This window comes from Silene latifolia, chromosome Y (assembly GCF_048544455.1).
Source record: "Silene latifolia isolate original U9 population chromosome Y, ASM4854445v1, whole genome shotgun sequence".
Lineage (NCBI taxonomy): Eukaryota > Viridiplantae > Streptophyta > Magnoliopsida > Caryophyllales > Caryophyllaceae > Silene > Silene latifolia.
In genome coordinates, this window is record NC_133538.1 from 320,708,791 (window position 1) to 320,780,879 (window position 72,089).

Here is a 72,089-nt window from a genome sequence, read left to right on the forward strand (position 1 = left end):
CGCCATCGCTGCTACAGTGAACCGATCGTCTTAGCCTTCTTTTAATCATTGTTTACATTTCTTTCATTATTTGCTTATTTATCTTATGTTATTAGACTTAGACCAATCCAAAACCCCCCGGAAATTCATAGACTGAAATTAAACAACTTAACTCCCTACCTCCCTGCGGATCGACCCTGTTACCACTAGCTTCTGTTAGTTCTAATAGGTTTTATAAATTTTATTTTTGGTGCACTCAACGACAGCGCATCACCAGTCTCGGTCTCAGTAGTAGAGGGGGCAGTGCATGGAGAAGCATGAGGAGATACACGTGGTGCCCTAGAAGACTGACCCACCTCTCTAGTGGACCGAGAAGGCTGCCTAGAGCAAGAAGTGGACTTCTCGGGCAGCGAGTAAGGAACGTGGTAGGAGGAAAAAGGAGGGCGGGCTGCTCTATTCCTAACATGGGACATAAGGATAAGAGGCGGGAGAGTCTCACAGGCTAAAGGGACTGACAAGTACGTGGAAATCTTCCACGTACAATCATCAGTCAGCCAGTGTAGATGCTTCTTGTAGGACACAGAAAGTAGACACAAACTATCAAGGTCTGGTTCCGCGTGTCCGATGGGCAGCATGCCCTGGGGAGAATCAGGAAAGAGACGGCGGACGATATGTGTAACTCACCCCCCACAGTGAATGGTGGACAAGGCTCCGGTCGCGACATTAGTAAATCGTTGAGCAACTAGATAAGAAATATTAAGAACATATCTAGGTCCACTATCAATGTTCAAATAACCAGCTAAAATGGACAACTCCTCAGCATTCACATTATTAGACTCTTTCCTAGCAAAAAGTGTACCGCCTATAAGGCGGAGCCAGACACGAATAGGTGGATGGTAACAAATTCACCACGCTTACTACCCTCAAAATGGTCAGCAATGGTGGCCCACATGGTGTCAACTAACTTTCGAGGGGAAGTGTAAGGTCCCTCACTGTGTATGCCAAGGTGAGCGCCGAACTCAGCTAAAGTCATACGAAAATCCCGATTAAATAGACAAAAATGATCGCAATCAGAATTTGCGGATCGACCCTGTTACCACTAGCTTCTGTTAGTTCTAATAGGTTTTATAAATTTTATTTTTGGTGCACTCAACGACAGCGCATCACCAGTCTCGGTCTCAGTAGTAGAGGGGGCAGTGCATGGAGAAGCATGAGGAGATACACGTGGTGCCCTAGAAGACTGACCCACCTCTCTAGTGGACCGAGAAGGCTGCCTAGAGCAAGAAGTGGACTTCTCGGGCAGCGAGTAAGGAACGTGGTAGGAGGAAAAAGGAGGGCGGGCTGCTCTATTCCTAACATGGGACATAAGGATAAGAGGCGGGAGAGTCTCACAGGCTAAAGGGACTGACAAGTACGTGGAAATCTTCCACGTACAATCATCAGTCAGCCAGTGTAGATGCTTCTTGTAAGACACAGAAAGTAGACACAAACTATCAAGGTCTGGTTCCGCGTGTCCGATGGGCAGCATGCCCTGGGGGAAATCAGGAAAGAGACGGCGGACGATATGTGTAACTCACCCCCCACAGTGAATGGAGGACAAGGCTCCGGTCGCGACATTAGTAAATCGTTGAGCAACTAGATAAGAAATATTAAGAACATATCTAGGTCCACTATCAATGTTCAAATAACCAGCTAAAATGGACAACTCCTCAGCATTCACATTATTAGACTCTTTCCTAGCAAAAAGTGTACCGCCTATAAGGCGGAGCCAGACACGAATAGGTGGATGGTAACAAATTCACCACGCTTACTACCCTCAAAATGGTCAGCAATGGTGGCCCACATGGTGTCAACTAACTTTCGAGGGGAAGTGTAAGGTCCCTCACTGTGTATGCCAAGGTGAGCGCCGAACTCAGCTAAAGTCATACGAAAATCCCGATTAAATAGACAAAAATGATCGCAATCAGAATTTGCGTCCTCGTCATAGTCCTCACCATAAATTTTAAAACTACTAAAGAATTCAAGGGTGGGTGTCTGATAAGTGTACTCCCTCATACTGACCAAACTAGGCATACCCTTTCCATTCAGTATTTCGACAACGGGCTCATAAATACCCAAAGAAATTAGACCGCGGCGGTCTAGAAAACGGGTCGGAACTAAAGGATGTTCCGAAAGTGCACTAAACCGGCTCCTTTGCGACTGAAACGCGAAAATTACCTCGGGGTAGTCCCGAAGACCTTGAATCGGCGGAATTGGCGTATACGGGATAAGCTCAGTACCTGGTTGAGAATGTGACGGTTGGCTGCTCGACGTGTGTTGAGCTGTCTCGCGTCGTGACGACTGTCCAGCAGTCCGTCTTCTCTTGCTTCCTTCCATTCTCAAACTATCACACAAATAAACAAGAAATTAACTCTTTTAATTACAACCAAAGGATCCCCAAATCGACCAAAAACCTAACCCTAAATTTTTTTTTTTTCTGAAATCGAATAATTGAGAGTCAAGAAGGGAAGATTAAGCATGAAAATCATGATTTGGGCACTAAAATCAGAAAACCCCCAATTTATAAACCCTAATTTCGAAATAAATCGAGTGATAAAAGGGTATAAACATTGAAACGAAAGGGGAAAGGAGATTAGATAAGGGGACGTTTACTTGTGTGGATAGAAAGACGGAAATAAAGAGCAAAGTGCAAGAGTAAACAAGGGAGAAAGATGAAGAAAAATAGAGGAGATGAAGTCGTTGTCGTTGCTGCCTCTCTAATTTTTTCTCTCTTTCTTTCTTTTTAAGAGTGAATGAAAGAGTAAAGAAACTCCCTTATGTAATTTAAATACGCTGGCAGCCTTTAATTAGTCGATCGACTGTTGGATGTAGTCGATCAATTTTTTTCAAAAATCCACTCTTGCAAGTTGGTCGATCGACTAGAAATTAAGTCGATCGACTTTTTCCTGAAACCTGCTCTTTAAATTTTGTCGATCGACTAATGCTTCCAGTCGATCGACTTTTTCACCATATGCATGTAGCGTGAATTCCTCTTTTTCGTGCGTAAAAGTCGTAAATTTGAACCGCCTTGGCATAATATCTGAAATTCACACACAATTTCCAACAAAAGGCAGAATATGCACACAAATATTTCAAAAGCACACGGTGACAAATCCTTAACTAAAAAGCAATTAACGCAAGCACAAACTAATTAAAGAGTCTATAAACTAAATTACAAAACGTAAACAATCCGGGTTGCCTCCCGGTCAGCGCTAATTTTTAAGGTCCCGCTCGAAACATGTTACCTCAATTCTCAGGCTCAGAAATAGGGTCGAAGTATAACAACTCGACCACTCCAACATAGTCATTGGCCCCATAGTTGTTCTTTACTTGGGGACCATTTACCTTAAACCTTTTTCCCGCGGAGTTCTTTAGCTCAATTGACCCAAATTTGGAAACAGAAATTACCGTATAAGGGCCATTCCACCTGGACTTCAGCTTACCAGGGAATAGACGGAGTCAAGCATTAAATTGTTGCACCTTATCCCTAAATTGAAACTCACGCGGTATGATTAACTTGTCGTGCTATCTCTTGGTCTTCTCTTTATAGATACGGGCACTGTCATAGGCATTCGGCCTAAATTCCTCGAGCTTATCTAACTGCAACAAACGTTTCTCACCACACAGTTTAGAATCAAAATTAAGTTCACAAATTGCCCACCATGATTTATGTTCTAACTCCACAGGCAAATGACAAGACTTACCATAGACTAAACGATACGGCGATGCACCAATCGGTGTTTTAAATGCAGTCCTATATGCCCATAAAGTATCATCTAATTTCATGCTCCAATCTTTTCGTGATTTAGACACAACTTTAGCTAAAATTTCTTTAAGTTCCCGATTGGAAACTTCTACCTGACCACTAGTTTGAGGATGATACCCCAAACCTCTATGATGTTCTACACCATATTTGGACAGAAGAGCAGTAAGTTATTTCTCTTTAAAATGCATACCTCCATCACTGATGACAACTCGAGGGACACCAAAGCGAGGGAAGATTACCTTTTTGAAAAGTTGGATAACAGTCTTTACATCATAATAGACCAAAGCAATGGCCTCTACCCACTTGGACACATAATCAACAGCTACTAGAATATATCTGTTACCTTTACTAGAGGGGAATGGCCCTTGGTAGTTGATGCCTTAGATATCGAAAACCCCAACCTCTAAAATGCCAACTTAAGGCATATCCTGCCTCCTTGAAATGTTTCCCGTCCGCTGACATGCATCACAATCTACAACAAAGTCTTTAGCATCTTTAAACATAAATGGCCAATAAAAGCCATATTGAAGTACCTTAGCCACAGTCCTAGAGGGACCGTGGTGACCAGCATAGGAGGAAGAATGACAAGCTTCTAAAATAGCTTTAGTCTCCCACTACGGTATACACCGTCTGTAAAAACCATCAGCACACTCCTTAAACAGATAAGGATCATCCCAGAAGTACTGTTTCACGTCATGAAGGAACCCCTTCCTTTGCTGATATGACAAGTCAGGAGGCAATAAATTACCTACGATAAAATTAGCATAACCAGCCTACCAAGGAGTTTCAGCACTAGAAATAGCCAACAAAATATGATCAGGGAAATAGTCATCAATAGGTAAAGAATTTGCCCCTTCCTGCAAGGGTTAGCGCGATAAATGATCAGCTACCAAATATTCAGCGCCTTTCTTATCTTTAATTTCCAAATCAAATTCCTGAAGAAGGAGTATCCATCGCAATAATCTTGGCTTGGCCTCTTTCTTAGCAAATAGGTACCTCAGTGCTGTATGGTCAGAAAATACAGTAACTTTCGAACCTAATAAATAGGACCTAAATTTCTCCAGCGCGTATACCATAGCTAGCAGCTCCTTCTCTGTAGTTGCATGTTTCACCTGAGCCTCATCCAAAGTTCGGCTCGTATAGCAAATAGCACTCAAAGCTTTGTCTTTCCGTTGTCCTAGCACCGCGCCAACTGCATAATCACTAGCATCACACATGATCTCAAAAGGCAGATCCCAGTTTGGAGGCTGAATGATCAGTGCTGTAATCAAGGCCTGCTTCAACCTGTTGAAAGCAGTAAGACATTCATCAGTAAAATTAAATGGAGCATCCTTAAGAAACAATTGTGTAAGTGGTTTAGCAATTTTATAAATGTCCTTAATAAACCGGCGATAAAAGCCAGCATGACTAAGGAAACTCCTAACTCCCTTAACATTGAGGGGAGGAGGCAATTGCTCAATCAGTTGCACTTTTGCTTTATCAACCTAGATACCCTTATCGGATACTAAGTGCCCATGGACAATGCCCTCGTTAACCATGAAATAGCACTTCTCCCAATTCAGCACTAAATTAACCTCAATATATCGCTGCAAAACTTTCTCGAGGTTAGTCAAACAATCATCAAAATCATTACCATAGACGTTGAAATCATCCATAAATACCTCCATAATTAACTCTAATTGACTTTATATACTCAGAAAATATCCCAATCATGCACCTCTGAAAGGTAGCTGGGGCATTACACAATCCAAATGGCATTCTGCGATAAGCAAACACACTATGTAGGCAAGTAAAAGTAGTATTTTCCTGATCATTAGGATGGATTGAGATCTGAAAGAAACCTGAATATCCATCTAAATAACAGAAAAATTTATGTGAGACCAATCTCTCTACCATCTGATCAATAAAAAGAAGGGGGAAGTGATCTTTCTTTGCGGCGACATTTAATTGTCTATAATCAATGCACATCCGCCAACCCGTTACTACTCTAGGTGGTATTAATTCATTTTTTTTTCATTTTTCACCACTGTAGTCCCTCCTTTCTTTGGGACTACCTGAACCGGACTTACCCATTTGGAGTTGACAACGGTGTAGATAATACCTGCATCAAGTAGCTTCATCACTTCCGCCATAACTACATCCTGCATCTTCGGATTCAACTTTCGCTGACCCGGTTGGCAAGGCTTATGACCTTTCTCTAGCTCAATTCTGTGCATACAAATGTCAGGACTAATATCCTTAAGGTCAGCCAAACTGTATCATAAAGCTTTCCTATTTTCCTTAAGAACGACCAACAAAGCAGAAAGTTGGTTATCATCAAGTTTGGCTTTAACAATAATAGGATGTTGCTCGGAGTCATCTAAGAACACATATTTAAGGTAAGAAGGAAGGGGTTTATGCTCGGGCATCTTTACCTCAGCAGCACAAGAGGTTTCATTATAGCATTTACCATCTCATCTTTCTCAATAGTGAACTCCTTACCTTTTAAAGCACCTTCCAACGTCCTGTAATCAATATTTACATCTTCTGCAAAATCATCAAGAGCTATCAAAGCTTCTAACGGGTCCCTAAGAAGGGATCCCATCCAATAATCAAACATAGATTCATCTACAATGTCTATAACATAACATGTATCCTCTATCATAGGTTAGCCAGCGTGCTAGCCAAATTAAATGTCACCTTATCATCCCCTACCTCGAGAGTCAAACGTCCCTGTTTGACATCTATAATAGCTCCTGCTGTATGCAAAAATGGTCTACCCAAGATTATAGGAATCTGAGTATCTTCAGCCATATCTAGTACAATGAAATCGATAGGTATAAAAAATTTACCTATCTTAACATGAACATCCTCTAACACACCTAAATGGCGCTTAATTATCCGGTCAGCCATCTGTAGGGTCACGTTGGTAACTTTAATATGCCCCATATTCATGTTCTCTCAAACCGAATAGGGTATAACACTGACACTGGTGTGAACGTGGGTCCACCTGCACGCCCAGCCGATCTGTGGACATACATCGGTCTTTTGAAAGCCACACTCGGTGGCGTAAAAATATGCTTTCGACCGGATCGTTTTAGATCGGTTGGTTTCGTCTCGGCAAGGGTATCGAAATGATTAGAGATGTTCGGAGTCGCCACCAAGCATTTGTGGGATGCTTGGAACCCGTTCGAATCCACTTTTTACCTCGGTCAAACGAAGCACAAAGCAGTGTTTGACATAGGTACTAAAGATAAGGAATCGTCCCTCTTTAGCATCCTATCTCTAGAATGACTCTCGTACGCCCTGGATAAGGTCGTCCACTATCCAAAGTTTCTGAGTAAGAGGTGAAAGTACGTATTGGGAAGCCCTTTAATCAGACACCTAATCCCGCCCACGGTAGCGGCCTCTACTGATCGATCTTGGTTGGTTGATTTCAAAAGTTGATAAAATGGTTTAAATGCATGAATGCGCTTCCAATAGTTTAAACCTAACATGTGAGAGCTTTCTAAGTCGGTTGATTTAATCCAAGTATCAAGTATAAGATGTCGAGTTGGATTTACGGTTGATTTGCATACAAGACGGAAATTAAACATCCATTTACCAAGTTAGGTTTATGGCGCATAACGTGATCCATTTGTCTTAGTAGGCCATATTGCAAATACGGTTTTTGAATGAGCAAATTAGTCGTCTGATCCATCCTATATCCGGGTTAGCCGAAGTCGGGATCGTCCTAGACCAATGTTGGAAGGGGAACAGACCCTGCATCAGGCAGCCAGAATAGGCGCGAGCCTATTGGCGACGTAAAGGGGTCTCCCCTGGTTTGAAAATAGGAAAATAAGTGGCCTGTTTAGGCGCGGGTCAGTCAACGGTATATGACGTGTTCTGACCATTGAAAAACGTTTATAAAACATGTTAAAATATGGGTATTTGAACCCGTTTTGGTTTGAAAGGGACCGTTTAGGTCGTATTCGTGTTGATTTGAAGAACGAGACTTGAATAATCGTCATTGTTTTGACGATATTCGATGTCGGGTTCGACTTTGTAAGCTTGACATGAATAGTTTTGAAAATGAATATGAACTAATTGTTTTAAGTTCATTTGAATATAATTTGTCAATACTCATCATCGTACTCGGATTAAAATCCGACATGGTATGTAGAACCAATGATGACTTTTTTTTTGTAGAAATCAGCTTCTCATTAGAAAAAGAGAATTTCATACAAAGTAGATCCACTAGATGAACAAAATGACCAGTCTAACTAATCATATGCTCTAGTACCTCCTCTAAGACACTACTATTAATATTAGCATACAATCGAATAGAAACATAATATTTAATTTGATAAACAACTTGCTCAATTGTGCGAGAAACCCCTCTGAAAATTTGCCAGTTCCGTTCTTGCTATAGACAGTATACTATGGCAGCCAGACTAAAATGAGCCCTTTTTTTCCTCCATCCCTTACCGCGATATCTAGACAGTTTAAGCAGCTCCTGATGCAAACAGAAAGGTCTTCTCGTGACCCCAAGCCAGAGCAGGATATTTTGGTACACAGCCCTAGAAAAGGAACATAAGAAGAACAAGTGCGGATGATCCTCAGCTGCAGCCAGACACAAGTAGCATCTGTTAACAAGGTGCAAACCCCTTCTATTCAAATTATCAGTAGTGACCAGTCCCCTTTGCACTGCCATTCTCACAAGCATAGCATGTCTAGGCATGACCACTCCATCCAAAATAGGTTTAGCCCATTGAAGATTAGAGTGTCTCCCATGGAAAACAACATAAACCTGGTACAATTGCAGCTTGCCAGTCCTACTCCACTCCTGTAAAGAAGCTTTGGGACCTGCAATTGAGCCAGCCTGACCAACAAAATCATCACGTGTAGCAAAGATAGCTTTCCAAACCGTGGAAGTGGACTGTGATGGCATCACACTCTAACAGTCCAAACCCTACAGATGGTAATGTTGGCACCACTACACCCAGATGGAAGGGGATGCAGTAGAAGTGGACTGTGATGGCACCACTTCTAAACTTGCACACCAAAAGCTCTCAATGCCAAAAATAACTGTGTTGATGAGCTGAATCTTTCCAGCATAAGAGAGATTACAGTTAGCCCAGTGATTAATCTTGTTCTTTATTTTTTCCAGCAGGGAGAAGTACATTTTCTTAGTCAGTCTAGAAGAGTGCAAGGGGACACCAAGATACTTGAAGGGAAATGTCCCCTCCAAGTAACTAGTATCCCTAAGAATCAGCTCCTTCACCTCAGGGTGAACTCCCCTAAAATAAATGTTGGTTTTGGAAGGATTAGGTGTCAGGCCTGAAACTTCAGAAAAAAGATGCAAACTGGCCTCAACAGCTTTAATAGAAGTATAGTCATCTCTTGTGAAGACTAGCAGATCGTCAGCAAAGATAAGATGGGAAAGTCTTCTCCTGCAACATTTAGGATGGAAGCTAAAGTGTTGATGTTCTGGCAACTTTCTGAGGATCCTAGATAAGACTTTCATGCAGAGCACAAAGAGCAAGGGGGAGAGGGGGTCACCCTGCCTTAATCCCCTCTTCCCAGCAAAATAACCCACTGATGAACCATTTATATTAAGTGAGAACTTAGGAGATGTCATACAAGTGATGATCCAATTACAAAATTTAGAAGGCAACCCAAACAAAGGCAAAATAGTCCTGAAAAAATCCCAATGGACTGAGTCAAAAGCTTTACGTATATCCACCTTGATAACACACCTAGGGGATGAATTCTGCCTACCATAACCAGAAACCAATTCATGAGCCAGCATGGTGTTGTCTACTATTGATCTCTCTTGAACAAATGCAGCTTGTTCAAGCCCCACTAGATCAGGCATTACTTTCTTGAGCCTATTAGTAAGAATCTTACTAATGGTTTTGTATATAGTTGAGCAACAGGATATTGGCCTATAATCCAATACAGAACTTGGGTTTTCCCCCTTTGGAATCAGAGTAATTAGGGTTGAATTGACCTCCTTGAGGAGCTTCCCATTTCTAAAAAAGTCCAGGATTACCTTAGTGAATTCAACTTTTATAATATCCCAAGACTGACGGAAGAATCTAGATGAAAAACCATCTGGGCCAGGGCTCTTGTTAATATCAATTGCAAAGAGAGCGTCATGAATTTCAAACTCAGAGACCTCTTGAATGAGCAGACCCTCTGACTGAGCTCCTATGTAGTGCCCACTGAGAATAATATTAGGATCAATATCCTTTATGGCAGCAGAAGTACCCAGTAAACTTCTATAATACTGAAGGAAAGCATCAGAGATAGTGTCATGAGTACTGCAGTAATTGTCATTCATGTTCTTTACCTTACTAATGTGACAACAACTCCTTCTCACATCCATTTTAGCAAAAAAATAAGAGGTATTTGCATCCATCATCTGAATGGCATGAGCTTTAGCCCTCTGACAAGCTGCACTAAGCTCATCATTTTTAAATTGCAATACTGTAAGCATAGTTCTTTCTCCTCCAGCATCAAGCCAACATTCATGGGATCCCTCTGAAGTTTTCCTTGACATTCCTGAAGCTCACGCTTCTTCTTCTTAGCTCTCTCAGTAAGACTAGAGTAAGCCTTGTGGTGGAGGACCTTTAATCGCTGATTAACCACTTTCAGATGCTTTATAAGCTTATACATGTTGCACCCTTGAACTCTCTCCTGCCAAACCTCCTTAACAATGTCAGGGAATGAAGGGTCCTGGGCCCAGCAGTTGAGGAACCTAAACTGCTTGGGTCTGGGAACTTCAGTGGAAGGTATGCTAACCACTAAGGGTGAGTGATCAGACACCCCAGTAGCTAGAGAATCAGCATAGGAATGAGAGAACACAGCAGCCCATTCAGTATGAATAAGGACCCTATCAAGCTTCATCCATTTCCTTTCCCCATCCTCCTGTTTATTTGTCCAGGTAAAGGTAAAGCCATGAGTGACCATGTCTTCCAACCCAGCCATGGTGATTGCATCATTAAAATCTGCTAAAGCCTGAAGATTAGCTGCAGTATTACTAATCCTCTCATCCAGACTTCTCACACAATTGAAATCCCCAAGACAAACCCAGGGACAAGTAGGCTTCACCCCCTTCATAAATGTCCAAAGATCAACCCTCCCTTCCAAAGAATTAAGGCCATAAACAAAGGTGACCTGGTAGGTGACACATCCAGGAGCCTCAACTTGTAAATGAACCCATTGAACTCCAGAAGAAAGAGAAGTAAGCACTAAAGAAGCTTTATTCCAAATAACCCAAAGCCTACCATTAGAATGATAGTCAGAATTGTGCAAAATATTAAAATGTTTAAAGCCCCGCTTTCTAATAGAGCTGAAATTAGGAAAACGAACCCTAGTTTCATTTATTCCCATAATATCCTATTTATTAGTAGTAAAAAAGTCCACTATCTCATGCTGCTTAAACTCTTTATTCATCCCCCGAATATTCCAAACACCAATTTTCATGGAGATATGGGGGGTGGGTCCTCAATATCACTATATTCCACTTCTTCAAACTGAACCTCAACCCTCTTATTGTCCACAACATTAGGAATTGGGACCACCTTATATTTCTGCAGGATCACAACACCCTCAGTAGGAGTGACTGACTGGGTGGTTGCCTCTTTTGACCTCTCTCTCCTTATCACTGGAACAACAGCAGCAGTGCCAGGGTCCTACACCTCTGAAGCAGATGCTTTAGTGACAGAGTCAACGGTGTGCACCTCAGCAGCAGGAGAAGCTGTAGGAGTAGTGATAGGGTCAACAACAACTGGTTCCTTTGCAGACTTCTTGAGAAACCTACACTGTTTCACATCATGTCCTAACTTCTTACAGTGTGTACAATAGTATGGCAGCCATTCAAACACTACCCTCTGAAGAACTTGACCATAAGGAGTATACAAAAGAATATCCTCAAGTAGCTTTTGTGATACATCCACTTCAATCATAAGCCTAGCAAATGATAATCTCTCCTTATTAGGAGTCACGGGATCAGCATACATGAGAGTACCTATGTAATACTCCATATTTATAAGTCTTGGGGTACTCTATCGAGTAGGCCTTACTCTATCGAGTAAGGGTAAGTTGCGAAATAGAATAGTTTCTGACCTGTTGGGTACTCGATCGAGTAGCTGGGGTACTCGATCGAGTAAGGGGGTACTCGATCGAGTACCTTGGGTACTCGATCGAGTGTCCGGTTTTACGGGGAGTTTTCTCGGGTTTTGTTAATTATGCGATTAAGGTATTTAAGTTTCGTCGTCATTGTTTTAAATCACTTTTACAAAACCTAAAACCCTGTTTAAGAGAGAAAGCAACCAGTTCATCTTCCTAATCGCATTCTTAGCAATTCCGGAGTTCGACGGCGTCGATTCTTGTCGTTATTCGTATCGTTGGGTTCCTTGCGTCGAGGGTAAGATCTATGTACCCTTTTTATTGTTTTTCCCTTGATTTGGTTAAACCCTAATTTAGGGATTGGGGGTTTTTGTGTGTAGTATGTGATGTGTAGCCTCTATGTGTTATATGATAGGAGGAGGGTTCGTAGAAGAGGCTTTCTGATACAACGTTGATACCGTCTGCGATCATTGTTGTGCTTTCCGGTGGGATTTCCTACTCAGCATTAGTCCCATAATGGGATATTGGTGATGTGTTGTATTTGGTTGTTTGATATAATGATTGTCTTGTGTTTGTGGTTGTGGTTGCTTTGTTGATGGTTCTCGAGATGCGTTCTCGAGTGAGTGGGGTCACTTGCGGGAGTGGCTTCACGCCCTAGTTTCGCCCTTCGTGGAACCCGCCACGGAAGGGGATGTGCACATTAATGGACAGGGTTATCGCTCACCGTTATGTGGAGCGGGGATTTGGTGGGTACGGCCGGTCCCCCATCGGCGGTCCGTCCAAAGGGATCGGGATTGAGATGATGGGAATTGGTTGGCTGTGTGTGTGTGTGTGACAGTTAAGGCTCTTTTATCTTATTATTGTTATACATATTGATTGTGTGATTAAGATCGACCCCGTGTTGTTTTGTAAACTGCGGTGATCCATTCGGGGATGGTGAGCAGATATTGAGCAGGTATTGAGATGAGTACTGGGATAGCTGGGATGCCACGACATGATGATAGGAGTCTTCCGTTGTAGCCTTTAGTTTATTTACATTTCAGTTAGACAGTCAGTTTGAAATCATGTAACGTACTTTTGGTTTGGTTTTGAGGATTGTATCTGTTCACTAAATTATTTATAATAAACGTTGTTTCTTTATTGTTGTTTGATTATCATTGCCTCGGGTAACCGAGATGGTAATGTCTTCATACCTGAGTGGTCCTGGTAAGGCACTTGGAGTATGGGGGTGTTACAAATGGTATCAGAGAGACGATCCTGAAACCTGTAACCAATGAACTTAATGAACATAGGGAGTCAATTAAAATTAACCCGGGGTAAAAGTTGTAGGAGCTAGTGCAAAGGCTTGGGAGACGTCCTAAAGTCGCAGGGGTCGCCCTACAACTTTGAACCGGTCACATGGGGGAAATGTTTGTCGAGTCGTATGTGTGTTTGGTTAACTTGTTTACGAATGTGATGGAATGTGTTAATTGTTGGATGTTGAAGTAGAAAGTTGAGCATGTGAAAGAAAATGGTGATATGAGGAAACTTGTTGATGAGATGATAACATGTTGGATGATTTACAATGTGGCATTTAATAACATGATGAAATGGTTTCGTAGATAGTAGAAAAGATGCGTAGTATGCTTATTATGATATAATGTGGTTTATAAAGTTTAGCATGTTAGCATATGACGTAACATGCGGGTAGCTTCTATGAATTAGTGTTACTCGATCGAGTGAGACTGACTCGATCGGGTGGGTTTTTGGCGATTTTGAGTCCAGAATCGAGTTTTGGGGCACTCGATCGAGTAACTAGGGGTACTCGATCGAGTAGGGGGTCACTCGATCGAGTAGCCTAGATACTCGATCGAGTAGGTAAGAGATCGAAGGTCCGTTTGGGTTACGGAGTTTGGGTACTCGATCGAGTTCGTGGGGCACTCGATCGAGTAGCCCGTTACTCGATCGAGTGTGTTTGGGAACTCGATCGAGTGGGTTCCGGGCAGCGTGTTTTTCGTGTTTTGAGGTTTAGTACGTGTGTTTATGTTTACCCTTTCTTATATAGCTTCAAGATGCCGCCCAAGAGAACTGCTTTGTATGCGAGAGCTGAGCTTATGACCGTGGATGACATCGTTAAGATGTTAGAGCACCAGGATGCTCTTACTGAGACCCTGAAGAGAGTGAATGAGGACAAGGATAAGAATAAGGAGAAGGAGGTTGATCATTCTAAAATCAGCCTCTATATTGCGAGGTTTAACCCGAAAGAGTACAAGGGAGTTGGGGAACCTAATCTGCTTGATAGTTGGCTGAGAGAGATGGAGAACATCTTAGACTTGGTTCATTGTCCTGATGAGATGAGAGTGGAACAGGCTGCGTTCTATCTGAGGGAGGCAGCAGGCAAGTGGTGGGATTCAGTGAAGGTGAGTGCTAAGGAAATATATACCAACCAAGGCTTACCCGCTATACCTTGGGAGGAGTTTCGTAGGGGTCGTGAGGAAGGAGTTTGTGCTTAACATGTGAGGAGTAAGTTGAGAGAAGAGTTTGATGGTTTTAAGATGATCTTTGAGATGTCTCTGTGGCTGAGTACTACAGGTTGTTCAATGAGAAGTCTAGGTATCTTTGAGGACATAGGTTTGAGTGAGGAGAATTTGGCATTGAGGTTTGAGAGGGGGCTGACCACCAAGATTATGGATAAGTTACCCGTGGGGATCCTTACGATGTTAAGGAAGCTTATGAGAGGGGGCCGGGAGAGCGAGAGAGGTTGGTGGAGATGGCTCAGGAGAGGTCGGGCGGTGAGAAGAGGAAGTCCGAGAGCGAGGGTGGTGGCCAATCGAATCACAAGAAAGGCAACCACAATCGATCTAAAGGATTTTCTTCTCGGGTCCGGTTTAGTGTTGAGGGGCTTCCTTTGGGCGTGGCCGTGGAAGTGTGAGTAATAGTTGGGGAGTGACCTGCTATGGTTATGGTGGTGTAGGCCATAAGAGACATGACTGCACGAGTGCACCGGATCTTTTCGAGAGACTCGCACAGCTTCGCGAGCAAATGCACCGGGCCGGATCATGGCCAAACCGGGAAGTCGAGTTACCGTGTGGAGGCAACCGCAACGGCGGTAATTCTTATCGAAAACACCGACGAACAACAACAACAATCAAGGGTCGGGTGCTAAGCCGACCGCATCAGCCAGTACTGTCTAGGGAGGTGGGCAGAAGACCAGTGGCAAGTTATTCATGATGGAGAAGAAAGCAGCTGAGGAAGATGCGCATGTTATCACCGGTACATTCCTTGTTAATGGTATTCCTACCTTTGTTTTGTTCGATTCGGGGGCTTCTCAGTCGTTTGTGTCTTCGAGTCATGTTAAACAGTTGGGTTTGAGAGTATATGAATCTGTTAGTGAGCAAGTTTTCATACCTTCGGGTGAGTCTGTATCGTGTGGGAGGTTGTTTAGAGATGTATCTTTGATAGTTGGGCAAGTTGATTTCCCTGTAGACTTGCTAGAGTTTCCTTTTAACGGTTTTGAGATGATAGTTGGGATGGATTGGTTAGGAAAGTATAAAGCTAAGATAGACTGTCATCAAAAGAAAGTGTCCTTAAGAGGTCCAAAGGGTGTTAGTGTGTCTTATCGTGGGTTTCTAGTCAAACCCAAAGTTAAGTTGATTGCAGCTGTTACCTTGAAGTCTTATCTGAGGAAGGGATGTCCTTTGATCTTGTGCCATGTGAGAGATGACCGGATAGAGATTCCGAAAGTTGATGAGATACCAGTGGTGGGAGAGTTTGCAGATGTTTTTCCAGAGGAGATTCCGGGGTTGCCACCGAAGAGGGAGATAGATTTCACCGTTGAGTTGAAGCCAGGGACAGGGCCAATCTCTAAGGCACCGTACCGTATGGGTCCTAAGGAGATGGAGGAGCTTAGGAAACAGTTGGATGATTTGATAGAGAAGGGATACATTAGACCAAGTGTATCGCCTTGGGGAGCACCAGTTCTTTTCGTGAAGAAGAAAGATGGGAGCTTGAGGTTGTGCATAGATTACAGGGAGCTGAACCGTGTGACGATAAAGAACAAGTATCCTTTGCCAAGGATAGATGACCTGTTTGATCAGTTGAGTGGTGCAACAGTCTTTTCTAAGATTGATTTGAGGTCGGGGTACCATCAGGTGAAGATTAGAGAGGTGGACAAACCAAAGACAGCTTTCACGTCAAGGTATGGCCATTATGAGTATGTGGTGATGCCGTTTGGGTTGTCTAATACGCCGGTAGTGTTTATGGATTTGATGAATAGAATCTTCAGACAGTTCTTGGACCAGTTTGTAGTGGTGTTTATCGATGATATCTTAGTCTACTCTAAGACTAAGGAGGAGCATGAGAAGCATCTGAGGATCGTGTTGCAGACTTTGAGGGATCATGAGTTGTATGCTAAGCTGTCCAAGTGTGAGTTCTGGTTAGAGAAAGTTGCTTTTCTGGGGCATGTGATCTCTAAAGATGGGGTAGCTGTGGATCCGGCGAAGATTGAGGCAGTGACAAAGTGGGAAGCACCAAAGAATGTTGCTGAGGTTAGGAGTTTCTTGGGTTTAGCTGGATACTACAGACGGTTCGTGAAAGATTTCTCCAAGATAGCTAGACCGATGACAACGTTGATGAGGAAAGAGAACAGGTTTCGTTGGGATGAGAGTTGTGAGACGGCGTTCCAGGACATTAAAGGAGCGTTTGACCACGCTCTCCCGTCCTAGCATTGCCTGAAGGGAGCGAGAATTTTGAGGTTTATACGGATGCCTCGAAGAATGGGCCGGGATGTGTGTTAATGCGAGAATGGTAAAGTGATTGCCTATGCTTCCAGGCGCATTGAAGCCTTATGAGGAGAATTACCCTACTCATGATCTGGAGTTGGGTGCGGTGGTGTTTGCTCTCAAGATTTGGAGACATTACCTTTATGGAGCAATCTTTAAGGTATTTTCCGATCACAAGAGTCTTAAGTACATCTTCACGCAGAAGGAGTTGAACATGAGACAGAGGAGGTGGATGGAGGTGATTGGCGATTATGACATGGAGATCATCTACCATGAAGGGAAGGCCAATGTTGTTGTTGATGCTTTGAGTAGGAAGAGTGTACATTCTCTGTGTACAGCTCTATCCTTGATGAGGCTGAGGGATGAGGTAGCGAGTTTTGGGATACATATGATGCGAGAAAGGAGATGCCATAGGTGATATGACAAGACATCCGGAGTTTTATGATGATATTCGGGATAAGCGGGCTTTGGATCCTAAGATAGTGGAGTGGAGAGTCGGAGTAGAGAAAGGGACAGGTGTCCCGCTTTTCTATTCATAGAGATGGTAGTTTGAGGTTTGATGGTAGGTGGTGTGTTCCTAATGATGAGGAGTTGAAAAAGACGATCATGTCAAAGGCGCATTGCACACCATATTCATTCATCCAGTGGAGACAAGCTATACAAGGATTTGAAGAAAACGTTTTGGTGGCCTGGGATGAAGAGAGAGAGACAAACTGAGTTTGTGTCCCGTTGTTTGACATGCCAGAGAGTTCAAGGGGAACAGAGACGACCACAAGGTAAGATTCAGTCTTTAGAGGTGCCTGAGTGGAAGTGGGAATCCATTTCCATGGATTTCATTGTGGGTTTGCCTAAGAGTCAACAAGGTAACAACATGATTTGGGTGATAGTGGATCGTCTGACCAAGTCAGCTCACTTTGTTCCAATGAAAGATACATGGACTAAGGCACAATTGGCTATGGCCTATCGAAAGAACGTGCTTAAGTTACATGGAGTCCCTAAAGACATAGTGTCTGACAGAGATGCGAGGTTTATATCGAGGTTTTGGAAAGAGTTGCAGGAATCGTTGGGAACAACTTTGAAGATGAGTACAACATTTCATCCTGCGACAGACGGGCAGACTGAGAGAACAATCAAGACTCTTGAGGATATGTTGCGAGCTTGTGTGATGGATTTTGGTGGTAGCTGGGAGCAGAGGTTGGACTTGATAGAATTTTCTTACAATAACAGTTATCACACCAGTATAGGTATGGCACCGTTTGAGGCTTTGTATGGGAGGAGGTGTAGGAGTCCAATCTGTTGGGACGACAAAGATCTCTTGAGGCAAAGGGTTTTAGGACCGAGATGGTGCATGAGATGGTGGAACAGATTAAGATGATCGAGGAACGGATGAGAGCACCCGGGATCGACAAAAGAGTTATGCGGATCTACATCGTCGGGACATAGAGTTTCAAGTTGGGGACAAGGTTCTTCTGAAAGTGTCTCCGATGCGTGGAGTTATGAGATTTGGGAAGAAAGGCAAGTTAAGTCAGAAGTTTATAGGGCCTTATGAGATCTTAGAGCAAGTTGGGGAAGTTGCTTATCGTCCCCGGCTTTACCAAATGCGTTAGAGAGAGAGTGCATAATGTGTTTCATGTATCGCAGCTGCGGAAGTATGTGAGTGACCCGTCACATGTGTTAGAGGCAGAGAGCTTAGAGCTAGATGAGTCCTTATCATATCTTGAGGTACCTAAGCAGATTCTAGACCGAAAGGTTAGAAAGACTAGGGGTGGTGAGACAGTTTTGCTCAAAATCCTTTGGTCTAACCACGAGACCGAGGAAGCTACATGGGAGCCAGAGGAAGCTATGAAGGAGCGTTACCCTTTCCTCTTTGATCAGGTATGTATGGTTACGGGGACGTAACCTTGTTTCTTTTAGGGGGGTAGGAGATGATCGCGAGCAGTTTTAAGAGTTTTATACACCTTTTATAAGTAGTGTCGGTATGTTTGTCGGGATGAGTTGGGTTAGTATCATGTTTTATGTTAAATTTTGTTTGGCTTTTGAGTCGGGAATGTTGGGGGAGTACCTTTGTTTAGTAGTGGTTTGAACTTCGGGGACGAAGTTCCTTTTAAGGAGGGAAGACTGTAATACTCCGTATTTATAAGTCTTGGGGTACTCTATCGAGTAGGCCTTACTCTGTCGAGTAAGGGTAAGTTGCGAAATAGAATAGTTTTTGACCTGTTGGGTACTCGATCGAGTAGCTGGGGTACTCGATCGAGTAAGGGGGTACTCGATCGAGTACCTTGGGTACTCGATCGAGTGTCCGGTTTTACGGGGAGTTTTCTCGGGTTTTGTTAATTATGCGATTAAGGTATTTAAGTTTCGTCGTCATTGTTTTAAATCACTTTTACAAAACCTAAAACCCTGTTTAAGAGAGAAAGCAACCAGTTCATCTTCCTAATCGCATTCTTAGCAATTCCCGGAGTTCAGACGGTCAGTTCTTGTCGTTATTCGTATCGTTGGGTTCCTTGCGTCGAGGGTAAGATCTATGTACCCTTTTTATTGTTTTTCCCTTGATTTGGTTAAACCCTAATTTAGGGATTGGGGGTTTTTGTGTGTAGTATGTGATGTGTAGCCTCTATGTGTTATATGATAGGAGGAGGGTTCGTAGAAGAGGCTTTACGATACATGTTGTTGATACCGTCCACTTGTTTTGCTTTCCGGTAGGATTTCCTACTCATTATTAGTCCCATAATGGGATATTGGTGATGTGTTGTATTTGGTTGTTTGATATAATGATTGTCTGTGTTTGTGGTTGTGTTTGTTGATGGTTCTCGAGATGCGTTCTCGGCTGAGTGGGGTCACTTGCGGGAGTGGCTTCACGCCCTAGTTTCGCCCTTCGTGGAACCCGCCACGGAAGGGGATGTACACATTAATGGACAGGGTTATCGCTCACTGTTATGTGGAGCGGGGATTTGGTGGGTACGGCCGCGTCCCCCATCGGTGGCTGGTCCAAAGGTGGACAGTCGATTGAGATGATGGGAATTGGTTGGTTTGTGTGTGTGTGATGATTAAAAGTCATCATTTATCTTATTATTGTTATACATATTGATTGTGTGATTAGTACGACCGGTGTTGTTTTGTAAACTGCGGTGATCCATTCGGGGATGGTGAGCGATATTGAGAAGGTATTGAGATGAGTACTGGGATAGCTGGGATGCCACGACATGATGATAGGAGTCTTCCGCTGTAGCCTTTAGTTTATTTACATTTCAGTTAGACAGTCAGTTTGAAATCATGTAACGTACTTTTGGTTTGGTTTTGAGGATTGTATCTGTTCACTAAATTATTTATAATAAACGTTGTTTCTTTATTGTTGTTTGATTATCATTGCCTCGGGTAACCGAGATGGTAATGTCTTCATACCTGAGTGGTCCTGGTAAGGCACTTGGAGTATGGGGGTGTTACAACCTATCTTGCTAGCAATCTTACTTAAAGCCTTTTCAGACCAAAAAATAGGATCCAAGTCTGGTAATGTGACCCAAACTGGCACCCTTGAAACAGAATCCAATTCCTTAGAGATTTGAGGAGTCCATCTCTTCATGACCAAAGAGTGATTACCCAAACTCCAAGTAATCCCCTTAAGGATAGTACATAAATCTTTCTCAGAGTGAAACCGGAAGTAGAACCACCCCTTCTTGTAATACAGAACTTCCGACTTTGTCACGTGGTTCCAGGACTTGCTAACAAATTCTTGAACCTGGACAAGCGACGGCTTACCCCCTAGAAACTGACCCACAAGAGTATTTGACCAATACGCCAGTTCACCTTCAATATCAGCTTCATCAATGACAACCCCACCATTATCCACTGAGTCAGTTACATACTGAAGTTCCATTCCAACAGGTGCCTTTGAAATCCGCTCAACCCATGTCGGTTTCACAGGAGGCAAAACCACAGGGGTAGGGACAGCAATCGAAGGAGTAACTACAGGAGTAGAAGTTTTTGGTGGAGAAACCCCTATCCTAGAGTTCGATCTAGGGTTCGCAGACGAAGAAGTTACAAGAGCATCATTAATACGATCATTAAGCAGAGGTACCTGGGGAGAGGAAAGAGCTTCATCAGTTGTAGCAGTTTGAGATCGGCCCCATCGAACCAATGATGACTTTGTGTTGGTGACTAATACATTTATTTTGAAAATGTAAAGAAATGATGAAAGGCTTTAAAATACCTTCCAAAATGTAAAGAAATGAAATAAAAGGCTAAAAAATACCATTTAAATTTAATTAACCAAATATTATCACTGAAACACGGATTAAACCGTCATGGTATTAAGAACCAAGGGTGAAAAATGTTTTATGGTTAAAACTTGTAGAAAATGGTTTGAAAATACTTGATATGGTAAAAACCGTTTACAAATATGAAAATGAAAATAGAGGAAAAGAAGAGTACTAACATGGATTGGACTTAAGGCTGGGCAGGGTCCTTTAGGCGCGAGCCTTTGTGCTACGTAAGTAGCCTCTGCCTCAAGCAAAAAGTCCGATTTTGGCTAATTCTTCCCATGTTTTGGACCATGTTATGCATGATTTAGCATGTTATAGTCATGAAACAAGTAAAGACATGATAAAAAAGGATTTTTACACCCTCACACTTACATGCTTGGCTTATGGGGAGAAACCGACGTAATTGTATCAACTCGTTTGGTCGGAAAAGACTCGGTTTAAAACCGTTTTAGTAAGTAAAAATAGTGTTTTGTTAAGTTTAGTGATGGTGTAGTGGTTGAAATGGTCGGTCAAGTGATTTAATGCACCATGACGGTACTAAACAATGTGTAAGGCTTGTGTTACGATCGGTAGGTTGTAAACACGTGTCGGATTGTCACTTAGGAAGTCGAGTCTAGAATTTTAAGGGACAAAAGAGGCGGCGGACGCTCGCGTAACCTTTAAATGGTTGCAATTGAGGGCTATTTACAGGAAAATGAGTGGTTGTGTGAGTTTTGAGCGATGTGGCCACCTGGGCTGCTCAAAGAGGCGCGAGCCACGTCGCACGTCTTCGAGGTGTCTTGTCGCTTTCACACAAATGTAATCATGATTTGTTCTATCCTAGGATTTGTATGCACATGTTTGGTATTTGATCATGCATGATCCTGGGAAATCTTAACATGGAAGCATTTGAATGGTTTGTTTTTTGTGTTTGACTTGGTTTGACTCGTTGTTGGAGTCGGAATTTGAATTTTTGATTCGGTTTTTGGTCCGGTGTCGGTTTTGACTCTTGTTAGTGTCATTGCGACCCCGTCGTAATGCATTAAACACTCCAGGTACTTTTGAAAAGTTTTGAAATGTTTTATTTTTGAAATCGTTTTAAGTTTTCCGACGTAAAGTTGTACAGAACTGTCGATCAAACGCTGCGATTCAAAAGCATGTTGTAGTCCGATAATGATCGGGTGTTTATTGGAGTCTCAGTAGATACTGGGTATCTATAGAGCCCCCACTTTGACTGAGGCTTGGACAGGGCGAAAGTTAAAGTAGAGTCCCTAGGTCAATCGAAGTTTACAACCTGGAGACCCAAGCGACGTCAAGGCAGCTCGAAAGGATTCGGGCCAAGGACCTGCCGTCGGGAAGGGCGACGCCAAGGCGACTCGAAGGTACGAGCCAAGGACCTATCGTTGGGAACAGTTTAGAGTCTGTCGACTATCCGTGCGGATCGTTTAAAGTCCGTTAGACTACGTACAAAGGCTCGCCAGCCATAAGAAGGAGTCATACCTGAAGCATCTTCGGATATATCCTCGCGTGTTTATGGACAAAGGCTCGCCAGCTAGATAAGGAGCCGTACTCGAAGCATCTTCGGGATACATCCTTGGGTTGTACTTGCTTGCGGATAAAGTCTCGCCAGCTATGTTGCGGATATAAAGGGGCTCGCCCGCCGCGGTGCGTTGTAAGGCTCGCCAGCCATGGTGTGTAGATGAGGAGGACTCGCCAGCCGCGGTGCGTAGATGAGGAGGGCTCGCCAGCCATGGTGCGTACATGAGGAGGGCTCGCCAGCCACGATGCGTAGTAAGGCTCACCTCAGTGCTGCATGGTCAGAAAATACAGTAACTTTCGAACCTAATAAATAGGACCTAAATTTCTCCAGCGCGTATACCATAGCTAGCAGCTCCTTCTCTGTAGTTGCATGTTTCACCTGAGCCTCATCCAAAGTTCGGCTCGCATAGTAAATAACACTCAAAGCTTTGTCTTTCTGTTGTCCTAGCACCACGCCAACTGCATAATCACTAGCATCACACATGATCTCAAAAGGCAGATCCCAGTTTGGAGGCTGAATGATCAGTGCTGTAATCAAGGCCTGCTTCAACCTGTTAAAAGCAGTAAGACATTCATCAGTAAAATTAAATGGAGCATCCTTAAGAAACAATTGTGTAAGTGGTTTAGCAATTTTATAAATGTGCTTAATAAACCGGCGATAAAAGCCAACATGACTAAGGAAACTCCTAACTCCCTTAACATTGACGGGAGGAGGCAATTGCTCAATCACTTGCACTTTTGCTTTATCAACCTAGATACCCTTATCGGATACTAAGTGCCCATGGACAATGCCCTCGTTAACCATGAAATAGCACTTCTCCCAATTCAGCACTAAATTAACCTCAATATATCGCTGCAAAACTTTCTCAAGGTTAGTCAAACAATCATCAAAATAATTACCATAGACGTTGAAATCATCCATAAATACCTCCATAATTAACTCTAATTGACTTTATATACTCAGAAAATATCCCCATCATGCACCTCTGAAAGGTAGCTGGGGCATTACACAATCCAAATGGCATTCTGCGATATGCAAACACACTATGTAGGCAAGTAAAAGTAGTATTTTCCTGATCATTAGGATGGATTGAGATCTGAAAGAAACCTGAATATCCATCTAAATAACAGAAAAATTTATGTGAGGCCAATATCTCTACCATCTGATTAATAAAAAGAAGGGGGAAGTGATCTTTCTTTGCGGCGACATTTAATTGTCTATAATCAATGCACATCCGCCAACCCGTTACTACTCTAGGTGGTATTAATTCATTTTTTTTTTCATTTTCACCACTGTAGTCCCTCCTTTCTTTGGGACTACCTGAACCGGACTTACCCATTTGGAGTTGACAACGGTGTAGATAATACCTGCATCAAGTAGCTTCATCACTTCCGCCATAACTACATCCTGCATCTTCGGATTCAACTTTCGCTGACCCGGTTGGCAAGGCTTATGACCTTTCTCTAGCTCAATTCTGTGCATACAAATGTCAGGACTAATATCCTTAAGGTCAGCCAAACTGTATCCTAAAGCTTTCCTATTTTCCTTAAGAACGACCAACAAAGCAGAAAGTTGGTTATCATCAAGTTTAGCTTTAACAATAACAGGATATTGCTCGGAGTCATCTAAGAACACATATTTAAGGTAAGAAGGAAGGGGTTTATGCTCGGGCATCTTTACCTCAGCAGCATAAGAGGTTTCATTATAGCATTTACCATCTCATCTTTCTCAATAGTGAACTCCTTACCTTTTAAAGCACCTTCCAACGTCCTGTAATCAATATTTACATCTTCTGCAAAATCATCAAGAGCTATCAAAGCTTCTAACGGGTCCCTAAGAAGGGATCCCATCTAATAATCAAACATAGATTCATCTACAATGTCTATAACATAACATGTATCCTCTATCATAGGTTAGCCAGCGTGCTAGCCAAATTAAATGTCACCTTATCATCCCCTACCTCGAGAGTCAAACGTCCCTGTTTGACATCTATAATAGCTCCTGCTGTATGCAAAAATGGTCTACCCAAGATTATAGGAATCTGAGTATCTTCAGCCATATCTAGTACAATGAAATCGATAGGTATAAAATATTTACCTATCTTAACATGGACATCCTCTAACACACCTAAATGACGCTTAATTATCCGGTCAGCCATCTGTAGGGTCACGTTGGTAACTTTAATATGCCCCATATTCATGTTCTCTCAAACCGAATAGGGTATAACACTGACACTGGTGTGAACGTGGGCCCACCTGCACGCCCAGCCGATCTGTGGACATACATCGGTCTTTTGAAAGCCACGCTCGGTGGCGTAAAAATATGCTTTCGACCGGATCATTTTAGATCGGTTGGTTTCGTCTCGGCAAGGGTCTCGAAATGATTAGAGATGTTCGGAGTCGCCACCAAGCATTTGTGGGATGCTTGGAACCCGTTCGAATCCACTTTTTACCTCGGTCAAACGAAGCACAAATCAGTGTTTGACATAGGTACTAAAGATAAGGAATCGTCCCTCTTTAGCATCCTATCTCTAGAATGACTCTCGTACGCCCTGGATAAGGTCGTCCACTATCCAAAGTTTCTTAGTAAGAGGTGAAAGTACGTATTGGGAAGCCCTTTAATCAGACACCTAATCCCGCCCACGGTAGCGGCCTCTACTGATCGATCTTGGTTGGTTGATTTCAAAAGTTGATAAAATGGTTTAAATGCATGAATGCGCTTCCAATAGTTTAAACCTAACATGTGAGAGCTTTCTAAGTCGGTTGATTTAATCCAAGTATCAAGTATAAGATGTCGAGTTGGATTTACGGTTGATTTGCATGCAAGACGGAAATTAAACATCCATTTACCAAGTTAGGTTTATGGCGCATAACGTGATCCATTTGTCTTAGTAGGCCATATTGCAAATACGGTTTTTGAATGAGCAAATTAGTCGTCTGATCCGTCCTATATCCGGGTTAGCCGAAGTCGGGATCGTCCTAGACCAATGTTGGAAGGGGAACAGACCCTGCATCAGGTAGCCAGAATAGGCGCGAGCCTATTGGCGACGTAAAGGGGTCTCCCCTGGTTTGAAAATAGGAAATGAAGTGGCCTGTTTAGGCGCGGGTCAGTCAACGGTATATGACGTGTTCTGACCATTGAAAAACGTTTATAAAACATGTTAAAATATGGGTATTTGAACCCGTTTTGGTTTGAAAGGGACCGTTTAGGCCGTATTCGTGTTGATTTGAAGAACGAGACTTGAATAATCGTCATTGTTTTGACGATATTCGATGTCGGGCTCGACTTTGTAAGCTTGACATGAATAGTTTTGAAAATGAATATGAACTAATTATTTTAAGTTCATTTGAATATAATTTGTCAATACTCATCATCGTACTCGGATTAAAATCCGACATGGTATGTAGAACCAATGATGACTTTTTTTTTGTAGAAATCAGCTTCTCATTAGAAAATGAGAATTTCATACAAAGTAGATCCACTAGATGAACAAAATGACCAGTCTAACTAATCATATGCTCTAGTACCTCCTCTAAGACACTACTATTAATATTAGCATACAATCGAATAGAAACATAATATTTAATTTGATAAACAACTTGCTCAATTGTGCGAGAAACCCCTCTGAAAATTTGCCAGTTCCGTTCTTGCCATAGACAGTATACCGTGGCAGCCAGACTACAATGAGCCCTTTTTTTCCTCCATCCCTTACCGTGATATCTGGACAGTTTAAGCAGCTCCTGATGCAAACAGAAAGGTCTTCTCGTGTCCCCAAGCCAGAGCAGGATATTTTGGTACACAGCCCTAGAAAAGGAACATAAGAAGAACAAGTGCGGATGATCCTCAGCTGCAGCCAGACATAGGTAGCATCTGTTAACAAGGTGCAAACCCCTTCTATTCAAATTATCAGTAGTGGCCAGTCCCCTTTGCACTGCCATTCTAACAAGCATAGCATGTCTAGGCATGACCACTCCATCCAAAATAGGTTTAGCCCATTGAAGATTAGAGTGTCTCCCATGGAAAACAGCATAAACCTGGTACAATTGCAGCTTGCCAGTCCTACTCCACTCATGTAAAGAAGCTTTGAGACCTGCAATTGAGCCAGCCTGACCAACAAAATCATCACGTGCAGCAAAGATAGCTTTCCAAACCGTGGAAGTGGACTGTGATGGCATCACACTCCAACAGTCCAAACCCTACAGATGGTAATGTTGGCACCACTGCACCCAGATGGAAGGGGATGCAGTAGAAATCTTCCAAAACATTCGCAGCAACAAAGTTTTGTTCCAGCTCAAAATTTCCCTTATATCAAATCCTCCTTGTGCCCTGCTCCTACGAACTTTCTGCCACGCAAAGAAAACCAATTTGTGTGCATTCTGATATCCCCAAAGAAATCGTCTACACAATTTGTCTATATCATGGATGAACCCCTTAGGCAGCATAAAACTTGCACACCAAAAGCTCTCAATGCCAAAAATAACTGTGTTGATGAGCTGAATCTTTCCAGCATAAGAGAGATTACAGTTAGCCCAGTGATTAATCTTGTTCTTTATTTTTTCCAGCAGGGAGAAGTACATTTCCTTAGTCAGTCTAGAAGAGTGCAAGGGGACACCAAGATACTTGAAGGGAAATGTCCCCTCCAAGTAACTAGTATCCCTAAGAATCAGCTCCTTCACCTCAGGGTGAACTCCCCCAAAATAAATGTTGGTTTTGGAAGGATTAGGTGTCAGGCCCGAAACTTCAGAAAAAAGATGCAAACTGGCCTCAACAGGTTTATTAGAAGGATAGTCACCTCTTGTGAAGACTAGCAGATCGTCAGCAAAGATAAGATGGGAAAGTCTTATCCTGCAACATTTAGGATGGAAGCTAAAGTGTTGATGTTCTGGCAACTTTCTGAGGATCCTAGATAAGACTTCTATGCAGAGCACAAAGAGCAAGGGGGAGAGGGGGTCACCCTGCCTTAATCCCCTCTTCCCAGCAAAATAACCCACTGATGAATCATTTATATTAAGTGAGAACTTAGGAGATGTCACACAAGTGATGATCCAATTACAAAATCCCAATGGACCGAGTCAAAAGCTTTACGTATATCCACCTTGATAACACACCTAGAGGATGAATTCTGCCTACCATAACCAGAAACCAATTCATGAGCCAGCATGGTGTTGTCTACTATTGATCTCTCTTGAACAAATGCAGCTTGTTCAAGCCCCACTAGATCAGGCATTACTTTCTTGAGCCTATTAGTAAGAATCTTACTAATGGTTTTGTATATAGTTGAGCAACAGGATATTGGCCTATAATCCAATACAGAACTTGGGTTTTCCCCCTTTGGAATCAGAGTAATTAGGGTTGAATTGACCTCCTTGAGGAGCTTCCCAGTTCTAAAAAAGTCCAGGATTGCCTTAGTGAATTCAACTTTTATAATATCCCAAGACTGACGGAAGAATCCAGATGAAAAACCATCTGGGCCAGGGCTCTTGTTAATATCAATTGCAAAGAGAGCATAATGAATTTCAGACTCAGAGACCTTTTGAATGAGCAGACCCTCTGACTGAGCTCCTAAGTAGCGCCCACTGAGAATAATATTAGGATCAATATCCTTTATGGCAGCAGAAGTGCCCAGTAAACTTCTATAATACTGAAGGAAAGCATCAGAGATAGTGTCATGAGTAATGCAGTCATTGCCATTCATGTTCTTCCCCTTACTAATGTGACAACCACTCCTTCTCACAGCCATTTTAGCATAAAAATAAGAGGTATTTGCATCCATCATCTGAATGCCATGAGCTTTAGCCCTCTGACAAGCTGCACTAAGCTCATCATTTTTAAATTGCAATACTGTAAGCATAGTTCTTTCTCCTCCAGCATCAAGCCAACATTCATGGGATCCCTATGAAGTTTGCCTTGACATTCCTGAAGCTCACTCTTCTTCTTCTTAGCTCTCTCAGTAAGACTAGAGTAAGCCTTGTGGTGGAGGACCTTTAATCGCTGATTAACCACTTTCAGATGCTTTATAAGCTTATACATGTTGCACCCTTGAACTCTCTCCTACCAAACCTCCTTAACAATGTCAGGGAATGAAGGGTCCTGGGCCCAGCAGTTGAGGAACCTAAACTGCTTGGGTCTGGGAACTTCAGTGGAAGGTATGCTAACCACTAAGGGTGAGTGATCAGACACCCCAGCAACTAGAGAATCAGCATAGGAATGAGAGAACACAGCAGCCCATTCAGTATTAATAAGGACCCTATCAAGCTTCATCCATTTCCTTTCCCCATCCTCCTGTTTATTTGTCCAGGTAAAGGTAAAGCCATGAGTGACCATGTCTTCCAACCCAGCCATGGTGATTGCATAATTAAAATCTGCTAAAGCCTGAAGATTAGCTGCAGTATTACTAATCCTCTCATCCAGACTTCTCACACAATTGAAATCCCCAAGACAAACCCAGGGACAAGTAGGCTTTACCCCCTTTATAAATGTCCAAAGATCAACCCTCCCTTCCAAAGAATTAAGGCCATAAACAAAGGTGACCTGGTAGGTGACACATCCAGGAGCCTCAACTTGTAAATGAACCCATTGAACTCCAGAAGAAAGAGCAGTAACCACTAAAGAAGCTTTATTCCAAATAACCCAAAGCCTACCATTAGAATGATAGTCATAATTGTGCAAAATATTAAAATGTTTAAAGCCCCGCTTTCTAATAGAGCTAAAATTAGGAAAACGAACCCTAGTTTCATTTATTCCCATAATATCCTATTTATTAGTAGTAAAAAAGTCCACTATCCCATGCTGCTTAAACTCTTTATTCATCCCCCGAATATTCCAAACATCAATTTTCATGGAGATATGGGGGGTCGGTCCTCAATATCACTATATTCCACTTCTTCAAACTGAACCTCAACCCTCTTATTGTCCACAACATTTAGAATTGGGACCACCTTATATTTCTGCAGGATCAGAACACCCTCAGTAGGAGTGACTGACTGGGTGCTTGCCTTTTTTGACCTCTCTCTCGTTATCACTGGAACAACAGCAGCTGTGGCAGGGTCATGCACCTCTACAGCAGATGCTTCAGTGACAGAGTCAATGGTGTGCACCTCAGCAGCAGGAGAAGCTGTAGGAGTAGTGATAGGGTCAACAACAACTGGTTCCTTTGCAGGCTTCTTGAGAAACCTACACTGTTTCACATCATGTCCTAACTTCTTACAGTGTGTACAACAGTATGGCAGCCATTCAAACACTACCCTCTGAAGAACCTAACCATAAGGAGTATACAAAAGAATATCCTTAAGCAGCTTTTGTGATACATCCACTTCAATCATAAGCCTAGCAAATGATAATCTCTCCTTATTGGTAGTCACGGGATCAGCATACATGGGAGTACCTATCTTGGTAGCAATCTTACTTAAAGCCTTTTCAGACCAAAAAATAGCATCCAAGTCTGGTAATGTGACCCAAACTGGCACCCTTGAAACAGAATCCAATTCCTTAGAGATTTGAGGAGTCCATCTCTTCATGACCAAAGAGTGATTACCCAAACTCCAAGTACTCCCCTTAAGGATAGTACATAAATCTTTCTCAGAGTAAAATCGGAAGTAGAACTACCCCTTCTTGTAATACAGAACTTTCGGCTTTGTCACATGGTTCCAGGACTTGCTAACAAATTCTCGAACCTGGACAAGCGACGGCTTACCCCCTAGAAACTGACCAACAAGAGTATTTGACCAATACGCCAGTTCACCTTCAATATCAGCTTCATCAATGACAACCCCACCATTATCCACTGAGTCAGTAACATACCGAAGTTCCATTCCTACAGGTGCCTTTGAAATCCGCTCAACCCATGTCGGTTACACAGGAGGCACAACCACAGGGGTAAGGACAACAATCGAAGGAGTAACTACAAGAGTAGAGGTTTTTGGTGGAGAAACCCCTATCCTAGAGTTCGAGCTAGGGTTTGCAGACGAAGAAGTTACAAGAGCATCATTAATACGATCATTAAGCAGAGGTACCTGAGGAGAGGAAAGAGCTTCATCAGTTGTAGCAGTTTGAGATCGGCCCCATCGAACCAATGATGACTTTGTGTTGGTGACTAATACATTTATTTTGAAAATGTAAAGAAATGATGAAAGGCTTTAAAATACCTTCCAAAATGTAAAGAAATGAAATAAAAGGCTTTAAAATACCATTTAAATTTAATTAACCAAATATTATCACCGAAACACGAATTAAACCGTCATGGTATTAAGAACTAAGGGTGAAAAATGTTTTATGGTTAAAACTTGTAGAAAATGGTTTGAAAATACTTGAAATGGTAAAAACCGTTTACAAATATGAAAATGAAAATAGAGGAAAAGAAGAGTACTAACACGGATTGGACTTAAGGCTGGGCAGGGTCCTTTAGGCGCGAGCCTTTGTGCTACGTAAGTAGCCTCTGCGTCAACCAAAAAGTCCGATTTTGGCTCATTCTTCCCATGTTTTGCATGATTTAGCATGTTATAGTCATGAAACAAGTAAAGACATGATAAAAAGGATTTTTACACCCTCACACTTACATGCTTGGCTTATGGCGAGAAACCGACGTAATTGTATCAACTCGTTTGGTCGGAAAAGACTCGGTTTAAAACCATTTTAGTAAGTAAAAATAGTGTTTTGTTAAGTTTAGTGATGGTGTAGTGGTTGAAATGGTCGGTCAAGTGATTTAATGCACGATGACGGTACTAAACAATGTGTAAGGCTTGTGTTACGATCGGTAGGTCGTAAACACGTGTCGGATTGTCACTTAGGAAGTCGAGTCTAGAATTTTAAGGGACAAAAGAGGCGGCGGACGCTCGCGTAACCTTTAAATGGTTGCATTTGAGGGGTATTTATAGGAAAATGAGTGGTTGTGTGAGTTTTGAGCGATGTGGCCACCTGGGCTGCTCAAAGAGGCGCGAGCCACGTCGCACGTCTTCGAGGTGTCTTGTCGCTTTCACACAAATGTAATCATGATTTGTTCTATCCTAGGATTTTTATGCACATGTTTGGTATTTGATCATGCATGATCCTGGGAAATCTTAACATGGAAGCATTTGAATGGTTTGTTTTTTGTGTTTGACTCGGTTTGACTCGTTGTTGGAGTCAGAATTTGAATTTTTGATTCGGTTTTTGATCCGGTGTCGGTTTTGACTCTTGTTAGTGTCATTGCAACCCCGTCGTAATGCATTAAACACTCCAGGTACTTTTGAAAAGTTTTGAAATGTTTTATTTTTGAAATCGTTTTAAGTTTTCCGACGTAAAGTTGTACAGAACTGTCAATCAAACGCTGCGATTCCAAAGCATGTTGTAGTCCGATAATCATCGGGTGTTTATTGGAGTCTCAGTAGATACTGGGTATCTATAGAGCCCCCACTTTGACTGAGGCTTGGACAGGGCGAAATTCAAAGTAGAGTCCCTAGGTCAATCGAAGTTTACAACCTGGAGACCCAATCGACGTCTAGGCAGCTCGAAAGGATTCGGGCCAAGGACCTGCCGTCGGGAAGGGCGACGCCAAGGCGACTCGAAGGTACGAGCCAAGGACCTATCGTTGGGAACAGTTTAGAGTCTGTCGACTATCCGTGCGGATCGTTTAAAGTCCGTTAGACTACGTACAAAGGCTCGCCAGCCATAAGAAGGAGTCATACCTGAGGCATCTTCGGATATGTCCTCGCGTGTTTATGGACAAAGGCTCGCCAGCTAGATAAGGAGCCGTACTCGAGGCATCTTCGGGATACATCCTTGGGTTGTATCTTGCTTGCGGATAAAGTCTCGCCAGCTGTGTTGCGGATATAAAGGGGCTCGCCCGCCACGGTGCGTTGTAAGGCTCGCCAGCCATGGTGTGTAGATGAGGAGGGCTCGCCAGCCGCGGTGCGTAGATGAGGAGGGCTCGCCAGCCGCGGTGCGTTGCAAGGCTCGCCAGCCATAGTGCGTACATGAGGAGGGCTCGCCAGCCACGATGCATAGTAAGGCTCACCAGCCATGGTGCGTACATGAGGTGGGCTTGCCAGCCGCGGTGCGTAGTAAGGCTCGCCAGCCATGGTGCGTACATGAGGAGGGCTTGCCATCCGCGGTGCATTGTAAGGCTTGCCAGCCATGGTGCGTATATGAGGAGGGCTCGCCAGCTACGGTGCGTTATAAGGCTCACCAGCCATGGGGCGTATATGAGGAGGGCTCGCTAGCGGCGGTGCGTTGTAAGGCTCGCCAGCTATAGTGCGTACATGAGGAGGGCTCGCCAGCCGCGGTGGGTTGTAAGGCTTGCCAGCTATGACGCGTATATGAGGATGGCTCGCCAGCCGCGGTGCGTACATGAGGAGGGCTCTCCAGCCGCGGTGTGTTGTAAGGCTCGCCAGCCTTGATGCGTACATGAGGAGGGCTCGCCAGCTGCAGTGCGTTGTAAGGCTCACCAACCATGGCGCATAGTAAGGTTCGCCAGCCATGGTGGGGTCGGTTGATCGACCGTGAGAATAGCCGCGTTGGATGGGCTTGTTTTGAAATAGCGGACTCTTGATGCCGCCGTGGAAATAGTGAATTTTGAATTTCACTATTATTGTTTTTGAAGTGACGGTTTATGTTGACGCCGTTGACATTTGAAGGAATAGTGAATTTGAATTTCAGTATTTGTTTTTGAAGTGACAGTTTATGTTGCCGCCGTTGACATTTGAAGAAATAGTGAATTTGAATTTCACTATTATGTTTTCGAAGTGACGGTTTATGTTGCCGCCGTTGACATTTGAAGGAATAGTGAATTTGAATTTCACTATTATGTTTTTGAATTGACGGTTTATGTTGCCGCCGTTGACATTTGAAGGAATAGTGAATTTCAATTTTCACTATTTGTTTTTGAATTTGAAGTGGCAGTTTTAATTGCCGTTTGTTTGAATTTTGAAGGAATAGTGAATTTTGAATTTTCACTATTATCGTTGAAATGACGGTTTTAATTTCCGTCGTCGAAGATTTAAGGTTTGTTATGGGAAATTGGGCCAAAGCCCAAAGTTTCACTGAATGAAGCAGGGAGCACCCCATTGAGGTGCGAGCTACTTGGCAAGGTAAGGGGGCTTCCCTATTTTTTTGTAAAAGACGCGAGAATGGCTTGCTTGTTATTCTCACTTCGTCTTCTTCATCCTCTCGACAAAACCCAAACAAATCGCCATTGTTGGTCTTCTTCCTTGCTTGAGTTCGTGCCATCATCAAAATGTCATCTCAAGGTATGTATTTCCTCTTGAATCCATTTGAATTTGCTGGTCTTTTTGATTGATTGAATTAGGGCAAAATTTGATACCCTCAAAATCGATTTGGGCGTTTTTGATTGAGCTTATTTCGAGTGAAATTGACGATTGCATTAGGTTAGAAACCTGTTTAGGAGTATAAGGGTGCTTTTAGTTTGCATTTTGGTCCCCGTTTACGTCCCCTATGCTCGAAAAACGTGAGTGAGGCGAAGAAACCGTCTCATTTCACAATGCCAAGTTTATTTGCTTGGGTAATGGGTCCCACTAGGTTGTATTGTAGTCCGGAAAGACCGTGTTTACCATTGTGGACCTTTGTTGGGTATTGTGGGCAAAATGGGAATTTTTGCCTTCTGTGACGGTGTTATGTCTGATAAAATAAGCGTCCGTCTGGGCTTGAATTGAGTCAGTTTGTTTTAAAACGGACCTTATTGGTAGTTTAGGTCGCTTTGAGATGTGATAAAATCACGTAGCCTTGTTGTGGTCGCATTTTGAAATTCTGACCTGTTTGTGCTCAAATTGGCGTAGAAATTGCCTTTTCGTGTTGTAGAAAATACCCCATTGTGTCGGGAATGTATTTTAGTTTGTTGGCGGACCTTGTGCGGGTCTTGAGGTACCATTTTTGTTGTGGTTGTTGTTTTGACTCGTCTTTTGCTTGAAAAGAAGGGCGAGTCGTTTTTTGTGCGTTTTTTGTAAATTGTTTTGTTTGGTTGGGTTTGGGCGGGATTGCCCTTGTTCTACTTTGCAGGTTTTTTTGGATTTGTCCATTTTACGCCGTCGTAATGCCAAAATTTCGGCTGACATTCTTTGATTGCCTTTGGTTGTAGGGGAGTGTTCGGAACCTATTGGGTCCCTTGCTGCGGCTTTAGAGGACTTGTTTGGGACAGGGCCGGTCAGTACTCCCGCCAGTGCGCCTGATGTGACAGTGGAGGACGCTTCTGAGGAGGAGGGGCCCTCCGAGGAGGCTGTTAGGGCTAAGAGAGACGTTGAGGTCCGTGAGGGGCCTGTTGTTGGGGCTGCTGGTGTTGAGAGAGCTCAGACAGGGTCTGAGGCTGGTACCTCTGGGAGGAGGGTTACCAGAAGGAGGAGGGCTCCTTGACAGATAAGACGGACGTTACAGAATGTCGTTAGGGTCGTTGAGATGCCTCCTATTCGTCACGTTGAGTCTCGTGGTCAGAAGAGACGGAGGGCGGAGATGGTTGAAGACGACGTTCACGTCGCGGATTGGGAGGCCAGATGGGTTACAGCCCCGCAGGGGCTGAACTTGTGGGCAGCACCTGCTTGGGCCGAGGGTTTCGATGGTAGCCAGTTGTTGCTTCGACTGGACAGACACATCTCCTACCGCGCACATGAGGGCCTGGTAAGTTGTGTCACTTGATTGAACTTTCGTCGCTTTTGAAGTGTCAGACCTGAATAAGTGTTCTGACCTTGTTTGTTTTTGATTTCAGGAGATCGACACCATGAGGTCTTTCTCAGGTTTCACTACCTGTCTGGGCTTCTACGACGTTCTCCGAGCCGGTACGAGGGCGTTGATAGAGAGGTCAACTTTTGGGCCGTTGGTGGCTGCTTGGCGGGACATCAACAGGTCTTCGATTAGGTCGAACCTGTGTCTGATTCGTGCCATGTTGGATCGGTACTGGGATACGACGTCGTCATTCCACATGGAGTTCGGGGAGGTTGGTGTGACCTTAGAGGATTTCGCCATGATATTCGGCCTCCCATGTGGCGAGACGCCTATTGAGTTCACAGAGACACCGGAGAGGGTGTCTTATCCTGCGGTTACTCGTCTAATCGGCACCGTTTTGCCCGAGCCTTCTGATGTTACCCCGTACCTGATTGCGAGCTCGTATGTGAGAGACCACTTCAGAGGGAGAGCGGTGGGCTACGCTTAGGCGCCGTTGGTGAGTCCCGAGGCTAAGGCTAGAACTGACGCGCAGGAGGCGCGGTTGTGGCTGTGGTACTTCTTGGGTGCCACGTACTTTGGTGACAAGGGTGAGCGCTTGTCGACCAAGGTACTTCCTCTGGTTGCCGACCTTGACACTTTGGGTCAGTTTGACTGGGTTACGCCAGCCTTAACGAGTTTTACCCGGTACATGCACGCAGCGGTGTGTCCGGAGGCAGTGGGGGATGGTAGTGCCCCTACTTTGGTTGGTCCCGGCCTTATCTTGGAGGTACGAGTGTCTTTTTGTAGTTTTGATTTTGATTTTGACTTTGGCAATTTTTGAAAGATTGGCTAATTTGTGTTTGCTGTGTTTGGTTACAGGCTTAGTTGTATGCTTACTTCATCCCTCTGCATCCAGGGACCACTGGTGGTGTCCCTTCGACTTACCCTGCCGTGAGGGCTTGGACGGTGGCTCGGAAGAAGTTGATTAAGTTGACTTACGAGGATTGCAGGCGTCATGTGAACGCCCTTCGAGTTGCTGACGTAAGTAGATGTTCCTTACTCCTTCTTCTTTGTAGAAATAGATAGAGATAGGATGACTAGGTAGCTTAGGAAGCCCCCAGTTGGTTGATTAGCTTTGCCTTGAGTGCAGTTTGTCGGGTGGCCCTGGGAGCACTACTCAGAGGTGCCGGCTGTTGTCAGGGAGCATTTGCGGCCTCGCAGCTCCCAGTGTTTGTACCTTGAGACGGCGATCGAGCCGGTTTGGTTCCTGAGCGAGCGTTTAACTCGTCAGTGCTTTACTGAGACTTTCGTGGTACCGGTCGATCCGCCTAGGGTGTTGTTCCAGAAGTTGACTTCTAACAAGGTTGAGGAGCACCTTTACGGTCAAGGAGGTGAGGAGCTGTTGCTGCGGGATGTCGACTACGACACCTTCCGGTTGTCGTGACTTGCTTGGTGCCCGATCGAGGTATGTTTTCCTCTGTTCTTTGTTTTCATTGCCTCCTTTGATGGAAGGGTTTATTACCTTCGTTGTGGATCCAAATTGCAGGGGGTCGATGCGTTGATGAGGACTCATCCCCTAGTTTTCCCGGCGGAGACCACCTTTCAGGGGCCGGGTGGTGAGGAGCTACTGCTACACCTGCCAGAGCCTGCAGTCGTTGAGGTGACCGACATTGGCATGGAGTGGAGGTTGAGCATTCTGAGGGTGAGTTCCTGACTCGAACATTCTTCCTCATTTATATTTTGCCTTGCATTGTATTGAAGGACCTTCTTGGTTGTAGGTGACGACCGCTAGTCATTAAGCTTTATGGCGGATGGCTAACTGGTGGAGGGCACTCGCTGGTGACCTGGCTGCGAGGGTGGCTCGGCTTGCTCAGGTACTTTTTGTATGTTGTTTTTGTGTATTTTGTGTTGCATTTCACGTTTTTAGATCTTAATGATCTGTATTGTGTTTTGCAGGGTACTGCGGATTCGGTGGAGCTTGCTCGGGTCCGTGCTGAGCTGGACGCTTCTAGGTCGATGACTGAGGCCCAGGGGTTGGGGATCACCAGTCGAGATCAGGAGTTGAGGCGTCGTGAGGACGCGTTGAGGAGCCGAGATTCGGAGATTGCCTCTCTCAGGGCTTAGTTGGCTGCGGCGGAGGAGCTTCGCGTCATGATGGAGCACGAGACGCTGGAGAGTTTTCCGGAGAGGGAGTCTGAGCAGATGGTGGTGTCTGCCTTGGCTGCGACTCCTCGTGAGACCGAGACTGGTCCGACGGGAGGTGCTGAGTAGTTGTAGTAGCTTGTCCGTGTCTTGTACTTTTGTTTGTACATATTTACAATTTGCGTGAGGCGGTTTGTATATATGTGTTTTTGGATTGTGGTTCATTTTGTGATTTTGGCTTTTTTGTGTTGTGTTTCGGAGGAGCGTTGTCGGCTGTCAATTCCCCTTTTGCTTCGCACTATTTCCTGCATCGCTAGTGTAGAAAACAGGCAACAGGTAGCACATATGCATAAACGCAAACACGTAGAAAGTATTTCAAAGCAAAAATAATCACGGTGACTCAAAGTTAAAATTGAAATTCGAAATTTGAAATAATATTTTCAAAATTCCGTGACAAGTCGTCACGTTTGGATTTCTCGAGGAATTGATTTGAAAATTCGAGCAATTAACTCGTGTCTTGAATTAAATTGCTTCGAAAATGTTGAAATTGATTGGTGACTCGAAAATATTCAAACTCAAACTGCCAGGGGTGAATTTTAGAATAGAATTTTTCTACGAGTGTTTTTGATTTTTGATTTTTGAGAAATCAAGACTCGGATTTGTGAGTGCTTGAATTTTTGAGGAAAACTGATGTCATGTTATCAATTTTCGATTTTATTTGTTGCTGGAAAATGTGTAAGCGAAAAATTTTCGGAATTTCGATTGACATGGAAACGATCCGTCGCGAATCGGGTCAACTTGCCCCCCCCCCTTCAAAAAAGAAAGAAAAATCCGTATTCTTAAAGCTGCGTCATGGAAACCGTGTCGGATTTCGTAATACGCGAAAACAAGGAAATGTGAGTGTGAGAAAACACAAAATGTCCTGGACCATCCCGAAGAGGAGCGAGAATTCCGGCGGGAGGTTTGAGGTGTCAGGAGAAAACACAACTTGAAAGGGACAATTCAAGGTGGGAATCCTGAGAACAGGCCCAAAGAGGCGCAAGCTACTTGGCGATAGGAAGCAGCCGTCCCTTTTTCTGAAAAACGCGCTGATTGTTTTTTATAAATAGTGATGTTTGTGCTTTATTGTTTCATCATCCGAAACACGAAAAACATCTCTACAAAACCTCTTCTTCTTCCACAAAAATATTACATGGATGCCTTTGAGAATGCGTTGCGACAATGGTGCCGGGATTTGTCGCCTCCCGAAAAGTATCAACTCATTTTTATGGGAGTTGGTCAATTGTTGGTTTCCGTCAAGTCAAGGTGCAATCCTCATTTCTCGAAGCATGCTCTCGGTTCTGGGATTCGAAACATCACGTTTTCGCTTTCCTGAAAGGTGAAATTTGTCCTCTTGCCGAAGAAGTTGGAGCGATTGGTGGGTGGCCGGGTTGTGTTCCGGTGCTTCCTCCGACTCGGTTGTGTTATAAGGAGAAATTCCGTTCCATGTTGGGCTTGTCAACAAGCCAAGTCAACTTCCTCCTTGCTCCTCATGGCGTGGATATGTTGGCTCTTATCAACATCTTCTCAAACCGATTGGATGCCAATGTTTCGGAGGTGGTTAGGAGAAGGGCTCTTGCCTTTTGCCTTGTCCATGTATACCTCTTTGTTGATGTATTGAAGAAGGAGGGGCCAAAATGCTATGGTAGCATGACCCTTGTGCATGTGGTTGAGCAAATGGAGTATGGTAGGGATCCATCATGGTTGGCGCTTGGCGAGATTATCCAAGCCTTGGACAAGAAGGGCTCTTGTGAAGAAGCTCCCTCGTTTGGATCTCCAAGGATCCTTCAAGTGTGGCTATTGGAGAGCCTAAGGTATGTAGAGCCTCCGGCTGATTCTTCTTCTTATTCCTTCTATCACCTTACTATGAGGAAGAAGTTGTACTCGGATAGCTTCGCTTCCACCGAGGCCTATTGGGCCGCGAGATTGGCGGAAGAGGGTGGTCCTCACATCCGTTGGGTGGTGCCATGGTGGCACTTGAGGTCCTTCACGGGGTTGCCTGCTTCGGGTGCTAGTCTTCGTTCTTTGATGGTGGTGGGTTTGAAGGTTGCTTCCGTCATTTATCCCGAAAGGCTCATGAGGTAAATGGGGCATGAACAAAATGTGCCCGCTCAAGATACTCTTGTCCAAGAGAACGTTTTCCGAAACTCCGAGCTTGTGGAGGTCTTCAAAAGATGGTGGGCCGCTCGGCCGCTTTGGGAGGTGCCAAACCCCGTTGCCACGACATGGGTGACTCCTGCTTATGTCAAGTCGTCAAGAGCTTCATCCTTGGAAGAAAGGTCCAAATACCGTAAGGACAAGGTTGTCGACTTGAAGTATTGAGAGGTTGGCAAGGCCAACCGTGCCTTCTTTGAGGATTATGTTGGATGGAGTTAGCCCGGAGGTGATGAGGCCACCATAGAGGAGAAGCTCGGGTCCCAAAAATGTAGTGGGCCGTGCATGGGCTCGTTTTGGGCCGAACATGGGGTCTTGCAATCGACCGGAGGTCGTCGCCGTTGTAGATCCGTTGAGGATCCGTTCCGAGGAGGAAGTCCATGCTAGGCGGGCCAACAAGAAGAACAAGGGGAAGATGCACCCCGAGGGAAAAGGCAACGGTATAGTGGAAGAGTGAAGTCCTCCATTACCCACTTTATTATTATGTTGTATTATTGTTGTGAGTTTTTTATTTTGTTTTACTAGCTATGTTTTGTGTGTTTTGTGCTAGTTTTACTATGTGAGGTGTTTTAGTCGACACCTTAGCTTTGACAAGTTGTAGACTCGTCGAGCTTTATTTGTTTTTGAAATTGTAATCTCTCCCATTATTAATTAATAAGAGGATTGCTCGTGTCAAAATTGTGAATGCTTGTTTCTTCCCTCCATTTTATAAATGCAATTCAGTTTGAATCGCCCTAAACATTTGCACTCGGGAAAGTGATATTTTTGTAGGAAGGGAGAAAGGCTTCTTTTTTGTATTTTGTGGGAAAGGGAATGTTCTTTCCCTCTTTTTTTTGATGGGGATGATATGGGTGATGTTTTTTGATTATGGGGATGTTTTTTTTTTTTATTATGGGGATGGTTGTATCCTTCTTGTGTAAGAAAGGACTGCCTACGTATCCACCTGAAGAGGTGAAATCAAACCATGATCGTAGTTCGAAATGTTTTGTAAATTTGATTGGGTTTTGTGGTTGTATCCCTCATGTATATGAGGGACTTCCTACGTATCCACCTGAAGAGGTGAAATCAAACCATGCTCGTAGTTCAGGGGTTTTTTATTTTAGTGCAAATGGATGTTGCCTTTGATAGATCAAAGGGCATTCGAAACGGGCAAGGTGCCGTAACTTAGACTCGATAAAACATGCAATTTCAAATCAGAATGCATTGAGGAACTTGACTTGAAAAGAGTTAAGGTGGTTGCCAGTTTTAAAACTAGGGTTAGGTCGTTGGTTGCTACGGTTCAAGGGTAGTATTTCTTAAGTTGGTCTAGGTTGGTCGGGTTTGTAAAATCCTGCCCGTCTAGGTCACTCAGTCTCACTGTGCCCCTCGAAAGCATTTTCTTGACCAGGTATGGCCCAGCCCAGTTGGGTTTGAATATTCCCCTCGGATCGACGGGTAGTGGTGCTCGAACCGACTTGAGGACCAATTCGCCGTCCTCGATGTTCCTAGGTTTAACCTTCTTTTTGAATGCCCGTTGTATACGTCGTTGGTATAGCTGGACGTTGTGCAAGGCGTTGAGCCGCCGTTCGTCTAGAAGAGTGAGTTTCTCGTACCTTCGACGGGTCCATTCCGCCTCAGGGACTTAACTCTCCAGTAGGATGCGTAGAGAAAGGACCTCTAACTCTACCGGTTGAACCTCCTCCATACCGTATAAAAGGGTGTGGCGCCTGTTGGTGTTCGAATAGAGGTTCGGTATCCCCAGAGTGCGAATGGGAGTTTGCTCGGCCAATCGCGGTAGTTGTCTTGCATTTTCTTGATAATGGTGACAAGAGTTTTGTTAGCTGCCTCCACCACTCCGTTGGTTTGGGGACGGTAGGGCGATGATCAATGTCGTTTGTTCTTGTATTTGTCCAGCAAAGTTTGTGTTTCCACCCGGAAGTTAGAGCCTTGATCGTTGATGATTTCATGGGGTAACCCATATCGGCAGATGATGTTGTTCTGGGTGAACTTGGCCACTTGTTTGGCAGTCAAGACTGCATATGACTGTGCTTCCACCCATTTGGTGAAATAGTCGATGGCGACGAGGACAAAACAATGCCCCTTGGTGCCTGTCGGGCTAACTTTCCCGATGATGACGATGCCCCAGGTTGAGAAAGGCCAGGGTGATGTCACGGTGTATAAAAGGGATGGTGGTATGTGTTGTATGTTGGCGAAGATTTGGCAATTGTGGCAATATTTGATGTAGTTACGACAATCGGCTTCCATGGTGGTCCAGTAGTAGCCTAGCCGCATGATTTTTCGGGTAAGCATCATTGCGCTCATGTGGGGGCCACATTCTCCGTCGTGGACCTCTCCCATGCCTTTTTTGGTTTGTGATGGTCAATGCAAAGGAGAAGAATCCCTTGGGGTGTTATTTTGTATAATTGGTCTTGGTTTATCACGAATTGAGATGCAAGTAAACGGATGGCTCTTTGTCCTCTTTGATCAGAGTTAAGAGGGAATTCGTTTTTGGTTTTGTAGTTGAGGATGGCTTTGTACCAGGGTTCATCATGGTTTTCCTCGTCGTTGTTGATCGCACAGATGTGAGCTGGCTCGCTCCTTCTCTCGAAACATAGGGGCATCGATGTCATGTCGTCAGTTATATTGGTGAGCGCGGCAAGTTTTGCCAGGGCATCAGCAAATTTATTTTCCTCTCGCGGCAGGTGGAAGTAGTCGATTTGGTCGAAGAACTCGGCCTCTTGATTGATTTTTGCTCGGTAGGGAGATAAGCTGTCGCTTCGGATTTTCCATGATCCGGACACCTGATTGATGATGAGTGAGGAATCGCCATGGACCCTCAGTCTCTTGATGCCAAGTGTTATGGCTGCTTGTAGGCCGATGAGGCATGCTTCATGTTCAGCGGCATTGTTGGTGACGACAAAGTCTAGCTTGACCGAGATCGGAACATGTTCTCCCTCTAGTGATATTAGAAGGATTCCTACCCCGAAGCCTCTCATGTTAGATGCGCCGTCGAAGTATAGGTCCCATGTGTCGGTGTCGGCACAAAGGATGTCCTCGTCAGGAAGTGACCATGTGTCGGTCGTTGGATCCTCGTTGACGGGATTCTCTCCTAGGAAATCGGCGACTGCCCTTCCCTTGATAACCTTTAGGGGTACAAACTTGAGGTCAAACTCGGACAGCATGAGTGTCCACCTAGACAGCCTTCCGTTTAGTACGGGTTTTTCGAAGATGTACTTGACCGGGTCCATCTTGGAATAGATGTGGACCGTGTAGCTGAGCATGTAATGTCGCAGCTTCTTTGTTGACCATACTAGGGCAAGGCATGTCTTTTCCAGTTGGGTGTACCTTGTCTCGTACTCGATGAACTTTTTGCTGATGTAGTAGATGGCTCGTTCTTCACCCTTAACTGTTTGTGCTAGCATTGCTCCGATGGCTGTGTCGGTGACAGTCATGTATAAGGATAAAGGAATCCCTTGTTGAGGTGGCATGAGGACATGAGGTTTGAATAGGATCTCCTTTATCCTATCGAATGCCTTTTGGCCGTCGTCGTCCCAATCGGTGTGATCGGAGGCGCAAAGTTTCTTGAATATTGGTTCACAAATCATGGTGAGCTTGGCTATGAAGCGGCTGATGTATTAAACTTGACCGAGAAATCCACGAATCTCATTCTCGTTCTTAGGCCGTGGCATTTGTTGAAGGGCTTTGATTTTGGTTAGATCAATCTCAATGCCTCTTTTGCTGATGACATGTCCCAGGAGTTTTCCGGAGGTGACCCCGAATGCACATTTTTGAGGATTTAGTCTCATGTTATATTTCCGCAGACGAGCGAAGAATTTCCGGAGGGCGTTGATGTGGCCGTCCCGTTCTATTGACTTGACAATCATATCATCGACATATACCTCTACCTCCTTGCGCATCATATCATGTAGGTGATGTTGGAGTTTGTGTCCTTGACAATAATGCGATCACATGTTTAAATCTCATATTAAGAATACACAAGGGATAGTAACATTTTATTGTCAACTGATCCACATTAATCGGTAATGATTGGCTGACTAGAGTTTGACATTACTGTCATGTGACGGTGGTGATCAGTTGATCCCTTAAGGTCATACATCTAGGGAAACATTCTTAATTGATTATTTAATTAATCGTATACTGAAACGAGTTAATTAATTCCTTAAATTTTACAAATGATTTTGTGAGTGATAATACGTATCTCATAGTAATTCGATTAAATAAGATTCGTGCTAAGTAATTAATTTGTTTTATTACTTAGGTTTATTTATTGTTTATGAAACAATTGTAATAATAATGAATTGTTTATTATAAATACAAGTAGTTGTGATTTACAATTATATGACCCATTTTAAGTAATAGTAATTGTGAATTACTAGTTAATTTTTGTATGTGATTTATTTTGTTTATATAATGATTTTTAATTTGTTAAAAATGCATTATTTAAATGACATGTCTAGTAACATGTCCAATTTATCACACAATACAAATTAACAAATTGACAAACTTAAAATGGACCATTATTTTATGAGGGTGCCGTGAATATAAGGAGAAAAGAGGAGATGGTGGGCGAGTTGCTCTTCTTAAGAGTAAAAACATTATGATTATGTTTGCCTAGACCTAGCCTACTCTAGGGTTCTTGTGAAGACCAATTTGAGAGATTTCATGTGCCACAATTGGGCACTCTTCCCTTGATTCTACCCGGCCCCCTATGTCCCATTAGAAGAGTTTTATTTCTATCTCTTCTAATTTCATTCATTCATTCATTCATAGAAAAAAAAAAATAACACATGGTGTATTTTTCTCTTTACTTTTGTTAAGAACAAATATTCTCACAATATCACTAATATTAAGTTTATATTACTAGTAGTAGTAATAACATCATATTAGTAATTTAAGAATACTTATAATAAATTCTAGTAACAAGATTAGTATAAGTTTTAAGGGTGATTTCCTTGGTACAATCTTTGAGGAGAGATTCTATAATTGAATCTTGTTCATCCATTAGGAAAGCTCAAGAACTAATTAAGGTAGGAGACCTTACTAGTGCCCTAATAGCCGAAAATTCATTTGTAAGGAACCTATTTTTCTTCACTATTGTATTTTGTTTTGCATGCATAAGATCTAGAATTAATTTTATGACTAAATTAATTTATTACATATTCAATATGTAAACCTTTGAGATTATCGAATCTAACAAGTGGTATCAGAGCTACACGGTTGTTGCATGCAAAATCGGGTTTGTTTTTCCGAGTTAATTAGTTAACAAATAAAACATGTTATTTAGGATTTATGAAGATAAATGCCACAAAAATTTTGCATGATATACATTCTGGTCTTAAATTGATTTTAGATCATTTTAATGATTTATGGTATTTTTATTGCTCTCTAATATATTTATTAGTATTTTATTGAATAAAATGACATTAAAAATGCTAAAAATAGTTAGACTATGATTCTGATCTTGGATATTTTTCACGACCTCACATGCATATTTTAAAAGTTGTATGTAAATTTTGATATAAAATGGTTTTATATAGCATGGTTTATGATTTTTACAAGTTAAAAGTCGATTAAATGGAGGTATTTATGTTAAAAATGGTTAGACTTTGTTCCTGCCTATGAAAATTTAGTATAATGTCACATGCAATATTTACACACTGTATGTAAATTGTTAGATCAAATGATTTAATTTTGCATAATTTATGATTTTTAGATGTAAAAATCGAATAAATAGTGACTATTTTAGCCAAAAATAGCTAAATTAAATTTTATGGCTTGATAATTTTTTCCTATGTTTTATATGTGATATGAACATCATATCTAAAGTTGCATGTCAAATTTCGTTTAATTTAGATAGTTATTAATTTTTATAGGATATAAATTGATAAAAAGCAACTTTAATGTCATAATTAAAAATTCGAATTTTTGGGCTTAAAATTTTGCCATTTCCAGGTTCTAGAAAATTTTTAAGAATTTTAAAAATTTTAATTTTGATTTATTGCATATTTTTATAATTAATTTGGAATTAATGGGTTAAAATTATGTTTTATGCAATTTATTTGTGAAATAAGTTAAGATAAATTAAAATGCAATTTTTTATTGAAATTATGGGATGTTGGGAATTTTCCAGAATATACAAAATTATGATTTTGATTTTTTCGAATTTTTATGACTTTTTGGGAATTATTTTCTTATTATTTTGAATAATAGTGATTAAAGAGCAATTGTATAATATCAAGTTGAATTATTGTCATTTGTTTAGTGAAGACTAAATTTTGACTCCTAATAAGGTTAGGGTAATTAACTTGGACATAGATTTGATTTATGTAATATTGTGTGACTTTAAAAGTATAAAGGTCACACTAATCCATAAAACCGGAATAATATACGATATTAGCTTAAATAGGGCGATTTGGCATTTCACATGACATGTTTCATACATATATTAATGCTGATTTTTAGTATGATTGTCATATTTTTAATTTATTTATAATTTTTGAATTATGTAATTTGTACTTAGTATGACCTTAGTTTTTAATTGGTATTTCCCGAAATGAATGGGGATATCGATTCAGTTGTAATTAATGTGATCTCGTATAACCTTTATTTTATATAGTTTTGTTTTTATTTTATATTGTATAAAGTAGAAAAGCTATGTAATTTATTCATTCCGGAGTTCCTTGAAGACGGTGCCATTCGAGAAGGCGGTCCATCAAAGACGTGTTGCCTTGAAGTGCGTGCCAAATGAAGTTCAAGGGACCAAGGAGTTGGTTTCCAAATTTGTAAATAGTTTATTTGATTTACTATTTTAGGAAGGCCATACTAGGATTTTATCTTTATGCTTTGCATTTGTTTTATATGTTTGCATGCATAGCCAAATCGCCATAACTACTTATGCATATCATTTATCGAGTCATCGACCGTGTCAATTATAATTATCATAGTTCACCGCTTTAGTTCACTTAAAACGTGATAGATAATAATTGACATGATCTCTCGCTAAAATAATAATTGAGAATTAGCCTTACCATGTAGTAGAGCCATGAGCCCCAATTTCATAAGGGAGTTAAGCCGGTTTCACCGTAATACAAACCTTGTTACGTTGGGTAAGTGGGTGATAAAATGTTATTACATCAAAATTTGGATTAAGCTCAACGGAAGTATTCGTGACCGTAGTCGCATGTGTTCCGGGCTAAAGATAAATATTAGAGTAATTTTATCGACCGAGAGTTCTAGAAGTAGAATCGATTAAAGAGTTAATCCACCAAATTATATTAATAAGGGATGACTCGGCTCACCGTGCCCAAGTTGATATGAATTTGGATCTCGGAATCATTTATAATAGTTGGGTAGAGGTAACTATATAAATGCTAAAACATGCTTAAATATTTTAAATATAACGATGGATGTTTGTTTTTATTCCCACTATTTCGTTGTTTATGTTGTTCTTTATTATCGCTCCTACTCATATATGATATATCTTCGATTGTTAACAAGAATCTCCATTAAACCACTATTACTAAAAGGACCTCTTTCTAAAATGAACTGTATCTTAGGTTGTGGATTAGATCCATAGGAATCGTTCTATTCCATAGAACTCGATAGGACATCGTCCTATGCAACTATAGGATTAACATCTTAAAATTCCTAACATACCTATATTTTCTTGTGAAGAAATGAATGGAAGTAGTACTTGATCAAAATATGTTTTGATAATATATTCTATGCATCCATGGTTCAAAAGTCTTATTGCTCAAACCATTCACTTGTCATCAAATACTTAAGTTGTTAAGCACATGACAATGTAAAATTGGTAAATTAATTTGTGAGAAACTTTGATTAACCAAATACCACTTTAAAAGTGATTCTTGTGAAGAATTAACCAGGAATTTATATGAAGATAAGTCTTCATCAAGTAGAAATTCTTAAAGTGAGTGGGAGCAATAAGATGTAAAGTATCTATCATAATTGTTAAGGATAGAACTAGACTCGAAAAAGAGGGTGTTAGACACTAAGATAGAGACGAATTTCTAAATAAGTAAAGATCAGGAAGTTGGTTGTGTGACACCAACATATTCCTACTAAAATATGTACGACATTGACACGGCCTTCTTGCGAATTATCACGTCATAACGATTTGATACTCATTTGTGAACAATGTTAGAAAATCCCACATTTCATGATTATGAAATATGGCAAAAGGTTGTCAAAACCACCTTTCTAAATGGGTATTTAGAGGAGGATGTGTTTATACAATCCGAGGGTAAATCCTTAGAATCCTAACATTGAATAATCATACGACGACTAGCAAGAGTAAGTTCAAAATTTTTTGCATGAATGGAACTAGGGTAGTTGCCATTTCATCAATGAACATATGAATGTTGTAGTGTACTCATTTTAGTTTTTCATTTAGGTATATACCTCAATAATTGTTATGATGTATAATATATCTAAATAAGAATATAATTTGTAGTTTTGCACAAAAGGGTACCATTATGCAATTAAAACAAGTGTTATACCCTTGCATACCGCGATTAATTTTATGGTGAGACCATACAAATCAAGGTAATTATATTCAAACTAAAATTAATGTCATACATATTGTATAAGACTCAAATTGGTGAACCCCATTATTTCTCGATTCTCGATTGAAATTGCTCATATAGACTAGTTTTGACTAGTGTACCAAATCACTTGATTAAGAATCTCTTGGTATGTGTGAATCTTGTATTCAAAGCAAGATTAATTCATGACTTCTTTCTAGAAAAGGATTATGAATATAGCAAGATATTCGCCCTATTTACACTTTAAACTGTATGGTTGAATACAATTTCAATCAAAAGGGGTTATTACTTCTTCATCTCTTTTACCAACCAACTAGGTAGATACTTGGTATCCACTTAATGAGGTAAGAAAAGAAATTCTTTGAATAAGTTCAATGAATGTTTAAAAGTAACATAACCTAGAAATTATGACCAAAGTATTAGTACTTTGTTCAATATTGGGAACAATAATGTGAAGACATTTATATACAACAAAAGGAGTGTGATATGGTATCACAAGTTCACCTTCATAATATTAAAAGGTGAGAAAAAATCCTATACGATATGATTGTATTTTTACTATAAAATTGGAAGTTGATTCTATCACGATTTGTCTAGTATTTGTTTCACTAAATCAAAACACAGTTAAAGCAATCAAGTACAATTCATACATGATATGATTAGGCATGGTACCTAAGTTGTAGCTTGCTTCAAAAGAAAACATGTGGTCTCTCTTCCTACATGACCACGAGAACAAAGGGTTTGTGGCTCGTAATGCTGTCTATTAAAGAAATGAGAAGTATTTCTTAAAGACAGAGTGGGAGAAAATGTTCAAGAGCCACAAACTGAAGATAAGACGTAAGAAAAGTGGTCTTTCTTGGTCAATTCAAAACCTAAGTGGACAGGAGTCATGTTATTTTGGAAGTAACAAGCCTGTAACTTAGTAAGTTGCTTTATCTCGTTTTAACTCCACAAAAGTCCAAAGCAAGCATGAACATGAAAATTTTTATTTAGCTTTGTTGGTTGGTGGCAAAGGGTTTTGCACGCAATAACAACGCTTCATTGTATTCGGATATGATTTGATAAAGTAGGATTTTAAAATCATCTTGCATGAATTTTGTAAATCGCAACTATCCTAAAAGTAGGATGCTAACTTAAGAGGAAGTCTTAAGTAGATGTCAAAGAGTTAAATTGTATGTCTTGATCATGTGATAAACATTTATCGAATTATCGAGTAGTTTTGTTTATACATGAAGTTTAGTGGGAGTAATATGGTGTTATTAGTCTTATATGTGAGGGACAAATTGATCATTGTGAATGATGGAAGACTTAGGAGAAGAATAATACATCTCTAAGATATCCAGACCTATAAAGATAGTGATGTAAGGATTTAGCGTTAAATGAATATTCTTATATTGATAAGAGTCTGATGATGTTCAGAGGTATTGAACATGTAGAAATTGAATCCACTTGCTTCCGCTGCGGGATTAATTCATTACGCTTAGATGTATTACCATTCTTAAATTTCGTATATTTGGAGTATGACGAAAAGTTACAAATCGAATTTTTGAGAGAAGTCTCTATATCGCATTATAGTTCATTGGTTAGTTCTCTTGGAGTACTAAAGAGATGAAGCTAAGTGATTAGAATTGATATGGAGTTATGTGCAAGGAGTTACACGGTAACCATATTCTAATAGGCAGTCTTATGCATCCTAATTATGTCATGGATAAAATTAGTGCCCTGTTGAAATTTAGATCTTATTCTTGGCAAAAATGTAAACTTAGTTTGAATGAGGAGACTTGGCTTAATTCGATCAACAATGGTTGAATTTCCTTGTCTCCCAAAATTGAACCGTTGTGGTAGTTTGTAATCGTTTGTTTCATTCTTAATGAGAAGCTTACCTTTTACCAAAAAAAAAACCATATTCTAATCACACTAGGATGGTTAGAGAACTATCTTGGCTATATTATTTAAGGAGGATATTGGCTAGATACACTCTATGTAGTAGAACAATGAGAGGTTTACAATGAAAATTGAGTACACTTGTAATAATGAGATATGCAAGTAGGAAGGGAGGATAATAGAATTCGGTTTTATCAATTGGAGGAACCATTGTAGTTCGTTCCAACAACCAAAGGTCCTATCCCTACACACTGTGAGGACAGTGGGAGTGATTCCAAGGCTAAGGAACCTATCTCTAGATTGGATCTGGACAAGTACTCGAAAGGTTGTTATAATAAAGATTACACAAAGGGAAATGGTATATGGTTAGGGAAAAGGCAAAGTGTTGTTAAAACTTGCTAACCAAGGGCTTTTAATAGGCTACGCATGAATAGTCATGGCATTTCAATCAAGTTGAGATGTATAATAATATACAATATTAAGTATAGATTATAGATTATGTAGTAATTGATATGGTATCAATTTTACATATGTGATAATGCATTCATCGTTTGAGTTTTATTAAAAACTCTTACATTTTTGTTATATCCAAATGGGTTGTAAGGACAACGTTGAACCCCATTAAAGTGAACTGGATTAACATAGTATTGGCCCCTAGTTTCCTATATGAGGTGACGTCTCGAAGTAACTAGAGTGTGATGCGATTGATGGCAAGTTCAAGTGCCATAGAGTCATGAGAGATGACTAGTCGATCACATAGGTAGACTATATGGGACACTCTGTCGGGCTTATGACCGCTTATAGAGTTCTGGCAATTTTTATAGCCTGGTCGTGGCGAGAGCTACTATGGTATTCTTATGAGTCGTTCTTTGACTAATGACTGTTCGCCTAAGATGGCACAGTTTCAGAGTGACTTTGATTTATGTTCGGCGGCCTTTATAATTGGGGTCTAATAGGCATGTTTTAGGTCATGATGAGCTGTGGCTAATTGAAGGGAAGAGTGCAATGGGAATTGTCCATCCCCGTCAGGGTTATCTTATATCTCAAGGCCACTCGAGGAGCAATGAACTGGAAATGCGTGGCCATGCTCGGAAGGTATCTATGGTAGATAAATTCCGGTCAGACAGTTATTCTCCAGATCGAGGAAACCACTCATGATATGATCAAATACAAGTACGACATGCAAGACACCTTGCATTGAGTGGGAGATAGTAATAGGACAAGAGAATTGGTGACGCACACTTGTCGCAGACAAGTGGGAGATTGTTGGAGTTTATGTCCTCGACAATAATGCGATCACACGTTAAAATCTCATATTAAGAATACACAAGGGATTGTAACATTTTATTGTCAACTGATCCACATTAATCAGTAATGATTGGTTGACTAGAGTTTGACATTATTGTCATGTGACGGTGGTGATCAGTTGATCCCTTAAGGTCATACCTCTAGGGAAACATTCTTAATTGATTATTTAATTAATCGTATACTGAAACGAGTTAATTAATTCCTTAAATTTTACAAATGATTTTGTGAGTGATAATACGTATCTTATTGTAATTCGATTAAATAAAATTCGTGCTAAGTAGTTAAATTGTTTTATTACCTAGGTTTATTTATTGTTTATGTAACAATTGTAATAAGAATGAATTGTTTATTTTAAATACAAGTAGGTGTGATTTATAATTATATGACCCATTTTAAGTAATAGTAATTGTGAATTACAAGTTAATTTTTGTATGTGATTTATTTTGTTTATATAATGATTTTTAATTTGTTAAAAATGCATTATTTAAATGACATATCTAGTAATATGTCCAATTTGTCACACAATACAAATTAACAAATTGACAAACTTAAAATGGACCCTTATTTTATGAGGGTGCCGTGAATATAAGGAGAAAAGGGGAGATGGTGGGTGAGTTGCTCTTATTAAGAGTAAAAGCATTATGACTATGTTTGCCTAGACCTAGCCTACTCTAGGGTTCTTGTGAAGACCAATTTGAGAGATTTTATGTGCCACAATTAGGCACTCTTCCCTTGATTCTACCGGCCCCCTATGTCCCATTAAAATAGTTTTATTTTTATCTCTTCTAATTTCATTCATTCATTCATTCATAGAAAAAGAAATAACACATGGTGTATTTTTCTCTCTACTTTTGTTAAGAACAAATATTCTCACAATATCACTAATATTAAGTTTCTATTACTAGTAGTAGTAATAACATCATATTAGTAATTTAAGAATACTTATACTAATTTCTAGTAACAAGATTAGTATAAGTTTTAAGGGTGATTTCCTTGGTACAATCCTTGAGGAGAGATTCTATAATTGAATCTTGTTCATCCATTAGGAAAGCTCAAGAACTAAGTAAGGTAGGAGATCTTACTAGTGCCTTAATAGCCGAAAATACATTTGTAAGGAACCGATTTTTCTTCACTATTGTATTTTGTTTTGCATGCATAAGATCTAGAATTAATTTTATGACTAAATAAATTTATCACATATTCAATATGTAAACCTTTGAGATTATCGAATTTAACAGGAGTGTGGTAGCGGTTCTTTGATAGGTAGCTCCGGTATTGATGACGCCGAAGGGCATGACCATGTAGCAGTACGTACCCCACTGTGTAGTGAATGCAGTCTTGTGCATGTCTTCCTCAGCCATTTTGATCTGGTTGTACCCTGCATACCCGTCCATGAATGATAGGAGAGCATGCTCGGCGGTATTATCCACCAGAATGTCAACATGTGGCAAAGGGAAGTCGTCCTTTGGACTTGCCTTATTCAGGTCCCTGAAGTCGATGCAAACCCGAATTCTCCCGTCTTTCTTCGGTACGGGAACAATGTTGGCTACCCAGTTAGAGTATTCCGACACTTTGATGAAACCGGCCTTGAACTATTTATCCACTTCTTCATTGATTTTCAGGGCCCATTCAGGACGCATCCGGCGCAGTTTTTGCTTCATGGGTTTAGCTTCGGGCTTAATGGGTATCCGGTGCTCAGCAATTTCCCTGTTGATCCTAGGCATATCTCTGTAGGACCAGGCGAATACGTCCTTGTATTCGTGTAGAAGGTCAACGAACTGTTGTCTTTCCGAGGGGTCAAGGGTTGTCCCTATCCTAAGTTCTTGAGGTGTGTTGTCGCTTCCTACGTTAATAGGTTCGGTCTCTTCAATGATGGGGGTCCTGGTTTCCCGTTTGTCAAGTTCTTTGGCTAAGTGAGGTGGGTAGTCACTCAAGTCAAATTCCTCATAGTCATTCAGAATTGCATTGCAGTTAAATTGAGATGAGTCATAAGCAAACTTAGCGTTCATTAAGTTGACACAAGCGAAAAGCTCGAAGAGGACAGGCATCTCATGGTCAGTCAGAGGCGACACAGCAGAGGAGGTGACCCCTGGAACAGGCTCTAGGTTGTCACCTTCCATGGGGGTGTGGACGACCCTAGTAGACTCAGCCTCCGAAGCAAACACAAGCTTGTGATAAAACAGCGGGAAGGGAATCGTGACTGAGACATTAGGAGTGTTAGAAGCTAAGACAGACTCTGACTCCTACTCAGACTCAGATTCTTCTTCACTTCCCTCTTTGAACATAGGGCCTTCTCCAGTTGTGATCTTGAGAATGCGGCCTTGGCGATCGGTCCACTTGACGGTTTTCCCCCAGCCCTGTGTGGCTTTCTCCGGGTCAGTGTCGGAGATCAAGGCGGTGGGGTCAAATTGTTTGTCCCTTAGAGCAATATTGATGATGTCCTTATAGTCGAGCTGCTATATGTTATCCTCTCCAAAGAGGAGAGTGACATCTTGTCCGTCGAGGCATGAGGAGGACTTAGACTCGGTTGATGCAGCTTCGGTGTTGTTGGGCATGAAGTAGCAGTCTTGGAAGACTTCCACACCCGGGTGTTTGAGCTTGGCCACAGAGTCATAGATCGGCTCAGAGAAGCCATGGTAGAGTTTGGACTCTCCTTCGGGGACAAAGTATCCATTGAGGGTCAAATGATAGGGACGGAGGATAACCCCGTGCTTCTTGCGTTTCCGAATTAGGAGGTTCATCTCCTGGATATATTTATCGGTAGGTTCATAGCCCAACCCAAAGGGGATGTTGGGGACCTTAGCCTGTTTCAAGGGAGGCAAGGTGTTCTTCAGCGGATTGAGGGGTAAACCCGGGAAGTAACCCTGGCGAATCAGAATGCGGTTGACTGTGAGGTTGGCAAATGGGTCACAATCAAAGGGTGTTGATTCATCACTTATGACATTCACAGCATGGAATCCCCATATCTCGTTGTCATCCTCCTCAATGGCCTGGGAGGCTATTCCCTTTTTCATGACGGCTTTGATTGGGGAAGCGGGAATCGTGATCATTTTCCCGTTGAAGGGGACCCTGATTTTATGATGGAGGGTTGAGGTAACTGCCTTGACGGCGTAAATCCAGGGACGTCCCAGAGGTATGTTGAAGGAGGCATCGATGTTGACAACCTGAAAACTGGTTTGCCTTTCCAGTGGTCCAGTTGCGACGGTTAGAGTGATAAGTCCTGCGACCTTACGACGAGTGCCGTCATAAGCGCGTACTCCTTGATTGGTTGGGACCAAATCAGCTTCTTTGATACCCAGTTTGTGAGCCATTTTGAGGGGAATGACATTCACCGCGGATCCGTCATCCACAAGGACCATAGGCACATTCTTTTTTAGGCACTGTACGGTGATGTACAGGGCCAGGTTGTGGTTGGCTCCGAAGGGAGGGATATCTTCGTCAGAGAAGATGATCGGGTTGCTCAAATCAGGGACATCCCTTGTCATATGTGCTACCACTTCTTCCGGGGAGGAGGTAGAGGGCACAGTCAGTTTTCCAAAGGCTTGTAGTAGAACTTGTCGATGCTCGAAGGACGTGGCAATCAGTTGCCAAATTGAAATTTCGGCTTTTGCTTTCTGCAGTTGTTTGAGGATCGAATTCTCGGGAGCCTTGGGTTGAGTGTCCATGTCTAGGACAACTTGGTCATTCGTTGTTGGAGCGACCGTTGAACTGTTTGGGTTTTGGTAGGGGCGTCCGGACCGGATAAGATAGCCGATCTCTTTCACCTGCTTCACTTTCCCTGGGACAATATAGACATCTTCAACATCATCTCTCCAGATACCATTGATTTCGGGATCCCGAGGGTACCTTGGAGGGGTATTCCTCGGTGGGTAGTTTTGTTGGAGTAAGTGTCCCCGACAATGATGCGATCACAATTGTCGATCATGATGATCACATGTTTAAGTCTCAAATTTAAGAATACATGAGGGAAAGTAATATTTTTATAGTCAACTGGTCCACACATATCGGTAATGATTGGCTGACTAGAGTTTGACATTACTGCCGTGCGACGGTGGTGATCAGTTGATACCCTGGGGTCATACCTATAGGGAAATACTCTTAATTGATTACTTAATTAATCGTATGCCGATACGAGTTAATTAAATTGCTTAAAATTGACGGATGATTTGTGAGTAAAATTAACGTGTCTCATTGTAATTCGATTAAATTAGATACGGTCTAAGTAATCGAATTGTTTTATTACTTAGAATAAATTATTGTTTACGAAACAATTGAAACAAGTTGAATAATTTCTATTATAAATACTTGTAATTTATAATTCGATAAACCATTTTGGTACAAGTAATCAAGAATTACTAGTTAAATTTTGTATGTGACATATTTTATTAATTTGTTGATTTTTAATATGTTAAAAATACATTATAGTGTAACATGTCATGTAACATGTGACACGTGACAAAATTGACAAATGACAAAATAAAATGGACCTTCCATTTTCATGTGTGTGTGCCGAAAATGGAGGGAGTATTAGAGGTTAAATTGTGTTAATTATTTTAATAAGGGAAACACAATGATTATACTCTACATGTAGCCATGCAACCCTATTGCTTTTGAGAAGAGTAATTTGTGCATGTATTGGCCTCAATTACTCCCCCCCTCCAACCGGTTTTGAGGATGAAAAATGGCCAAAGTTTATCTTATAATTATTCACTACCTCTATGTATTATTTTCTAGTGTTAGAAAATATTAACTCTCTACATTTTGTGAAATATTTTTAGAGAAAGAAAATTCATAATTTCCTCTCCTCTTAACCGAAATAAAAGAGGACAAAAATCACTATTTTGTGTCAAATTTAAGCTTGTTTTAATTAATACTAGTCCTACATTAATAACATAATTAAGGGTGTTCCTTGGGTATAATTCCTTAGGAGAGATTCTAAACTTGAATCTTATTCTTCCATTTTGGAAAGCTCAAGATCTAGTAAGAAGGTGAACTTACTAGTGCCCATTTATCCGAAATCATCAATGTAAGAATAGATTTTTCTTCTTATACTTTGTAATAGTTTTGCATGCATAAGATCCATTTTAATTGTATGACTAAATTATATCATCATACTATGAATATGTAAACATATGAGATTAATGAATCCCAACAAGTGGTATCAGAGCACATGGTTATTGCATGCAAAATCGGGTTTGTTTTTCCGAGTTAATTAGTTAACAAATAAAACTTGTTATTTAGGATTTATGATGATAAATCATGAAATAATTTTGCATGTTAAAAGTTTCTGGTTCTAAATGAATTTTAGGACATATGGGACGATTTATGGATTTTATTGTTCATTTTATATATTATTGGCATTAAAATGTGATTTTTGTGAGCAAAATGTCATTTTTGGACGAAAAATAGTTAAACTTCGAATTTTTTTAGTGATTTTTGGATATGTTATCACATATATTATGTACTAGTTGCATGTTAAATTTCATGAAAAACTAAGTTATTTTGCATGAAATATGGATTTTATGAGTTTAAATTTAATTTTAAAGGGTCTATTAGGTTAATATGAGTTATATTTCGAATCTGGTCATGGAAATTTTATATGTTGTCAAATGAATTTTTACTCAGTGTGTAAAAATCTTAGACGAATTGAACTTCTTATGCATGATTTATGAATTTTTGAGTAAAAATTCGATAAATAGTGACTTAATTAGCCAATAATGCTAAAACATATTTCGTGACTAAAGAAAAACGTAATATGTTGCATTTTATCCCACATTTCAGATCTAAAAGTGAAAAGTTGATTAAAATTATTTTTCTCATATTTTAATGGTCATATTTGATAAAACCGATAAGCCGCAACGATGTTTTTCTCGAAAAAAATTTCGAAATTTTTAACCTAAGTTTTGAACATTATGAGTGTCATGGTATTTTTACAGAATGTTCATGATTTTGAATTTGAATTTTTGAAATTATTTGAAATTATTATAATTTAATTTGGAGTTTATAGTTTAAAATTGTATTTTTGGGTCCATAATGAACAATATTAAGAAATCAAGTTGAATTATTGTCAAAATGTTAGTGATGTTAGTCATTTAGACTAAATAATAGTCATCTTATGATATCAAAATTACATACTAATTTTGTTTAGTCTAAATCTACATGCATGCATAAAAAGAGATGGTATAAAACCATCTTAAGACAAGAATTCCTTACATTGTTATAAGGCAAAAATTGGGCACAACTCAAGGACTCCTTCCCAGATGTTGTTCTTGAGCTAATCTAACAAGGATGATCCTCCAACACCTTAATTACCAATGTAGGTAATCTCCTAAGGTGGCACCCAAGATTAACCCAAAATACTACTAAAATACTAACTAGGTAAATGTAGTAGTAACCTTTTTTTTGTATATTTGATATTAGTTAATTTTATATGTGTTTTTTGATGAAAAAGATGAATAAAATAAGAAGGAAAAAAAGGCTGTTTTATGGAGGAGAAGCAACCGAAATTTTATAGCCTCAAAGACCAACTTTTTCTTCAAATTTTTCCTCTTATGAAATGGGTGAATAGTTGGGTATTTATAGCCATGCAAATGTAAACAATTCACATACAAAAGATAGTGGGAAATGCCTACCTTTTCCACTCACAATGAGTGTATTAGTAGTGTATAAAAAATTTGTCCAAATGGTCCCCTCCGGGTCCATTTCGATTTTGGACATTTGCCCCACAAATGCTTATAAGTCTTATATTTAATTATCTGACATAATTAAATATTAATTTGATTATTTAACAATTAAACAATACAAATTAACAACCAATGACTACTTAACTATTAAGTAATCATAAGACTATTTTATCAACATACAATGTGTCAATATTACCCATTTAGCTAATTTTACAACTTCTTGTAAAATTTAATAGCTAATTAATTCCACCTCAAAACATATACACATATCGTATAAAATTAATTAATTAACAATTAATTAATAAATTCTAATTATTTATTATTTAAATATCACATAAATAAATAATAAATCTCCTTGTCCCGAGTTCGTAACCCGTCATCAAATAATACATTTACGTGACTAATTAAAAGTCAAATAATACAAGGAATTAATTATCTCGTATCTCATACAAACAATTAATTTATTCTATTTGGGCGTCATCCTATAGGTGTGACCTAAAGGGATCAGCTGATCACCGTCGTCACACGACAGTAATGTCAAACTCTTGGTCAGCCAATCATTAGTGATTAACGATGACCAGCTGACAAATAAATAAATAAATCCCTGATATTCCTTTTACGAGATTTATTATGTAAACGCACTTATTGTGGAGGACACTACTCCAACAATCTCCCACTTGTCTGACACAAGTGTGCGTTACCAATTCTCTTGTCCAATAATATCTCCCACTCAATGCAAGATGTCTTTCAGGTCGTTCTTGCACGTGATCATATCATAAAGTGGTTTCCTCGATCAGGAGAATGACTGTCTGACCGGATAATCTACTATAGATCGCATCCGAGCGTGGCCACGCATTCATAGTCATCTCTCCTCGAGTGGCCTTGAGATAAAATATGACTTAAAAGGACAATCCCGTTGAACTATTTTCTTCATTCGATACAGATCACAATGACCCAGTAAATGCTCATCGGCCTCCTTTTACGGTGCGACCTAGAACAAAAACCAAAGCCACCGGAAAACCGTACCAACTCAGACAAATAGTCACCAGTCTAAAGAATTGTCTCGAAGGAATAAATAGGAATCCTCGCCACGACCTAGCAACAAAAGGACTCTATAAACGGTCACTGTCCGACAAATTGTCTCACAATCTGCCTGTGTAATCGACCAGCCATCACTATGACCATATGACAGTCGAACCTGTCATCTATCGCCTTACAATCTAGTCACTCCGAGACGTCACATCATTAAGTAACTAGGGACAAAATAAAATGTTAATCCAGTTCACTTAATAGGGTTCGACATTGTCTTTATAACCTATTTGGAGTAAAACAAAATATATAAATTCAGACATAAAACTGAATATAACGATAAATGCAACTTATCATATATGAAATAATAAATACAATATTTTTGATTATTACATATCATATAATTTACAACAGTTCTGGCATTCGTCTCAACCCCATCGAAACTACATGACTATCATGTTTAGCTTGAGACAAAGGTTTGGTTAAAGGATCAGCGATGTTGTCAGCTGTCCCAACCTTACAAACTGTAATTTCTTTCCTTTCGATTAAATCTCTAATTACATTAAATTTCCTAAGTACATGTCTAGATTTGTTACTAGACTTGGGCTCTTTTCCTTGAAAAATTGCCCCACTGTTATCACAATACAAAGTGATAGGATCCTCGGCGTAGGGAACTACCTTCATCCCTCTAAAATTGCCTAATCCAAACAAACTTCCTTTGTAGCTTCGGAGGTCGCAATGTACGCAGCTTCCGTTGTGGAATCAAAGAACATGACTCCTTGAAACTTCTCCAGAAAACCGCCCCTCCGTTCAACAAAAAGACAAAACCAGCTGGGATTTCAAATCATCCCTATCGGTTTGAAACCGCATCCGTATAACCTCTTATACGTAATTCAGATTCTCCTCCAAACACTAAGAATGAATCTTTAGTCCTTCTCAGGTACTTTAGAATATTCTTGACGGCTATCCAGTGATTCTCACCTGGAGTTTTCTGAAAACGACTCGTCATACTCAAAGCATACGAGACGTCAGGACGAGAACACATCATAACATACATGATCGATCCAACAAATGGAAGCATAGGGGATTGATTTCATGCGTTCAATATCCTTAGGCTCGGTGAGGACACCGTGACTTAATCAAAGTGATCCCATCGCCCCATAGGTAGAAAACCTCTCTTGGAGTTTTTCATATTGAATCGGTCAAGAATCTTATCGATATAGGCTTCTTGACTCAATGCTAATATCCTTTTGGATCTATCCCTATAGATCCGGATACCCAAGATGCGCTGAGCTTCTCCCAAATATTTCATTTGGAAGTGATTTCCTAACCACTTCTTGACAGAAGCAAGCATATCTACGTCATTCCCACTGAGTAATATGTCGTCCACATAAAGAAGTAAGAAAACAACTTTACTCCCACTAAACTTCATGTATAAACATGGTTCCTCAACACTTCGAGAAAAACCATTCTGTTTAATAACATTATCAAAACGATGATTCCAACTCCTTGACGCTTGCTTAAGACCATAAATGGATCTCTTAAGTTTGCATACTTTGTTAGGATTTTTAGGATCCACAAAACCCTCAGGTTGTGTCATGAACACTTCCACTTCCAGAAACTCGTTCAGGAAAGCGGTTTTGACATCCATTTGCCATATCTCATAATCATGAAATGCAACAATCGCTAACATTATCCAAACAGATCTAAGCATAGCAATTGGTGGAAAAGTTTCATCATAGTGTAAACCATGAACCTGAGTGAAACCTTTTGCAACCAATCTAGCTTTGTAGACATCTTTATGTCCATCCATGCCGATTTTAATCTTGAATATCCACTTACACTGAAGAGGTCGAACATCATTAGGTAAGTCAACCAGGTCCCATACCTAATTATCGTACATGGAATCCATTTCGGATTGCATGGTTTCGAGCCATCGCTTAGAGTCAGAACTCGTAATAGCTGCTTTATAGGTCTTTGGTTCATCACTTTCTAAAAGTAAAACCTCATAGTCACCATCTTCCTCGATAATACCAAGGTATCTATCAGGCTGGCGACTAACCCTTTTTGACCTCATAGGTTCAACAGGAATAATAACCGATTCTGACGTAGAAGGAACATCTTCCTGCACTGTCACATCAGTTTGTGGCTCTTGAACTTCATCAAGTTCAAATTTTCTCCCACTCTGTCTTCTAGAAATAAACTCTTTTTCTAGAAAGACACCTTCTCGAGCAACTAACACTTTATTCTCGCTACTATTATAGAAGTAATATCCACAAGTTTCCTTAGGGTAGCCTACAAAAATACATTTTTCAGAACGAGGAGCAAGCTTATCGTCAGACTTGCTCTTGACATAAGCATCACAATCCCATACTTTTATGTATCGCAGATTCGGGACTTTTCCTTTCCATATCTCATATGGAGTTTTGTCAGTTGCTTTAGTGGGACTTTTATTAAGTGATTGTACAGCAGATAAAATGGCAAAACCCCAGAATGACTTAGGTAACTCTGTTTGACTCATCATCGATCGAACCATATCTAATAAAGTTCGATTCCTCCTTTCAGCCACACCATTTAATTGTGGTGTGCCAGGAGGAGTTAACTGAGATACAATACCGCAGTTTTTAAGGTGATCTTTAAAGTCATTGCTTAAATATTCCCCACCACGATCTGATCGTAATGCTTTAATCTTCTTATTTAATTGGTTTTATACTTCATTCTGAAACTCTTTGAACTTATCAAAAGCTTCACTTTTATACCTCATTAAGTAGATATACCCATATCTACTCATGTCATCGGTAAAAGTAATGAAATAGTCATAATTACCTCTAGCAGTGATTGTCATTGGACCGCATACATCAGTATGTATTAAACCCAACAACTCACTAGCTCGAGATCCCTTTTCCTAGAAAAGCTGAACGAGTCATCTTGCCAAGTACACAAGATTCGCATGTACCAAATGATTCGAAATCAAAAGGTTTAATTACACCAGTCGACACTAGTCTTTTAATGCGCTTCTCGTTGATGTGTCCTAATCGACAATGCCATAAATAAGATTGATCGAGATCACCTGTTTTGAGTATTTTACTATCTAAATGATAAACATCGTTGCAAGTATCTAGAATATAAATTCCATTGATCGAAATAGCTTGGCTATATACAATCCCATTAAGGGAAAAAGTACAACACTTGTCTTTAATTACAAAAGAAAACCCTTCAGTGTCTAACACGGATACGGATATTATATTTCTAGATAGCGTTGGTACAAAATAACAATTATTAAGATGCAACTGCATTCCTGAAGCTAAACTAAGTACATAAGTTCCTACTAAGACGGCAGCTACTTTAGACCCGTTTTCCATTCGGAGATCGACATCACCCTTGTTTAGCTTTCTTATGCTTTTTAGGCCCTGCAAATGATTACACAAGTGAGAACCACAACCAGTATCTAATACCCAAGTTGTATTTGAAGCATAATTTATGTCTATCATAAAAGATTCGGTTGAGCAATTACATGTCGGCTTCACAATGCCAACTTTTATGTCATCCAAGTACTTTGTACAATTACGTCTCCAATGTCCCTTGTTATTACAATAATTACAAGTATCTTTAAGAGGATTACCCTTTATAGGTTTAGGCTTGGTAGAGCAATTCACAATTTCTTTACCTTTGCCCTCCACATGAACGGGCTTCTTACATGCATTCCTCTTAAACTGCTTCTTCCCCTTCACATTAATTGCAAGAACATCTTTCCTCGTGCTCGCACTCAATCCCATGTCCTTCTTTGCTTGTACAAGCAGAGAATGGAGCTCATGTAAACTCTTTTTCATGTTCGTCATATTGTAATTTACCCTAAATTGGGTAAATCCCTTGACGTGCGAGAGAGAGTGGAGCACTCGGTCCACCACTAGTTCGTCGGGGATCTTACATCCCAACCCCTCTACAGTTTCCACGTACTCAATCAATTTAAGTACGTGTGAACTTACAGGTTGACCATCTTTGAGGTTAGCCTCAAAGAAACGAATCATGGTGTCATCTCGAATTATCCTCGGGGCTTGAGAAAACATAGTAGAAAGCCTCGAGAATACTTCATGTGCATCGCGAAACTTGACACATTGCCTTTGTAAAGCAGGATCCATTGAAAAAATCAAAACATTTTTTATTGCAGCGGATTCCTTTTGATAATTTGAAAAAGCCTCCCTTACATCGGCAGTGGCCCTAGTACTAGGCGAAGGAGGAGAGGGATCGACAAGGTAGCGTAATTTGCCATCACCTGCGGCAGCTAATCGAAGTTGTTCTTCCCAATCTTTAAAATTACTACCGTCGGCTTTTAAAACATATTTGTCCATGAAAGAACGTAGCCATGAATCTCTAGCTATGGTGACGGTTTCACTAGTAGAAGTCATCGTGATTACTACAAAGGAAATAAAGGAAAGATTAACATTTATCGTCTAGAAATATTTAACTTGTGAAACTATTTAACAAGTTCACATTTATATAATGATCTCCCACTGAATTATATAAATGATTCCAAGATCCAATTTTATATAAACACGGGCACGGTGGACCGATTCAACCCATATTTATATAAATTTGGTGAGTCAACAACTTTGACTGATTCTACTACTAGAACTCTTGGTTGACTGATTTTCTTAAAATCTATCTTTTAGCCCCAGAATAAATATGGGCACGGTGGACCGATTCAACCCATATTTATCCCGTTGAGTCCAACCAATTTTCACGCGTAATAACTTTTATTACCCTACTTACCCAACGTAAAAAGAGTGTACCTCGGTGATCCGAACCTAACTCTAATGAAGAAGGGATTCATAGGTGCTATTATTTGGTAAGGCTTAATCTCAATTTTAAACAAATGTGAGAGATCTTATCAATTTAATTGTCTATCACTTTTAAGTGAACTAAATTGGTGAATGCTAGACAATTAAATCGATAACAACAAAAATAAAACATGTAGTGACGATTTGGCATGAATGCAAAAATGTAAACAAGTAAGTCCTAATATGGCCACCTAGTTAATCTAATTAACTAAAAATATTACATATCGGAAACCAACTCCTTGGTCCCTTGAGAGTTGAGTCTTCATAAATTGGCCTTCTTCTTTAGGATTTCGGAACGCCTTTCCGAAAACACCGTATTCATGAAAACTCCGTCTTTAGATGCTTCATCTAATTACTTATAATTAAATTACATAACAATACCCTATTATACAATTTGTAATAAAATTAAAATAAAAACTATTAATTACAAATTAGGCGATACGAAATCGCAATTAATTACGAAACAAGTCGATATTCCCTTACATTACGGGAAATACCAACTTCTACCTATGGCCATATTAGGAAAAATCACATTATTATAATGAAAAAAAAAACATTCATCCAATTGAATAATAAAATGCATTATGGAAAATGACATGCCAAATCGTCTAACTTACCAACAACGATCATTTGAGCTTGCTTTGACGGAATTTTTACCAATAAAAATTCATAATCAATTCTTAAAACAATTTTAAGACTCACTCATAATACTAATCTGGTCTAATATCAAAATAATTATTCTCAACAACTATCTTGAATTTATATAGGAATTAATACACAATTATGACAAAAATGATATAATAATTCACAATTATCATACAAAAATTCCATTTAATTTAAAAATTTATAGAAAAATAAACTTCAAAGCCATGAACATTCTGCTCTTACACCAAAAATGCCATGCAAGTGAAAATTTTTAGTTTTAAAATTTATTTAAAGCGATTTCACAATATAATCGGTAAAGCGATAATTTTTACGATTTAATTCTAAATCAAACCATAAAAACTGAAATGACTTAAAATAAAATTTTATACATTTTGAAACAATTTCCAGGAGCTAAAAATTCAAAAATTTCGAGCCCTAAAATTAAATCAATATTTATTTGCAAAATAACCATTATTTACCAATTTTTATCAAATAAAAATCATTAAACTACCTAAATTAATCACATTAATTTAATAATTCTATTTTTCTCATAAATAGAACATGCATGTTGTTATTTCTAAATAAATATTCATAAAATTAACATGCAATCAATTTTAATTAACTCTTAATTTTAATGCATTTTTACTCAATTTTATGCCATTTTAAGTTATAAAAAGTGGAAAAATTTAACAACAATCAAATTTTCGTCCCATATCATCCTAAGACCAGATTATTTACATGCAAGACCATATTATGTGATAAAATTAATTTTAGTAACATAATATCAATTTTATCAATTTATCTCATAAATTACTAAAATCGTCTTAAGACAACATGCATGTATTTAATAATGCTCTGATACCACTTGTTAGTCATTTAGACTAAATAATAGTCATCTTATGATATCAAAATTACATACTAATTTTGTTTAGTCTAAATCTACATGCATGCATAAAAAGAGATGGTATAAAACCATCTTAAGACAAGAATTCCTTACATTGTTATAAGGCAAAAATTGGGCACAACTCAAGGACTCCTTCCTAGATGTTGTTCTTGAGCTAATCCAACAAGGATCATCCTCCAACACCTTAATTGCCAATGTAGGTAATCTCCTAAGGTGGCACCCAAGACTAACCCAAAATACTACTAAAATACTAACTAGGTAAATTTAGTAGTAACCTGTTTTTTTTTGTATATTTGATATTAGTTAATTTTATATGTGTTTTTTGATGAAAAATATGAATAAAATAAGAAGGAAAAAATGGTCTTTTATGGAGGAGAAGCAACCGAAATTTTATAGCCTCAAAGACCAAGTTTTTCTTCAAATTTTTCCTCTTATGAAATGGGTGAATAGTTGGGTATTTATAGCCATGCAAATGTAAACAATTCACATACAAAAGATAGTGGGAAATGCCTACCTTTTCCACTCACAATGAGTGTATTAGTAGTGTATAAAAAATTTATCCAAATGGTCCCCTCCGGGTCCATTTCGATTTTTACCATTTGCCCCACAAATGCTTATAAGTCTTATATTTAATTATCTGACATAATTAAATATTAATTTGATTATTTAACAATTAAACAATACAAATTAACAACCAATGAGTACTTAACTATTAAGTAATCATAAGACTATTTTATCAACATACAATGTGTCAAATATTACCCATTTAGCTAATTTTACAACCTCTTGTAAAATTTAATAGCTAATTAATTCCACCTCAAAACATATACACATATCGTATAAAATTAATTAATTAACAATTAATTAATAAATTATAATTATTTATTATTTAAATATCACATAATTAAATAATAAATCTCCTTGTCCCGAGTTCGTAACCCGTCATCAAATAATACATTTACGTGACTAATTAAAAGTCAAATAATACAAGGAATTAATTATCTCGTATCTCATACAAACAATTAATTTATTCTATTTGGGCGTCATCTTATAGGTGTGACCTAAAGGGATCAGCTGATCACCGCCGTCACACGACAGTAATGTCAAACTCTAGTCAGCCAATCATTACCGATTAACGATGACCAGCTGACAAATAAATAAATAAATCCCTGATATTCCTTTTACGAGATTTATTATGTAAACGCACTTATTGTGGAGGACACTACTCCAACAAGTGAAGACTAAGTTTTGAGTCCTAAGATGGTTAGGGTGATTAACTTGAAGATAAATATGAATTTATGTAATATATTGTGATTTTAATAAGTTAAATCACGCAAATCCATAAAAATCGATAAAATATACGATATTGGCTCTTAAAAGGCGATTTAGCATAAAATTAAGCATGTTCATACATATTATAATACTGCATTTTATTTATGATTGTCATATTTTTTATTTTATATAATTTTTGAATTATGTAATTTTACTTAGTATGGTCTTAGTTTTAATTGGTATTACCCGACATGCATGGGAATATCGTTTTGGTTGTAATTATTGTGAACTCGTATCACCATTTTGTAATTTAATAGATTTTTTTTTAATTACAAATGTATAATAGGAAATTATGTAATTTTTATTTATTATTTTATAAATTCCCGGAGTTTCCATGAAGAAGGTGTTACCTCGAGATGCGTGCCAAGACCGAAGTTCAAAGGACCAAAGGAGTTGGTTTCCGAATTTGTAATAGTTTATTAGATTTACTTTTTTTTAGAAAGGCCATACTATGACTTTATATTTATGCTTTGCATTTTATTTATATGTTTGCATGCATCGCTAAATCGCCATAACTAAACATGCATTTTATTTAATCGAGTTATCAACCGTGTCAATTATAATTATCGTAGTTCACCGCTTTAGTTCACTTAAAACGTGATAGATAAAAAATTGACATGACCTCTCGCTAAATTAATAATTGAGAAATAGCCTTACCAAATAGTAGAACCCATGAAGTACCAATTTCATAAGGGAGTTGAGCCGGCTTTACCGTAATACAAACCTTGATACGTTGGCGAAGTGGGGTAGTAAAATGTTATTACATGGAAATTTGGATTGAGCTCAACGGAAGTATTCGTGACCGTAGTCGCATGTGTTCCGGGCTAAAGATAAATATTAGGGTAATTTTATGGACCGAGAATTCTAAAAGTAGAATCGATTAAAGAGTTAATCCACCGAGTTATATTAATAAGGGATAAATCGGCTCACCGTGCCCAAGTTAATATGAATTCGGATCTCGGGATCATTTATTCTAGTTGGGTAGAGGTCACTAGATAAATGCAATAAAACTTGTTTAAATAATCTATAAGTATTATTATTAAAACGATAAATGTTTTATTATTCCTTCTATTTTGTTTTGTAGACCGCTTTTATTTCTCAATAACAATGGCCGCACCAAACACCAACCCAAACACTCTTACTAATGTTTCATGGCTCCGATCCTTTATGGATTTATGTAAACTTGAAAAGAATGGGTTAAATTTTTCCGATTGGGATGCCCAACTCAAATTAGCCGCTCAAGGTGACGACAAGCTTCGTTACCTCATTGAGGCCTCTCCACCCGAACCTAATGCTAGGTCAAGTGCCGCCACTAAGGAAGCATATGAAGCTTACCACAAAGAGTCCGTCGCTATCAAAAATGTATTGATTTTTGCTATGGAGGCGGATCTCCAAAGGAGAGCCTTTAAGATGGGCACCGCCTATGAAATCTACTCTAAGCTTGTGACAATGTTTTCACAAACACCGAGGATTGTCCAATAATAGGCGCCCTCGGCATTTTTTGATCCAGACTTCAAAGAGGGCCAAAAGGTTAGCCCTCATGTGCTCAAATTGTTGGAGCATGTCGAGACATTGAAGATTCAAAAGATTGAAATTCCCAAAGAACTCATCATTGATAGAATTCTTCACTCCTTAAGCAAAGTCAAAGCATATGTGCAATTCCGGGTGAATTTCAACATGCAAGCCAAGGATCTGTCCCTTGAAGAGTTGCACAAGCTACTTGTGCAAGCCGAAAGGGACATGGGGCTAAATGCTAGCTCCCCTAAGGATGTGCTCAATATAATAAATAAGAGCAAGGGAACCATCAAGAAGAGCGGGAAAAAGGGCAAGAGGCAAGCTCCCATGAAAACCAAGGCTAGGACTTTTGAAGCTAACACTTCCAAACCCAAGAAGGGTCCCCTTGACAAGTGCCATTATTGTAATGGCATTGGACATTAGAAGAGGAATTGTTCCAAATATCTTGGTGACATCAAATCTGGAAAGATCACTCCAGTAGGTAAATGACTATCCCTTCTTTTATGTTTCTAATTCAACTTTAGTATTTTGATACAAGTTGTGATAATGTATCCCCTTTTTATTGTAATTAGGGTCTCCTCCAAGCAACAACAAGGGCAAGGAAAAGCAAGCTTGAGAGATCGTGAGGGAGCTAGGAGTAGCCACCCATGAAGCTTAGCTTTGTTTGTTGTCTTTATTATCATGTTGTATTTTGAATTTCTAGAACTATTTCAATTTCCTTGTTTGACATGGAAATTTGTTTTAATCCTTTGAACAATGGTTGTAATTTTGGATTAATGGTGACTTGGTTTGCAACCCAAGTCACTACGTTTATCTTATATTTAATTGTTCTAAAAATTCATCTTTATATGCTTGACATAGAAACATATGAATATCTACTTAAAATTGATCCAATAGACAATTATAATGATAGTTTCATTATATGTCCATAAACTTGAAGTTTGTGTATGATCGATTATAAAGTGATATTGAGTTAATGAACTCACTTAAGGGAAACTTAATAACCTACATACACCCATTAAATCTTTATAAATAAGTCTATTAATCTATGTGATATCTCTCTTTCTTCACCAAAACATCATTTGTGTCACGAAAGCTATCTTTTGAATATTTAAGGTATTTATTCTAAAGATAGAGTGGGAGTAATATTAAGACACAAAGAATGCTTTGAGCTTTGTATACCTATGATTTGTATATCTTGAGTAGATGAGATCTATTTAAGAGACAATAGTTTGTTGTCATTTCTAATCATAGTAACTACGTGAGGAAACCAAATGAAGATGTTCTTAAGGTAACTACGTGAGAAAATCAAAAGAAGTTGTTCTACTACGTGAGGAGACCAAAAGAAAATGTTCTTAAGGAAACTACGTGAGGAGACCAAAAGAAAGTACTTAATGGAACATGACTAATGAAAAGACTTAACATAAAGATTCTTGTTTGATTATGATCAAACTAAACAATAAGATTCAACGTTAAGTTTTACTTAAGAGCCTAATGAAACGAAATGCATCCTTGAATATAAATGAGATTTATGATTAAGAGTTGCATAGAAAGACATATCGATGTCGATAATAGCTAAGTTAATGGTTAACCATGCTAAAGTCATTGCTAAACTTTATAAAAATGGACAAGTTATACCTCTTTTCGAAATGAGTATTTTGAAAGGGACGTATGAACTCCATGTTGAATTTTACTTTTAGTAATGACACTGCTTCGCTTGAATGACTTAGAGATTAAAATCTCTTTCCATTGTTAGAGATCGAAACCTCTTTCCAAAATAAGTATTTGGAAAGGATATGTTGATAACATATGTGGTTTTATCATAACAACCTAGCAAAGCAAATATGAATTCAATTCATGAAATGTTTCGATTGATTGGTCAAACACGAAACATGTGGAATTGAGTGGGAGTTTGAAATTGTCATGTGTAGACATGAGATTTAGTGGGAGTAATCATCCTCCATGAATTTTACAACTTATTACTCATTGAGAATGACGAGCATATACTATCTTTGATAAAGAAAGCACTTAAGTTTTCAATTCTGGATGAATATGGACTAAGATGAATCCAATTTAAACATGGGATGTTGGATTGACATTAAGATGCGCACATCAAATTAACTAGATACGTAGGTTATTCATATTGATGAAGATGGAATTACCATGAGATGGTCATGGTCATTCATTGAACCTAAGAACTGTTGACTACATGATTGAGATCACTAATGTTTCCGCCATTAGAACAATCATGCACATGTCCTAAATAAGTCATATGCTTAGAGCAAGATGAGTAATTGGTAAGCCATATAAGAATCGTCATGAATTCTCGAGGAGAATAAATGAGCTATTCTAGAGTTTGGAAGAACACTCAGTTGTGTGATAAGAAGTTACACATGCTGGAGTTTCCAAACGCATAAGGATTTATGAAAATCCTAAGTCAATTACGATAAGAGAGAAATAAGTATTTGGAAGGATACTTAGTTGTGGTAAGAAGTTACACAAAACTAGTATTTTCTAAAAGGGAAGGATTTGTGAGAAATCCCAGACCTATCATCTTGACAATTGTTGCAGGATCCTACAAAACATATACCTAGTGCATTGTGAGTTTGTGGAACACTTGACTAATACAAGTTGTATCATCCAGCATAATCCAAATCGTTGCTAATGTGATAACAACACAAGGGTTTCTCACAAGTTTAAAGACTCAAGGTCTAATTTGAAGACTAGACATGTGTTTGGTAGATTTCATGCTATGAGAGGTGACATGAAAATAAGGGAAATCGCAATTCGAAAGTTTGAGCACGTGGACACATGGTGTGTTAAACTTTTATTGCATCAACAAGTGTTAACACACTTGTAAGACATATAGTAGTAATATGGTATTGACTACTCAAATGAAATGTCTACATTTATCGTTTGAGTTATCATTAACTCATTTTGTACTTTGTTACATCCAAACGGGTTGTAGAGACAATATTGAAACCCGTGAAAGTGAACCCGGATTAACATGGTATTTTCCCATAGTCACTTGTATGAGGTGACGTCTCGAAGTGACTAGAGTGTGATGTAATTGATGGCAAGTTCAAGTGCCATAAAGTCATATGAGATGACTAGTCGATCACATAGAAAGACTGTTAGGAACACTTTGTCGGGCCTAATGACCGCTTATAGAGTTCTGGCAAATTTATATAGCCTAGTCGTGGTAAGAGCTACTATAGTATTCTAATGAGTCGATTATTTTGACTAAAGACTGTTCGCCCAAGGTGGCACAATTTCAGAGTAACTTTGATTTATGTTCCTACGACCTTCGTAAATGGGGTTAATGAAAGAAAAGTGGATCTATATACCTAACATATTCATATATGTTCTATTTTAATTTGTCATAAAATTAATAAATGATCTTATGCATGCAAACTTATAAACAAAATAAGGAAGAAACATTTATCTTACATTGTGATTTTCGGTTTTTAGGGCACAAGAGAGATCACCTTTCTCTCTTGTTCTTGTGCTTTCCTTTTGGATGAACAAAGACCCAAGTGTAGGATCTCTCCCAAAGCTTAATACCCAAAGCACACTCTTAATTAAAATTAATATTATGAATACTAGACAATATTAATTTTGTAAGAAAAATTGACCCAAAATTATTTGGTTTTTGCTCCCAAAACCGGTTGAGAGAGGAAGAAAAAGAAGGTGAAAATATTTTATCTCTCTACAATATTTTGGTGAATGAATGAATGAATAATAATCACAACAATGTAATGTATATTGTTATTCATAAATATAAGGCAAAAACCCCTTTGATTTTCCTATGGAAAACCGGGTAAGGGAAGAGGAGGGAAGAAAAGAGAGAGCCAATGCATGCATGAGTTTACCTTCACAATGTAAACTAGGTTGCAAGGCTAGTCTATTAGGGAAATGATTGTGTTTTCCATTAGCATAACTAATCACAATATTAGCCTAATCATCCTCTTTAATTTCGGCACATATGGATAACATGGAATCCATTTTATTT

At 39.9% G+C, this 72,089-nt stretch overlaps 3 protein-coding genes across 3 annotated transcripts; all 3 read right to left on the bottom strand.

Annotated features, from left to right (window-relative positions):
* Nucleotides 1-3,543: 3,543 nt before the first annotated feature.
* On the bottom strand, nt 3,544-6,712 carry LOC141631278 (uncharacterized). Its single transcript, XM_074443972.1, has 8 exons — nt 6,493-6,712; nt 6,199-6,400; nt 5,854-5,992; nt 5,171-5,268; nt 4,858-5,068; nt 4,425-4,557; nt 3,975-4,163; nt 3,544-3,920 (listed from the first exon to the last, which is right to left on the bottom strand). The coding sequence occupies exons 1-8, from the start codon at nt 6,710-6,712 to the stop codon at nt 3,544-3,546; spliced, it is 1,569 nt and encodes a 522-aa protein (XP_074300073.1).
* Nucleotides 6,713-25,919: 19,207 nt separating this feature from the next.
* Nucleotides 25,920-26,591, bottom strand: LOC141631280 (uncharacterized). Its single transcript, XM_074443973.1, has one exon. The coding sequence runs from the start codon at nt 26,589-26,591 to the stop codon at nt 25,920-25,922; it is 672 nt and encodes a 223-aa protein (XP_074300074.1).
* Nucleotides 26,592-28,467: 1,876 nt separating this feature from the next.
* Nucleotides 28,468-30,227, bottom strand: LOC141631281 (uncharacterized). Its single transcript, XM_074443975.1, has 4 exons — nt 30,090-30,227; nt 29,724-29,969; nt 29,308-29,672; nt 28,468-29,053 (listed from the first exon to the last, which is right to left on the bottom strand). Exons 1-4 carry the CDS (start codon nt 30,225-30,227, stop codon nt 28,468-28,470), a joined length of 1,335 nt encoding a protein of 444 aa, XP_074300076.1.
* Between the last annotated feature and the right edge of the window lie 41,862 nt (nt 30,228-72,089).

Bases quoted from the DNA above. Each gene is read 5' to 3' on its own strand.
- LOC141631278 (XM_074443972.1), bottom strand. From the start codon at position 6,712: ATGGGGCATATTAAAGTTACCAACGTGACCCTACAGATGGCTGACCGG. The intron at 5,993-6,198 runs GTAAAGATGCCC...TTGTATGCACAG, and splicing joins AAACCTCTTGTGCTGCTGAG to AATTGAGCTAGAGAAAGGTC. The intron at 4,558-4,857 runs GTATACGCGCTG...ACTCCTTGGTAG, and splicing joins AGAAGGAGCTGCTAGCTATG to GCTGGTTATGCTAATTTTAT.
- LOC141631280 (XM_074443973.1), bottom strand. From the start codon at position 26,591: ATGCCATCACAGTCCACTTCCACGGTTTGGAAAGCTATCTTTGCTGCA.
- LOC141631281 (XM_074443975.1), bottom strand. From the start codon at position 30,227: ATGGAACTTCGGTATGTTACTGACTCAGTGGATAATGGTGGGGTTGTC. The intron at 29,673-29,723 runs GTATCACAAAAG...CCTTATGGTTAG, and splicing joins GGCTTATGATTGAAGTGGAT to GTTCTTCAGAGGGTAGTGTT. The intron at 29,054-29,307 runs GTTTGAAGAAGT...TTCTAATGGTAG, and splicing joins AATAAGAGGGTTGAGGTTCA to GCTTTGGGTTATTTGGAATA.